This window comes from Phocoena sinus, chromosome 17 (genome assembly GCF_008692025.1).
Source record: "Phocoena sinus isolate mPhoSin1 chromosome 17, mPhoSin1.pri, whole genome shotgun sequence".
Classification (NCBI taxonomy): domain Eukaryota; kingdom Metazoa; phylum Chordata; class Mammalia; order Artiodactyla; family Phocoenidae; genus Phocoena; species Phocoena sinus.
Genome location: NC_045779.1, coordinates 38,943,125 through 39,015,213, shown reverse-complemented (window position 1 = coordinate 39,015,213; position 72,089 = coordinate 38,943,125). Strand labels below are relative to the sequence as shown.

Sequence of the window (72,089 nt, the reverse complement as noted above, 5' to 3'; positions counted from 1 at the left end):
TCTTTTACTCTATGGATTCTCTCTCTCCCCCTATCCTCATTCCTCACCCCACCCCCACTCCCTACCCCGCTTCCAATTTATTTGTGAAGAAATGAATTTGTTTGCCCATAGAATTTCCCACAGTCTGGACTTTGCTGGTTGCATTCCCTTGGTGTATGTTGGCATGCTCCTCTGGCTCGCTATGTCTATATGTTGGAAGCCTTGATCAGATTCAGACCCACTTTAATTTCAAATGTTATGCAAAAAGATGTCCAGTGAAGGTGCTGGAGGGAGCCACGGCAGCGGATAGGATCAGCGGGAAACAGTGTAAAGCAGAAGGGTTCTGAGAACCCCTGAGGCCCCTTAGGGAGGGTGACATTTAAGGGGCAGGCAGAGGAGGACACTTCTGGTAAGGAGGGGCAGAGGCGCAGCCGGGCCAAGGCTGAGGTAGGACCTTGAGGCTCAGACCGGGTGGTAGAGCGTGCAGGTGTCTTCACCCCAGACCCGGGCAGTGGCAGAGCTGCTGACCCCTCTTTACCTGCAGTAGAAAGTAACCTTTCTTCTGCAGGGGCTTCTGGTGGCCCCAGAGAGAAAACAGGCAGGAACACTGCCGGATGCATGGGCAACACGAGCCTCGGGGACAGGGCTAAGAAGCAAACACGCACAGCTCCTGGCTTTGATCCGGCACCCGGGGGGGAGGGGGAGGAGGGGAGGAGGCTCGCTGCCGGATGCCCCGCCATATGACGAGGCCAGGCGGTGTCCTCCTGGCCCTCAGTGTGGCCATCTCTTGCAACAGTCCCTGCATCTGCCTTTGCAATTTACACCCTCGCCCGCTGGCCGGCCTGGCGGCTCCCTGCAGAGGGCTGCTGATTCTCCAGCTGCTTCTCCTTCAGGTGCTAGAGAGATCCTAGCGATTGGCCTGCCTTCCCTCACTGCTCAGGGACCCTGCTCTTTTTCAAGGTATCCACTACGCAGTATCCTCACTGCCGTGTACCACTTTCTTGCTGCCTATGGCAGTATTTACAGTCACCTTTGTGCTAGGCTTTCAATGATAAAACTTTTGGACTCTTACAAAATCAGTGGGTTGCACCACCACACAGACACCTGGCCTCGGGTCAGTGGATCAGACCAACTTGGCCACCTGTGCCCCAGCAATGCCCATTTGGCTGGGCCAGCCTCGCTGGAAAGCCAGGAGCAACATGTCCTTCTCTGCTTTGGAAAGTCCTGGAAAGAGGCTGGGCCTGCCACAAAGGTCTCTCTTCAGAGGAAAATGCTACACAGGGCTTCTGAGCCCTAGTAGGAAGCCTGTGAGCTGACCAGCACTGTCAATCAGTTCCCCTTCTCTAACTGCCCAGGCATCCCCAAATCTCAGCGTCAGTCGCTGCTTTGCTTGGCATCTAAGGCCTCTGTGACGAGGTTAACTCGATACCAACAGATGCCGGATAGCACTCGTTAACCCCCAATGTAGATTAGTATAAAGATTTGATTGCCTTAACCATGAATATCTAGACTTTCAGGAAATGGAATAAAGGATGGGGGCAGATAGGGTTCTGGCATGGGGAGCAGCCCTGCACAGATCTGGGTGTGTCTGCAGATGGGGGTACCCTAACATGAAGGCACTGGCTCTTAGTAAACGGCCCGGATGGGGGGAGGCAGGAGATGTGAAAGGAAAGGAAACTGTCATTTTACTGAACAGCGAGACAGGCATTACGCTGGTGCTGAGATACATGCAAAGACTAACTTCTGGGAAGGAGAGCGTTAAAAATTATGGAGGTGGAAACGGGCACTTTTTGTTACTCCTCTCCCGATAAAATAAAGCCAATCTGTGCAGAGTGAAAGAGGTCTTGAAAGAAAGTGGATGCCAGCAGCAGGAGACCCCTCTGCCTGGCACTGAACCCCCTGCCAACACAGCTCATTTCCTCAGCAAAAGCCCCTTAATAGGATCTCAGCCTCAAACAAGGCACAGGGCGTAGGGCTGGCACTGTTGACGCAGCTGCTTCGGAGGTGCCCTGGGGCGCTGCTGGAGCTGAGCCGTGGCTCAGGAATGACTTCAGCCCCATGCTCTCGAGATTCCCGCAGGCCCCTCAGTCCCCACCTCTTAAAGAAGGAAGGACGTGTCTCACATCCAAACTCATCTCTGCAGGAACTACTTACCGGCAAACGGAGCCAAGCTAGGCATTTCCAGCACATAAACCATTCTCCCTGTGCCCACTGGACAGGACGCAGGTTCCCTGAAGCCCTCACAAAGAAGCTGCAAAGGTCACTGGGTCAGGCCTGGTAGATGGCCAATGTCTTAAACCCTCTGTAGGCCCAGGAGCCCCCAGGACAGGCCTGAATGCTATGCTAGCCTGCAAGCCTGGCTGGCTAGGGGCCCTGTGCTGATGACGTCAGCCTTAGGCTTTCAGATAAACAGCCATATGGTACTAACAGATGCAAAGCTAGTTGGTTTGACTGGGCAAGGAGGGTATGTTTAACTTCTAAGTGATCTGAATTATCATCAATGTTGTCTCCCTGTTATAGAAGTTACTTTTTACTGCTTGTTGCTTTTCTGAAGTTATTTTCTCCCTCTGACTTAGACAAATAGCATAGGGAAGGTGATTGGAGGGGAAGAAAAAGGTGGGGGGGGAATCCTGGGAGATATGCTTCAAAACCACAAACCTGAGGAAAAGGGGAAGTGAGGGAGAGAGGGTTTTTCTGTTTTTAATTGCAGTTCAACTGCATAGCACAGCGCTATAGAAGTGAATTACGACACCAGAAATTCTCTGCCCAGCTTCTGGGTGTTGATACATTTTAATTCTTATGTGTGACATGAACAGTTTTAGTGTATATTAATTACCTGCCATCTGGCCTATTTCTTTTAAACATACCTCTGAATTAATGGAGTTTTATGTGCCTTTTGTTTTGTTTATATAAATCTTCTTTTTCTTCTCAAAATTCAAAGTGGAAAGAAACCCAGCATTCATTTTTAGAAGCCCATTCTCTAAAGTTGAAGAGATAAAAATGTGTTTCTTCTCTTAAGTTTATTTGTTTGATAACCTCAATTTATTAAAGCATCCAAAACGTAAAAGTGCAAGATTCCAACTTTAATGGCAGTGAGATCCCAACAGATGAAGTCCAGTGACCTGGTTCTCTCTTAAAGTGACAGAAGTTTGTATATAAATAGATTAAAATAGCAAACACTCATGTAGCACTTATTAAGTACTAGGCACTGTTCTAAGCACTTCATAGGTATTGACTCATTTCATCATCGTAAAGGTTCTACAGACTAGGCACCGTCATTACTCCGTATTAAGGGTGAAAAAATTGAGGCACAGAGAGGTTAGATAACTTGCTAAGGGTCACACTCTAGGAAGCAGAGGAGCCAGCACATAAATTCAAGCTGCCTGGGGTCAGAGCCATATTCTCGTCCCATATGCTATGACTTGCAAAACTAAAAAGAGCTTCCCTTAGGACACAGTGGTCCCTCAGGGGAGCTGTCCTGAACTCGAGCTGAGTCCTTGTCTGGATATGAGGTTTATGAGTTGACGGGCTCCTGTAGGCAAGAATAATGAAGGTGCAGAGATGCTGAGTAACTTGCCCCAGCCTGTGCGGGTGCTACGTGGCTGCACAGGTTTCAGAGTCATTGTGGAACATCAAAAACATATTAAACTGCTTTTAGATATTTGTAAAATCCTTAGAAAAAATGAATATGTAACCATCAGCAATATTTTAAAATCAACAGATTTTTTTAAATCACCAACTACGTTAAAGCACATCTTTAAAGTAAACCTCATACATCAAAATAAGGTGGTAGCATTAGTTTTATGGAAGTAACACAGTTTTTACCCTCAGTAATTTTAGAATTAATAATTGAGATAATGTACATGCAAGTTTACAAGTTTGATTAACATTGTTGAAAAAATGTCATATGGCTCCATAACTAACTGATTTGTTGTTGTTGTTTGTTGCTTTCTGTGTCTTCCACTAGAATATAAACTCCGTGAGAATAAAGACCTTGTTTACCTTGCTCCCTGCTATAGAACAATGCCTGGTACATAGCAGGTGCTCAATAAATGAATATTGAATGTATGAATGAATGAGTGTATTTACCAGCCTTGTTGAGGCTGTGAGCTTGGATAAACTCTGTGAGTCTGTGGACAATGAAAAGAAAGGAAGAATCTCGAGGAATTCTGCCATTCAGAGGATGGGAGTAAAAACTGGAGTCAGAAAGTAATCAGTGGGATGGAGAGCAAAGCAAGAAAGTGAAGGACCATGAAAGTCAAGAGTAGGGAGAAGTTTGGGAAGTGGTGAATAGCATTAGGAAACACTGCAGAAAAAATTTAAAGGGTGATAAAGGGAAGGCACTGTTGCATTTGGTCTTTGGGGCTGAAAAAAAGGCAGCTGCAGAAGAGAAATTGGAGTGGAACCCCATTTGCACAGGAATTAAGGAATAATTAGGACACTAGGCAGGAAGCTTGGCAGTGAATAGAAGGAAAGAGAGTTGACAGCATTGGGCATTTGCTTGCAGAATGCAAGGACATTGTTAATTCAGTAGAAAAGTGTCATGTTGCCACTTTGTCACTGTCTCAAGTGGGGGCTCCCTCTCACTTGTCCTTTGTCCTAAAAGAACAAAAGGGGCCTCGAATTTCACGAGTGCCCCAATGATGCTTCTGAGAGCTCAGGCTTTGGAATCAGACTGTCCAGGTTCAGATCCTAGTTCTTCCTATTACCAGTTGAAGAAGAAGAAATGACTTAAGTCCCTAAGTTTTCTCATTGGTAAAGTAGAGATTCAGTCACTGAATATTATTAAGTTCCTACCATGTGCCAGACACAATTCTAGTGAGGGAGTTAACACACCAGCAATAAATAGATCTCGGTACTATTCCAAAAACATGAAGCTAACTAATATTTTAAAATTATATCTTGACTTCTGTTTCCGGGAAGATGGAATAGATATACTTTTCCCTGTTGCTAAGTAAAACTTAAAACCCTGGACATTGTATATAAGACATGAGAAGACTCTGAAAGGTGGAGAGAAAAAGACAGACAGGCTAGGGACTTTGGGATCTGAGGCACAACCTGGTGATGAGTTCCCTGGGTTTTCTTTTAGCCTCGTGGTTCTCAGATCTGGAGCTGAAGAAGCTGGCATCCCCTAGAAATGCCAAAAGGAGCAAACAAACAAAAAGTCCCCAACAAAAGTCAAAAGACCAGGAAAGGGGCAACTTAACAAGAGTAAAAACTTTTAAACTGTAACCACTTACCCCAGCCAAAAGCCACAGAAAAAATTGTGGCTCCACTCCCACCCACACCAGCAAAGGGGGAGTGGAAGCCTAGACTTCCTGCCCAGCAGGGTATATCAAAGGACCCCAACTGCAACCCCTCCGCCACACACACACATTGAAATGGTATAAGAGAAGCCCATAGGGAGCCAGACTTTCATCCCCACCTGACAGTAATGGGTTGTGCCCCTATGATGTCAGTAGAGACCACATGGGGCATCTGAATTCCACCCACAGCAGCAGTAACAAGGCAACCCTCTCCATCCCTGCTGGGGTGGTGTCAAAGGCAGTCGAGTGGAGAGGCAGGACTTCCACTGCTGCTCAGAGATAATGAGGCCGCCTTTCTATGGTGTCAGTAGTGGCCACATGGGGAACAATAACAAGGCAGTCCTACCTCTCCCAGCCAGGGTAATATGTATTGGTGGATGCCTCATGGGATCCAAACCTCCCACCCCTGCCCAGCAGTAACTAGGAGCCCCTTTCCTCTCCAGTGTCAACAGAGATCAAGTTGTGAATCTGGACTTCCACCCCAACCTGGAAGCAACAAGGCAGTGCCCCTCCCTTCCTCTGCCAGGAATCAGAAGAGCCAGTTAAAACAGGAAAGTTTAAGTAAGATCCAGAGTCTCATAACATAATATCCAAAATGTCCAGTTTTCAACTGAAAATTACTCATCACACCAAGAATCAGGAAAATTTAATCTTGAAAGAGAAAAGATCATCAATAGATGTCAACACTAAAATGACAGAGATATTACAATTATCTGACCAAGATTCTAGAGCAGCCATCTCAACAATGCTTTAACAAGCAATTATGAACATGCTTAAAACATGAAAAAATAGAAAGTCTGAGCAAAGAAATGTAACGTCTCAGCACAGAAGTAGAAAATGTAAAGAACAAAGTGGAAATTTAAGAACTGAAAAATACGGCTAAAGTTAAAAAGTCAGTGAATGGGCTCAACAACAGAATGGAGGGGTCAGAGGGGGAAAAAATCTGTGAACTGGAATATAGAGCAATAGTAACTGCCCAGTTTGAACAATACAGAGAAAATAGATTGGGGGAAAAAAAAAGGAACAGAGGCTCAGGGACCTATGGGCCTATAACAAAACTCTAACAGTGATGTTGTCCAAATCCCAATAGGAGAGAAGAAAGAGAGCAAGGCTGAAAAATCACTTGAAGAAATAATGGCTGAAAACTTTCCAAATTTGGCAAAATTCATAAACCTACAGTTTCAAGATGTAAGTAAATCACGAACAGGATAAACCCAAAGAAACCCCATACCAGGCTAAACTTCTCAAAACTAAACACAGTATTTCTTCTTATATTTATTTCAATGTAATTTTATGCCATTGAATATAATAATAAAATTTCAACAACAACAACAAAAACCCCTAAACACAAAAAATCTTGAAAGCTAAGAGAAACAATACCTTACTTAAAGAAGAAAAACAACTTGAATAATAGTAGATTTCTCATCTGAAACCATGGAAGCCAGAAGGAAATGGCATAACATTTTTTTTCTTTTTTTCCAGTACGTGGGCCTCTCACTGTTGTAGCCTCTCCCGTTGCGGAGCACAGGCTCCGGATGCGCAGGCCCAGCGGCCATGGCTCACGGGCCCAGCCGCTCCGCGGCATGTGGGATCTTTCGTGTCCCCTGCATCGGCAGGCGGACTCTCAACCACTGCGCCACCAGGGAAGCCCGGCATAACATTTTTGAAGTGCTGAAATAAAAGAACTGTCAACCCAGAATTCTATATCTAGTAAAACTATCCTGCAAGAACGAAGGGGAAATCAAGACCTCAGCTGAAGAAAAACTAAGAAAGTTCACCAGCAGCAGACTTATCTTAAGAAAGTGGCTAAAGGAAGTTCTCTAAACAGAAAGGAAATGGAAAAGGAAGAAATCTTGGAATATAAAAAAGGAAGATAGCACAAAAAGAGTAAAAAATATGAGTAAATACATTTCCTCCTCCTCCTAGGTTTTCTGAATTACTTTTGAACATTGAAACAAAAATTATAACACTGTATGATGTTCTTCTATGTAGAGGAAATATTTAAGACAATTAGGAGCAGGGGAAGGCAAAGAAATGTAAAGGGAGATAAGGTTTCTACACTTGACTTGAACTGATAACATATTGACACCATTAGGTTGTAATAAATTATGCATATGTAAAGTAATACCTGGAGCAACTACTAAAAAAGCTACAAAGAGATACACTCAAAAACACTATAGCCATAGGAAAATGTACAGATTAACGTAATTATGAAATTAAAATTAAAACAGTATAGATAAATAAAACATAATTCAAGAAAAAGTTCAAGTAATCCATAAAAAAGCAAAGAAAATAAAACAGAAAAATAAGAAATAGAACAAACAGAAAATAAAATGGCAGATTTAAATTCTAAATCAATAATTACATTAAACATAAATGATCCAAATATACCAACTGAGGGATTTCCCTGGTGGCACAGTGATTAAGACTCCATGCTCCCAATGCAGGGGGCCTGGGTTCAATCTCTGGTCAGGGAACTAGATCCCACATGCATGCCGCAACTAAGAGTTTGCATGCCACAACTAAGGAGCCATTGAGCCACAACTAAGGAGCCCTCGAGCCACAACTAAGGAGCCCTCCTGCCACAACTAAGACCCAGCACAACCAAATAAATAAACATTTAAAAAATAAATTAAAAAATAAATATACCAACTAAAAGACAGAAATTGGCAAAATTGATTAGAAAATATGACCCAATCGAATGTTGTCTACAAGAAACTCACTTAAATATGACTATATATGTAGGTTGAAAGTAAAAGGATAGAAAAAGACATATCATCCAAATATTAATCAAAAGAAAGCCAGAGTGGCTATAATAATATCAATAAAGAACACTTTAGAGCAAAGAAATTTACCAGAGATTCAGAGGGACATGACATAATGACAGAAGGATTAATCCACCAAGGAGACATATCAATATTAAATATGATGGAAGCACCAAACGATAAGAGCTACAAACTACATGAAGCAAAAGATAGAATTAAAAGAAGAAACAGACAAATACACAATTATAGTTGGAGAATTCAACATCCCTCTCTCAACTATGGATAGAACTAGACATAGAGTCAGCAAGAATATAGATCATCAAGCAACAGAATTTAACTGACATTTATAAAACACTTCACCCAACAAGAGCAGAATACATATTCTTTTCAAGTGCTCATAGAACATATGCAAAGATAGGATTATATCCAAATTTCACATTTAAAAAAATCCACTAATCAGACCTATTGATACTTTAAATATCTAGATATAAATACTGGGGTTTTTTGGAGTTATTTTATCAAAAGCAAAGATTTCAAATGAAATTTATTTCACGTTCATTGGGAATGATGTTGACTGCATCTGCCATCACCGATAACTTCTTTCTTTCTTGCCCAGAGGGGGCACAGCAAATTAAGGCAAGGGAGGCACACAATTTAAATAAACAAAAGTTATGAAAATCAGGATTTACAGAGAAGATACTTTCATATTCCCAGATGTTTTCGCAAAAGGTTGGCCAAAATATTGTTTTATTGGAAGCTCCCCAATTTTAGCCCAAATTCTCTCTCCTAACTGAATAGTACTGTTTACATTCCACTTCTATAGGCAGTTTCCTACATTAAGGCACGTGTACAGTGGCTCTGATGAAAGTTTGTCATTTACCTTCTCTGGGCACACAAACATAAACTCATAAGCACACATTTGATCACTATTGTCACACAGCAGCAAGATGAAATTTGAACCTGTTATTCAGCAAAGGATATATGCACATACATTTCATTTCTTCAAGCTCCCAGCCCCTCAACTGACCAGACTGCTCTGGTTATGAGTGACAGAAATTCAAATCAAACTTGCTTAAGCGAAAGGGAGGAACTTCCTGGAAGGCCCATAAAACCCAACTGTTGGCAGGACAAGGGGTGTCAGTGGAAATCAGGTACAATGGAACCATGAATTAGATGTTTTTAGGACTTTCTCTTCCACTCTCTTTCCTTTATTTCTACTTCTTTCTAAATAGGAATTTCATTTTCAGATTTCCACGTGGCTGAAAACATGGCCACCAGTGGTTCTTGAGACTCACATCTCTTGCCATCTATGTGTCTGTTTCCCCAGCTCCAGCTCAAATAATTTCGGGAAATGAGAGAGATGCTGGTTCATAAGACAGCAGGTGGTAGATATATGCTATAGTCTCATGGTTCCATCCGCCACAAACACCTCTTCAAACCCTAATCCCCATGATGAATACCTAGTTTACTTTAAAGGTTCCATTTAAGCATTATTTCCTCTAAGAAATTCTTTTCTAGTGTCTTCTTACAATATAGTTTAACACTGTTCTTTGGATCCCTACATACCTTCTATGTATTTACCTCTATCATGGATCCAGTGATGCTTTATTTTGCTTATTTGTTTACAGGTCTCTTTCTACTGGACCCTGGCATCATAGACATCTTTGCTTTCCCACCCTAACAGGGCAGCTAGTTTGCTGAATGACTGCTGACGATTTTTTTTTTAAACAAAACCCATTGCACAACTCATTCCAGGTGTAGACAATGAGTAGTTGGAACCATCAATGTGCTCACTAATGTGCATGAAGTAGTGACTACAGTAGCAGAAGAAATCGCTGATGTTCACCCAGGAAGAAGGAAAAGGCCTGCCCCAGGCTAAGGTCACACTTAGCATTTAATTTGCATTCTCTACTCCCTAGTGTGGTTTCCTTGGTTCAGGAGAGATAAAACTCCAAACAGAAAGTGTCATGTCAACCTCAATAGTGATTTAAATCACTACTAAATATCTAAGCAGTTACATCCCAGAAATGTCATTGAAAAAAATTCCATCTAGGGAGTCTGCATCAAGATTAAAAAATTTAAAACTCAAGACACACACACACACACACACACACAAAGCAAAAAGGACCCTTCCCCTTTCCCCCTTGAACAAAGAGGGAAAAAGATGAAGGAAGAGCCAAGTGATTTTTTTTTCTTTAATAGTGGGAGAAAATTTACCCTGGATGAGAGATGCCCTTTGCCCCAGATAATAAGTTCTCCACATCTAGGAGCTCTGGGCAACTGCAGAACCAAGCTCAGACCTCCCAGTGGCCTATGGACTGCTCTGTGGATAAGACAGGAGAGTGGCCTTTCAGCAGAGCAGCCATCCCTCAGAGCCACGCCTGCCCCAACTTCCTTTTCCCTCCTGTTTCTCCATCCTGCTCGATGCATTTTCTAGGAACATTCTATGAACCTGGACCAGTGCAGCTGACTGGCGGGGGCGGGGGGCAGATTAGTTGCAATAGTAAGTCTTTTCTGGTGGGAGCAAAATAGGTATCTCTGACCTCCAGTTTTTCACCAGGACCTAGCTGAATTGGTCCGTCAGAGCCCATACCCCAAGGCACACAGTGGCTTAATTTTCCCTCTGACGTTCAGCATAGATCCCTCTATTGCTCATCCATCCTCTCTCACTCTCACTTACAGGCATAGACATGAAAAAAGTCAAGAGAGAGTAAGAACTAGCTCCCCACAGCAAGTTTATAAGGTGAGCTGAGCAGCTGTGTGGGGCATCAGTGCATACAGGACATCACTAGAATAACTCAGAAATGCGTTTCTATTAACTCAGGTCCCACAAGCAATTCCTCACATAACCAGTAGATGTGAATTGGTCCCACGTCCACAGAAAGTGTGGGGAAAATAGTCCTCACCAGCATCAGCTCCATCCACACTAAATTAATCTTGAAAATTGATTTAAATGAATATGTTTGGATAGGCTAAATTATTAGTCTGCCTCATATTCCTTGGTCGAGTACAAGTGCCCACTTCTCTTGTTTATTATGGTTCATATCTGAGCTAACCAATCAGAAAACAAAATGGAAATCTTGTTTTACTTCGTATCTGTCCAAAGCCAAGAGAAAAAAAAATTTAAAAAGAGTGTCAAGATGATTTAGAACTCTATTTCAAGTTTTTGCTCAGAGGCATGGTAACTTGCAGTGTGGTTTACAGGCTTCTAGTTTATTCTCCTCCTCTCTTCTGTTGCCTCTTCACTGTTTGAGGAGGGGGAAAAAAAGGAAACCAAGACGGTGAAAGAGAAAGCTGATGGGGTGGACTAATGTTTGATTGATGCTCCAGAATATGCCATTTTGGACAAACAGTAATTTAAAAAAAAAAAAAGATTTATGAAGAATGATCAAGTGTGACCACTCACTTCTCAAAGAGTCTTTTATTTTTAATAAAAGGGGGTTATGAGAACATTTCTTCAAGAAGTGACCTCCTCTAATGTATTTAAAATACACTTCAGAGTCAAATACAGATGGAAATTGAATATATGCCTAAGATGGCTGATGATATTGGTTCACGTGGATCTATACCTCACATCTTGCTTCAAATTCATGCCACGTAAGAAATCAAAACACAAAAAATACTAAAAGAAATCATGGGAGAAAAGATTTTCTTATAATCTTCAAGTAGGCAAAGAATATAAAGAATTAAATCAAAGGATAATTAAATGGCTTTTACATATATGAAAAGGTGTTCAAATTCATCCATAATAAGACAAAGACAAAGTAAACTATTCTGAGAAGTGATGTAAGTACATAAATCCTGTGTTCCATTCTACCCAGGAAATCCTTATAAATATTGACAAAGGCTATTATGCTGGCTTTTCACAGAACACTACATGGAATGGTGGCTTAAATGACTTCAGTTATTAAAGGAAGGTTTGACTTCAGAAGGCCGGAGGCCTTAGCTGTATTTGATTACAATTGCAAAATAAGATAACATATTCCCACTAAATTAAAATAATGTTCTTAGAATAAAAATTAAGAATATTTTTCCAGTATGATCCTTTTCAAATTGTATTATTAAGCTAAAATGCAGACTAAAAAAAACTACACAAAATATACCAATTTTGTGTATTATATGTATGCCAAGGAAAATATTGGAAGGACAGAGACTAAAACGTTAATGGTGGTTATTTCTTACCCGGTAAAATTATAGTTGATTTTAAAAAGGTTTTCCTTTATGCTTTTGTGTTTATTTTTCCCCTAAGATTTCTGCAATGAGCACATGTAAGTTACTTGTGTAAAAAGAAAATACATTAATTTTAGAAAATGATCTCTCAGTAAAGAGAGAATTACACACTCTCCCTAACCAAGACTCAAACAGATCTAATTCTAACGACCACATGGAATAGCTTATAAGAAAGGAGTGGAGGAGGTGTCTTTATATTGCCTGAGAACTTTCTCAGCTTATTAGTCCACTTAGAAGATTAACATAGGATAAAACCACTGCAGCAAGAAACAAATGTAAGATATAGTAAAATAGCTTCTCAAATCATTAATGTTGAGTCCTAAAGAATCTTTGTAGCACCCATAAAAGAGATCTTGTGGTTTTAAAAAGCTCTAAAACTTGCTCTCCGAGAAATTCAATCTGTAGGCCTGTGTTTAAACACACAGGTTATTATTATATAACTAAGCAGCTGGGAAGATTAATCGTGATTAAAAATTAAAAGGAAAACACACAGAACACCAAGGCAGGACTTGTTTAATGAGAGAAGGGTAACTCAAAGGAAAACAGTATTTGTACAGGGTAATAAAAAGTCAACCCACAGACTTATCAAATAAGAATAAAAATATTCTATCTCATATCCGATTCAAAAGGTACGCTTATCAAAGATACGATTACACTAGAAATAACGCAAACAATATTCATAAGCATATACACAAAATGTATTATGGACCATTTGTGATTTATTTCCAAATCTCATGCCATTCTTCAAATCCAAACACCTTAATATGTCTATGATTTACCTTTCCAGCCTTACTTTTCTTTCCTCACACCCTGCTTTCCAACTGTACCTGATAATAGTTGCTTGAACACCATATACACTGTCTACTCACATTTTTTTTTTGGCTGCATCGGGTCTTCGCTGCTGCTCACAGGCTTTCTGTAGTTGCGACAAATGGAGGCTACTCTTCGTTGCGGTGCATGTGCTTCTCATTGCAGTGGCTTCTCTTTGTTGCAGAGCATGGGCTCTAGGGGCACAGGCTTCAGTAGTTGTGGCACGCAGGCTCAGTAGTTGTGGCACACGGGCTTAGTTGCTCCATGGCATGTGGGATCTTCCCGGATGAGGGCTCAAACCCTTGTCCCCTGCATTGGCAGCTGGATTCTTAACCACTGTGCCACCAGGGAAGCCCTGCCCACCACATCTTTGACATGAACTTCCAGTTTATCCTGTACATATCAGCCCCAACCCATTTCCTCGGATCCCACTATCCCACCTTATACTCTGGTATGTTCATTCAGACCATAAAGGTTTACGGAGTAGCATCAGGATCTATGATAGGTTCTGGGGACACAAAGATGAATAGAACATTGTCTTGCACTCAAAAGAACTTTGGCTGAGTGAGGGATAGATGTGTAAACAATAGTTAAAATACAGCTGGCTTGCAGGGAGAAAGCATGGCTATGCTTAGTGAAACCAGCCTCCGGTTGGTGATCACTTATTAATCCATCATCCACAAATTCTCCTAAACCACTGCTTGTAAACTCGAGTGCTTACAGAGTAAGCAGGTAACACGAATTTATGAATCAAGCTGGGTGTGAGATAGTAGCTCATGCTGAGACCTGTAGCCAAATGGAGAGTACCTGTCCTGTCTAAAGGCATTCAATCTCACTTTTTCAAATGCCATGCCCGAATAACAGAATATGCCTGAAGGCCTGACTTGGTTCAGGCTGCCGGTTTGTGACTTCTGTATACTAAGATTAACAATGTCGTTTAATGTTTACTACATGTAGGTCCCTCTTCTAGGCACTTTGCAAGTATTAACTTACTCCTCACAGCAACTGTGTAGGTGGATATTATGATTTTGCCCATTTTACAAAGGCACAACTTAGGGACAGGAGGGTTCTCATAACTTGCTGAGGTCACACATCTATTAGGGTGGTGAAACTGGGAACTGAACCCAGTCAGGCTCCTTCACAGCCCACACTCTTAAAAGAAGTACTTCATAGCACTATACTGCTCTGTATCTAAACTTTCAAAATTCCTTTATTCAGCTTGAACTACATAATGAATTACATATTTTAAAATGTGCCAAACATTATTCCTTTATTTTGATCAAACTTTTTTAATTGGTATAAACAGACATGATGTAAAAATTTGACCATCTATCTGTTCACCTCTCCATAAATTTCATTACAGTCCTTGCTTACCACCATCTTTCTCACTTGAAGATCTTAATTCTTTAGAAAGAACTTTGCAGTTATACTCCAAGAAATACATATTCATTATAGGAGAAAGCAGGTAGAGTTAAGTGTTATTTAAGGTATTTTCACAATGACTCCCCATCTCCTCTCCGTTCCCTCCAGTCTACCTCCGACATCCTTCCCAATTCTGGGTGTATGTGGATTATTAGTCCTCCAAACAGTAGGACAATGTTTTGTTTTGTTTTCAATAATTATCAGCATAATGTTTACAACTCTGTGGATCTTTCTGGACAAGGCAATCAATCAGGCCGTGTCTTCAGGGAAGTCCTATTTATATGAGCTAAAACAAATCCAAGGACACCTAGGCATTTGGTGAAACAGGCAAAATATAAACTCCCAAGTCTGTGATCTTAAGTCAAAATGTTTCACTAGACCAGGAGATGCAGACACTTTTTATTCACAAACTTTCCTAAGAACTCTGGACGTTACATTATATTCTTTTTACTTAAGTAAGTTGAAGTCAAAACATGAAATCTTAGACAGGCTATTGGTTTGGCCTCCTGGCCTTTGTTGCGACTGCTTCCTCGGCCAGGACCTCCCCACAACATCTGCACCCCCTTCCCAAACCCTGCTTCCTACCCGACCTTCCTGAAACTCCTCACACGCCCCCTCCCCTGAGAAAACTTTGACCTCCAAAGTGGTTACGTGTCCTTCCTATATATACCCAGTGACCAGCACTTAATATCTATTTCAGTTGTTTACTTATTTCTCTAATTTGTAGTTGGAATTTATGTAGTAATTATACTTCTTAACCTAATTTGTACCTGAAATTTATGCATTAACACTTACTTCTGGAAAAAAGTTGTGCCCTTGAGCTTTTAAACTTGGCTGTTTATTTTACAATCTCAAGAATAGTAAAAATAGATGGGTTGTGGGCTTTGGCATTGAACTAATGTGGGTTTGGCATCCAGCTCTAGTTCTAATGGCTGTGTGACCTTGAACTGAGGCAGTTTTATCCTTTGGAAAATAAAGACCTACTGCTCTGTGAATATTAAAGCTTAGGAGCACAAGAGTACATCACCTGTCCAAGTTCGTGCTAAGGGTTAACTGCTGTTGTATTTCTCAAGAGTAATTTAATTTCATCAAAAGGAGAGATTTAACCAAGAGAAAAAATAATGCCAGCTGATTTGGAACTGCTCAAATGCATTTTATGATAAGCAACTTTACCTACATTGAGATTAATACTTAACATTTGTTATCTGTTGCTCTCTACCTATTCAATATCAAAATACATCTTAAATGGTTTGAAAATGTATCTGACTCCTTTAAATGCTCTAAAAAAGAGATCTGAAAACTGAAAAACAATGTTGGCACCATCTACGGGAGTATCTTTTATGCCAGGAAATTAATAGTACAGTAAATGTCACCGAATAAGACCCTATCTTAATCTCTAGGAGACTGGAAACGTCAGTTCATCCAACTCTCTAAGCATCAAATTTCAAATGGCTTAGAAAAGTATTTTGAAATTATTTACTTAAAGTAAGTTGGCTTCTGAGCCAGTAAAAAATCCAGTAATCCAGTTGAGTGTTTAAACCCCTCTTTTTAACCCTTCTTAGATAGGAACTAAGATGCTTAGCGATTGATTGCTGCCAGATTTAACCTGGTAAGAGCCACAGACAATTCTTACTAATAAAGACTATCTCTAATGAATTTTCAACTCTGGACCATTCAGAATCCCAAGAGGAAATGTGTCCCACTTCCCTGGATTTTCCTCTTTTAGGTAAGCTTTAAGCTCTCTAAAGCCACAGGATTAAATAAGAGGATATTCTTTCAGCATCAGTATAAACCAAAAGTACACTAACATAAACAACAGTACTGTATGTTCATTCATTTACACATTTATTAATCTCCACCTGCTCTAAATCAGAAGCCATACGAGGTGCTGGGGGAATCCCAAGATGAATAAAACTATGTATTCTTGCCCTCAAGCAGCTCTCCATTTGAATTTTATTTGCAAAGTTGTAATACTTTAAGCCATCATTAATTCACAATTGAAGTAGGCACTAATTCATAGCTGAAATCAAAGGCTTGAGATGGCATAGAGAAAGGGTACAACAGAGGTGGGAGTGGGCAGAAAACATGACCACTAAAAAGAAAGGAAAAGGAAACTAGGGCATAATTCTGGTTTTAGGAGTCAGAGACTCATTCAGAGTCCAGATCTGCCAACTACCAGCAATGTAAACAATTTTGGTTTTTGCAATTAGTACGTATGTTATAATTAAAAATTTTTAATTACCAAAAATGTTCCTTGTTTCACAGTTTTGAAGATCAGATGAGAACACTGTAAAGTATACAGCACAGAGCTTTTTAGTGGGAAGCTCAACTAGTATAGTAGTTTTAAAAAATGTAGTATCCCCTTAATGAATGTTCAATACAATTTTGTTAATTTAATTTACATTAATACACATTTTTTTTTTTTTTGTGGTACGCGGGCCTCTCACTGTTGTGGTCTCTCCCGTTGCGGAGCACAGGCTCCGGACGCGCAGGCTCAGCGGCCATGGCTCACGGACCCAGACGCTCCGCGGCACATGGGATCTTCCCAGACCGGGGCACGAACCCGCGTCCCCTGCATCGGCAGGCGGACTCCCAACCACTGCGCCACCAGGGAAGCCCTCCATTAATACACATTTTGTTAATACAGTTTTGTTCATGATGATAATGCTCAGTAATAGAGAGTGAAGCAAAAGGGTAAACAAAAAAGTAAAAGCCTTCAAATCGGCCAGAGCTAAAGTCAAATTAGGGTTGGAGCTCTTGAAATAAGTTATTTTATCATCATGGACAAATTTTCACAGGGTGGTAAAGATTAAATGTTAGAGATACAAGGCCCTCAACACAGCGACTGACACTCCTCAAATATTAACTTCACTCTTCATGATCCCTAAATAAATGCATTTCCCAGCTGTCCTGGACGCCTGGGTTTTGGCTGCTCAGCATGCAAACCTAGTACTTCTTGAGCCCCTTCCCCATTCTTCTCTAAGGGTGAGGACGGGAGGAGACGTGCTTCCCCCTGCCCTCTGGTGGCTGAAGCATGGCCTGCAGCCTAAACACAGCTAGAACAATACTCCCTCCTGGGGCTCGGACTCTGCAGGGATGGCACAGCAGACACTGTCTGGGCTGCTGGTGACAAGGGCGGTGCCTGCAGCAGAATCTGGGCATCACGGCCCCACAGCAACTTCTCATTAATTCTGTGACCTACACACTCATCCAATAAGTGAATTTTCTCCTTATGTAAAGTTCCTGTTGTTTGTAAACAAGAACCCTAAACTAGTACACTTTTGTAAAACTAATAAAAGTAAATATCAGTGCCACGAAATTATTTTAATATCTTTTTCTCCATGACTGAATATACAAAGATAATGGAAGTAAAGTATTCTTCTGCTGTAAAGATGGGTGGAATATATCAAAATCCACTTGTTGAATTTTCTTTAAATAGTCCTCCAGAGCAACCTGAAAAAAGAGAATAATGGTCACTAGATTAAAGAATGAAAAAAAAAAAATGATTAAGTCTTTAAAAGAAACAAAAACAAACCCAGCAGGTATTAAGGCTATTTTAGTTTTCCTGAGATGGCCTTCTATATACTAAGAATGTAAATGAAAATTTTAAAAGAGAGAGAGAATAAAGACATCTTCTAAGTTTTCTATGAAGCCAGTAAAACTATGTCACAGATCTAGCACTAGAAACATCAAGCCAATTCTGATCATAATTTAGTGTTCTGGTCAAAATGTGACAGAGAAATTATTTGCCAGGTCTTATTACTAGATTCTGTAGAATACAAAAGGGGTGTTTCATTTGAGGAAAATGAACACTCCCCCCCACACACACAGAAACACACAGTGCCATGAGGGGGAGCTCAAGTTGTTTCTTTAAAAAATTATTTTGTGAAGAAGTTTAAAGGGTGTCCATGTTCTTGCTGGAAAACAATTTGCAGCCAGGGAGAACAATCACAGGTCCCTATAAACGTCACACCATGCTCCCCGCATCACACAAAACTTGACAAGCCTTTCTCTGGGACCGGGGGTCAGGATGGAAAACACTGACGATGGGCAGTGCTCTTTATGCTTTTCAATCTTATTAATTTGTAAATTTTTATTAAACAGAGAAGCCACCTACTTTTGCACTGCACGATGTGAAGCGGCCCCACCGCCTTCTCAGCCCACGTGTACAGCTCCCCTTAGACTTCTGCAGCGCAACCTGTGTGACCCACAGAGAGCATATGCTTGTCCAAAGGACTGTGTGTTCTCCCAGACTTGCATACACTATAAACGGATGAGTGTACATACAAACAAATTCACTCTCTACTTTTGAAACCCTGCACTTATATATATGTATGGCAAGAAACGTGCATTAATGTGCACAAATGCAAAAAACCTGGAAACAATCCAGAAGTTCTTTGACAAAAAAATAAATGTTCGCACAATGAAATATTAAGCTGCCATGAAATAAATGTAGCTAGATGCAATATGGACAGATCTTAGAAACACTCTGTGTGTGTGTGTAACCCAGAAGACATAAACAGAAAATAATCCATTTTTATACAGCTCAAAAAAAAAACAAAAAACCTAAGGGACTTCCCTTGTGGTGCAGTGGTTAAGAATCCGCCTGCCAATGCAGGGGACATGGGTTCGATCCCTGTTCCAGGAAGATCCCACACGCCGCAGGGCAACTAAGCCCACGTGCCATTACTAAGCCTGGGCTCTAGAGCCCACAAGCCACAACTACTGAGCCCACATGCCACACCTACTGAAGCTCGCATGCCCAGAGCCCGTGCTCCACAACAAGAGAAGCCACCGCAATGAGAAGGCTGCGCACCACAACAGAGTAGCCCCTGCTCTATGCAACTAGGGAAAGCCCACGCGCAGCAACGAAGACCCAATGCAGCCAAAAAAAAAGCAACATTTTGGTTAGGAATACATAAAATAGGGAAAAGCTTTTCTAGAATAAAAGCAAGATAATAATAAATACAAAATTCAGGATAGCTACTTGGAGGAGGAAGGCAGAGTCAAGGGGATGAAATTGGGAAAACACGTGAGTGCAATTTAATGGTGACATTCTAGTTCCTGGATTAAGTGGTGAGTTCATGGGTGTTCATTACATTATCCTTTATAATACATGCGTACATATATATTCATTTGTAGATATCAAATAAAAAACACGTTAAGAGAAAAAACTTTGCAGATATTTTAGTGTACTTTCACATGTTCTCTGTTATTTTTGGAAAAAAGAGCTCATGTTATTCATAATGTTCTGTAACCTACTTTTTTAAAAATTTAATTCAGATACTGTTATTAACTTTCCATCTCTAAGAACTTTATTATGTTCATTTTAATAGTTGTATAATATCCAATTATAAATAATAGTTAATGAAATTAATATACAAGCACATGAGCGAGTATTATACAGCCATCAAATATTGTATTAACATTTCTAATGATGTGGTTAAATGTTTGATAAATAGGACACTGCCATATAAAGTGTGACTTTAAATATACACAGAAATTCATTTAAAAGAAAGAACAACCTAAGGATACGAAAGACCTGTATGCAGAAAATTATAAGACACTGATGAAAGAAATTAAAGATGATACAAATAGATGGAGAGATATACCATGTTCTTGGATGGGAAGAATCAACATTGTGAAAATGACTCTACTACCCAAAGCAATCTACAGATTCAATGCAATCCCTATCAAACTACCACTGGCATTTTTCACAGAACTAGAACAAAAAATTTCGCAATTTGTATGGAAACACAAAAGACCCCGAATAGCCAAAGCAATCTTGAGAACGAAAAAAGGAGCTGGAGGAATAAGGCTCCCTGACTTCAGACTATATTACAAAGCAACAGTAATCAAGACAGTATGGTACTGGCACAAAAACAGAAAGATAGATCAGTGGAACAGGATAGAAAGCCCAGAGATAAACCCACGCACATATGGACACCTTATCTTTGATAAAGGAGGCAGGAATGTACAGTGGAGAAAGGACAGCCTCTTCAATAAATGGTGCTGGGAAAACTGGACAGGTACATGTAAAAGTATGAGATTAGATCACTCCCTAACACCATACACAAAAATAAGCTCAAAATGGATTAAAGACCTAAATGTAAGGCCAGAAACTATCAAACTCTTAGAAGAAAACATAGGAAGAACACTCTATGACATAAATCACAGCAAGATCCTTTCTGACCCACCTCCTAGAGTAATGGAAATAAAAACAAAAATAAACAAATGGGACCTAATGAAACTTCAAAGCTTTTGCACAGCAAAGGAAACCATAACCAAGACCAAAAGACAACCCTCAGAATGGGAGAAAACATTTGCAAATGAAGCAACTGACAAAGGATTAATCTCCAAAATTTACAAGCAGCTCATGCAGCTCAATAACAAAAAAACAAACAACCCCATCCAAAAATGGGCAGAAGACCTAAATAGACATTTCTCCAAAGAAGATATACAGAATGCCAACAAACTCATGAAAGAATGCTCAACATCATTAATCATTAGAGAAATGCAAATCAAAACTACAATGAGATATCATCTCACACCAGTCAGAATGGCCATCATCAAAAAATCTAGAAACAATAAATGCTGGAGAGGGTGTGGAGAAAAGGGGACACTCTTGCACTGCTGGTGGGAATGTGAATTGGTTCAGCCACTGTGGAGAACAGTATGGAGGTTCCTTAAAAAACTACAGATAGAATTACCATATGACCCAGCAATCCCACTACTTGGCATATACCCTGAGAAAACCAAAATTCAAAAAGAGTCATGTACCAAAATGTTCATTGCAGCTCTATTTACAATAGCCAGGACATGGAAACAACCTAAGCGCCCATCATCGGATGAATGGATAAAGAAGATGTGGCACATATACACAATGGAATATTACTCAGCCTTAAAAAGAAATGAAATTGAGCTATTTGTAATGAGATGGATAGACCTAGAGTCTGTCATACAGAGTGAAGTAAGTCAGAAAGAAAAAGACAAATACCGTATGCTAACACATATATATGGAATTTAAGGGGAAAAAAATGTCATGAAGAACCTAGGGGTAAGATAGGAATAAAGACGCAGACCTACTGGAGAACGGACTTGAGGGTATGGGGAGGGGGAGGGGTGAGTTTTGATAGGGCGAGAGAGAGTCATGGACATATACACACTAACAAACGTAGTAAGGTAGATAGCTGGGGGGAAGCAGCCGCAAGGCACAGGGATATTAGCTCGGTGCTTTGTGACAGCCTGGAAGGGTGGGATGGGGAGAGTGGGAGGGAGGGAGACGCAAGAGGGAAGACATATGGGAACATATGTATATGTATAGCTGATTCACTTTGTTATAAAGCAGAAACTAACACACCATTGTAAAGCAATTATACCCCAATAAAGATGTTTAAAAAAAAAAAAAAAAAAAAAAAAAAAAAAAAAAAAAGAAAGAACAGTGTAAATAGCATTTACCTCTGGGTCTGGGAATTGTAGGTGATTGTTATTTTCTTCTAATATTCTTTTTATATTTTCCAAATCTCTATTATGAGAATGTAATGCTTTTATAATTAGGAGAAAATTCCATTAAAATACAGATGAAACATGACCTCAAAATTAGAGCCCAACTGGGCATTCACAAATTAGGATTTGGTTCATGGTTAATGGTAAATAAATTGTTCAAAGTAACAAATTCATTGCGAAATTCTCAAAGACGTTACAATTTCTGGGCTTCCCTGGCGCAGTGGTTGAGAATCTGCCTGCCGATGCAGGGAACACGGGTTCGAGCCCTGGTCTGGGAGGATCCCACATGCCACGGGGCGACTGGGCCCGTGAGCCACAACTACTGAGCCTGTGTGTCTGGAGCCTGTGCTCTGCAACAAGAGAGGCCACGATAGTGAGAGGCCCGCGCACCGCGATGAAGAGTGGCCCCCGCTTGCCGCAACTGGAGAAAGCCCTTGCACAGAAACTAAGACCCAACACAGCCAAAAATAAATAAATAAACCAATGAACCGACATTTAAAAAAAAAAGATGTTACAATTTCTGAATATAGCTTCTTAAAACCTCATCTATAGAGCACAACATACTCTACCCTAGACTAGTCATTTTCAAACCATTTTTAAACAGCAAAACGTTTTCTTTGAACAAAGTAATTAACAGATGCTCCATATATAAAACAAATGAGAAGAGATGTGCCCCAGCTGGAATGAGGGTGTAGGATAGAAGCAGCTCCTCGGAAATTACCATGTAGTCCCTCCACTTTCTCCTGGCACAGGATGGAAACAGAGCTAGGCTCCAGCCCCTAGAGTTTCTGATCCATTAGGTCTGTGGTGGATCCCAAGATCTACATTTCTAACAGTATCCGAGGCATATATTGCTGGCCCGGGGACCACACCACTAGCCTAAGATACTGGTTCTTAGGCCTAGCTGCACTTCATTATTACTGGGGGAACTTTTAAGAAGTATCAGTGCCTAGATCCAACCTCTTTGATATGATTTAACTGGTTTGGGGACAGGCCCAATATTGCTTTGTTTTGCTTTAAAAGTTCCCCAAGTGATTCTAATGGACAAGCAGAGCTGAGAACAACCTATTTCACAAAAGTGAACAAAACAGACAAAGTCTTGAACTTTCTTAGAGCTTATAAGTCAAGACAGGTGATGGGGTACTTCCCCAGAGGTCCAGTGGTTGGGACTCCACACTTCCACTGCATGGGGTGTGGATTTGATCCCTGGTTGGGGAACTAGGATCCTGCATGCTGTGTGATGCAGCCAAAGAAAAAAGAAAAGAAAAAAATAGAAAAAAAAAAAGAGAGACAAAAGAGATGATAGTACATCACCAAATAACCAAATAAATAACAATTAAAAATGGTGATGTAGAACAATGTGTTGACACAGAAAGAGATGCTCGACACCTCATTTATACAAAAAATACATATATAATTACATGAACGTAAGAAGTCCAGAAAGATGAACAGACATTATCTCTGGAAAGGATAGAATTGTGAGAGCATTCTAATTTCTTTCGCCTCCTCTTATGTGAACATCTAAAACATTAACATATTACTTTTATAATAAGTGAACCCAGAAAAGAAAGAAAATGATTTCAAACACTCAGATCTGAGACCCAGGATAGAAGATGTGAAAGGATAGAAATGAATCTTTAAATATATTTTAGGGAAAAATGTAGAAGGTATGTTTGGTACTGTAGAAAATGCATGAATTTTCCATTTTCAAACATCACAGATCTTTGAACCTTGGTTTCTATCTATAAAATGAAGTAAACAACACCTAGGAATAACGTATGCAATGACCTAGCTCAGAACCTGTCCCACAGTAGGTGCTACTAACCGGAAGCTATTCTCATTTCTTTATGTATTTTACCACAATGGTTCCTGAACCAGGCTACACATCAGAATCACCTGGGGAATTTTTAAAAATCACAGATCCTCTTAGAAATGCTCCCCTCCCCAACCTCAAGAGTCTTATTTAGTAAGAAGACCCCAGGAATCTGTATTTTTGAAGAAGCCTTCCAGATTATTCTGATGCAGCCAGCTCAGCACTGGTCTGTGAACCACTTTCGGGAACCAGTGCTACAATATGGTCACTAAGGAGAAAAAATATAATAGACTATTAGGTCATACTTATATGGCTATAAGTAGCCTAACACTCCTATGAGGTGGTTTCTCCTATGATTCCCATCTTACCTATGAATAAACTGAGGTACATAGTGATTAAGGAACTTGTTCCACAGCTAGTAAGTGGCAAAACAGATTCAAAACGATGCAGTATGGCTGCAGCCAGTGCTAATGACAATTCCACTCACCTGCCTCTGGGGAACACAGGCATGACCTTCACCAAAAGCAGAATGTAACTAACAAAACATACCACAGGGAGGAAAACAAAACAAAGATGCCAAACTAAAGAACTGCACTGGGAACCTTATAAAATAGAAAAAAAAAAATTACACACATCTGCTTCATTAATTAAACAACCTTCTCTGTTAATCTACTTACCGTCTGAAGGAAAGCAGGAAATGCTTTCACAGGAACACTTTTGTGGAAGGACCTAGCCTAAAAAAGGAAGACAAAAGGAAACTGGTTTGAAATACAAATATTTCTGGAAATAAACACTCTCCCTCTGAAAGTGAACACAAAGCAACACCAGCAGTTTAAATCAGCACTGCTAGGGACGCTCTCGAAAGCAAGAAAATAGTTCTCATCTCCTGCCGGTTGAGATTAATTTGCCAAACCTAAAGGAATCCGGAAAAGGTATTATATTAAGAATTCTCTTCTTTCTTACATTTAGTTTTGACATTTCCAACTGCCTTATAACTTTGACCCCCCCAGCTCTGTGGTAAGGGGTAAATGAAGACATACAGGTGACCCTAGAATAACATGGGTTCACTTACATGCAGATTTTTTTCAACAGTAAATACTACAGCACTACATGATCCTTGGTTGGTTGAATCCACCTTGGATACAGAAGACCACCTATAAATTATACGTGGATTTCCAACTGCGTGGAAGGTTGGAGCCCTTAACCCCCGTGATTGTTCAAGGGTCAACTGTACTTACATACAAGTCCCAGCACCTTCCCAGCTAGGATGTCACTCCCTCCTGTCTAGATGAATATAAGATCCTTCTAGCTGATCTTCCTGCCTCTGTGTTCCCCAACCTTTAATTCATGCCCCAGAGCCAGAGCCAGCCAAATTCATGTCCTGAAGTCACTGTTTTACTTTTTCTTTCTTTAACTTAACTCCCTGATAGATCATGTCCCAAATATTCATCTTGGAATTCAAAGGCCTACACATCTTGAATCTAACCCCATCTATCCACCCTAACACCCTACTACTCTGGACTACAGTGCCCTGATCCACTCAGGCCGATGCCCGTCATCCAGCCCTCACCAAGCCCACTTCTGTCTAAAGGTCTTTGCTTATACTGTCAGATACTGCTTCTTATTCCTGACTCACTTACCCCACCTACTACAATTGCTCTCTGCAAGACCATCCACAATTTACTAATCATCATACCTATCTTTTCTCTCAATCTCTCCAAGAAATGCAAAATTTCAGTATTCCCCATTCTTGGAACTTGCTCCTCCCTAGGTTTCCAAGACACTGACTCTGAGTTCTCCCACTTCTTTTGATCATTCTTTCCTTCTGCTTATTCCTATTAAATAGCCCTTCCTCCTCCTACCTGAGAAATGGAGGTGGGCTCAAGGTTCTGCCTTTGGTCTTTCGGTTTAAATGTATATTCTCCTTGGACAACAGCATAGCCACACTTAGAGCTTTAAACATAAGCCTTCCGCCTGGATGACTCCCCAGTCTGTACCTCCAGTTCTGACCTCCTCTTAAAGTCACAATCCTACTATCTGCATTTTAGCCCACCTCCCTAAATGCCCTCTAATCCCCTTACATTCAGTGATGTCCAGCAGCTACTGATCAGCACCCAGCACACCACTGCTTTTTTATTGTAGTCTCTGACTGGCATCATCACCATCTATATTTGAACTCCATGCAGCCTTCGACTTTCCTCCTTCCTGATTCTGCTACAATCCCATCAGTTATCAAGTCTAGCTGATTCTTCCTCTGTTATATGTGTGTATGTATGTATGTGTGTGTGTGTGTGTGTATATATATATATATATATATATACACACACACACACACACATACATACATATACATATAAAACATCTACCCTCTCTAAATCACTCTTTATTTTTTAATGACTTATTATAGCTTAATTAGTTGGTAAGTTTTAATATTATAGCTTTAATATATTTAAGTTATATTAAATATGGCAATCACTTGTTTGTACTTTCTGGGCTCTAATAACTTACATGTAAATTTTAGTTTCAGAAACTATTTTGACTGAGCAACCTAGATAAGTTACATTCGCTCATATCTTGGAAGCATTTAGAGTAAAGCTACCAAGAAGGTTTAAGAATGCAACAAATCAGACACTTCTTTAAATGTGGCAGTAAGGAGATTATATACTAGAGATTATTATTTGAGTAAGCAGGATGAAAGCCAAATTATAGTATGGTGAATGGTACACCATGGTGGTGAGGGCCTTGAGGTAAAATGAATGTAGAACACTTATGCAAAAAAGGTTAATTGGGAAGGGAAAATAAGGGTCCAATGGGCTGCCTGTAACTTCAGAAGGCAGTAGCAACAAACCAGAAGATAAAAGGGGCAAGTTATCAGAAAGGCCAACTGAAAATACCAGCTGGGAACTGCTGACGATGCAAGGTCCTGGAAGAGTAGAAGAGGCATCAGCCTTAACAAGACAGAAAGACACACTGTCCCCTAAGAGAGAAATGGTGATCGGATGGATCAGAGAGGAGCCTAACTGAGGAAGCTGAGAGGGAGAAGGAGATTTTTTAAAAGTAGAAAAAGTTTATAAAAATCCCTGAGATAAATCTATTGGGATTTCAGTGAGCGATGGATATGGACTGCCAAAGAGAGAACACTACAACCATGCTCTAGGAGTAGCCACAGCTAGAAATGATAGTTTCCTAAATGATTTGGCAAAAAGAGGCTACTTACATGCTTTAGGTGCAAGTGTGCCTGGCTGGCCATGTCATATACCACATCTCTTACATTTTTATCTTGGCTCTTCCGTAGAAAATCCTCTTGTGAAACACTATGCTGTGTGGGAAAATGTACATTACATCAGGATTCAAAAAGCACAATTAAAACTAGCTCAAGAAAACTGGTGATAGAACAGTATATACAGTATAATGTCTATTTTGTTTCCTTGGTTTTTGGTTTTTTTGGCCACGCCATGCAGCTTGCATGATGTCAGTTTTCTTTTTTTTTTAAATATTTATTTATTTATTTGTTTCTTTGTTTGGCTGCACCGGGTCTTAGTTGTGGCACACGTGGCAGGCAGGCTCTTTCATTGCAGTGTGCGGGCTTCTCTCTAGTTGTGGTGCGCAGGCTCAGCAGCTGCAGTGCGAGAGCTTTCTAGTTGCGGCGCAGGGGCTCCAGAGCGCACAGGCTCAGTAGGCACAGCGCTCGGGCTCTAGAGCATGCAGGCTTAGTTACCCCGTGGCATGTGGGATCTTAGTTCTCCAATGAGGGATCGAACCCACGTCCCCTGCATTAGAAGGCGGATTCTTAACCACTGGACCACGAGGGAAGTCCCCTATTTTGTTTTTTAAAATATATCTATATGTATGTGAGTGCATATATAGACACACACACAGACGTTCTCTCTCTCCTGGAAGAATATGCAACAAGATGCTAACTAATGACAGTTGTAGGTGAAACAAAATAAAGCAAGAAACAGACAGATAAGAAGTTTAATAGAACAGACAATAATGAACCTCCTCCAGAAAACAAAAGTTCTCATAAACAGTATTCTTTTTTAATGGATTATTTCCTCCTTTAAAATAAAATAAAGAACAGGCTAAGGTGACCACTAGGAATAATTACTGTAATTGCTTGAAAGGGAGTAAGGCATCAACATGTAAGTACACCAAGTGAGGTTCTCTGAACCTTCTTACTCATAGCTCCACCACAGACCTAAAATGCCTGACTGATAAAATTCTGACTTGGTAACTCTGGAGCAAAAAAGCAATAAGCATGTGTTTCAAAACGGTCACTTGAATAGACTAAGCAGAGAACCAAGACAGGAAGTCCCTCCCCATATTCTTGAGGTAAATAATTAAAGGGTACAAACAACGGCCTTACCAGCATACAAATATCCATGGGAAGGAATACTCTTCTTCTACTACCATGATACGGCGTTGCTCTCAAGCAAGTTACAATGCCTTGTGCTTTTCCAATGTGACTTGCGGCATGATCTGCATGAAGATCCTTTATACCTGTGATTTTAGAAATCAACTGGGCTGCTCTTTTCTCTTTAAATGCATAACAAGTCAACAGAAGCAGCATAGAGAAATGACCTAAACATGTAAAAGGTGTTTCTCCCATGTTTTATATCTGAAAAACAGGATGTATGAGAGCAAAACTGGGCACAAAGACAAGCTGACCATTTACCATAAACAGGTTTCTGAACTTCAACTTTTAAATAAAAGCGTTTTCCTCAGAGTACAGCACACCAAGAGCACATTTGGAATTTTAATTAGCTATCGTGGAAAAACACTGCAAGTCTTGCATTTCTTCTCCTCAGTGCAATTTCCATATGACCTCATTTTAAGTATATGCTTAACAAACATTCTGCTCTTTGCTCCCTCCTTTCATTGTGTTGGCAAACATGTCACTGAATGTGCAGGCAGAACAGGCCCGGGAAATTTGGTAGGGACTTGGGTTATTCTTTTAGGGTGACATAAAGACATATTACCTTCTTCAAATGGATAATATTGTCCTTGTCCCAAATAATTTCCTCATTACAATAAGACCTCACCAACTTAGAACAAAATCAAAGTAGGAAAAATACCATCTGAGTGGCATAGTTGTTTTTTTTTAAGACAAATCTCATAAAACTTTTAGATATACAGTTTTATTTCTTCTACCTTTTGTTTTTAAACATGGGGAAGTATTATTGACAGAGAAGAAAGGAGTCAGGCCACAGGCCTTCCAAATTGTAGGAGATGCATAAAAAAATAGAATCATCTGCAATTACCAGATTATTAATTACAGCATTCTCATGAGGTAGCTAAAGTCCTTTTATGAGAGCCGGGGTATTGTAATTAGTCTACATTCCATTCCAAAGAAAGGTATATATTATTTTCCCCTTCTAACTCAAAAAAAAAAAAAAGCTATTCCTTTCTAGTTGGTGCAAAGAAAAACTTCAGTGTTAAACTGGTTAGATTGTCAAATTATAAAAGAGTGAAGTCTAAAAGGTGTTTTCTTAACAGTATGCAGGTTCCTTAAAAAACCAAAAATAGAGTTACCACATGATCCAGCAATCCCACTCCTGGGCATATATATCTGGAAAAGATGAAAACTAATTCGAAAAGATACATGCACTCCAATGTTCACAGTAGTGCTATTTACAATAGCCAAGACATGGAAGCAACCTAAGTGTCCATCAACAGAAGAGTCAATAAAGAAGATGTGGGGCGTGCATGTGTGTGTGTGTATACACACACACACACACACACACACACAATGGAATGTGACTCAGCCATAAAAAAGAATGAAATATTACCATCTGCAGCAACACAGATGGACCTAGAGATTATCATACTGAGTGAAGTAAATCAGATAAAGACAAATATTATATAATATCACTTATATGTAGAATCTAAAAAATAATACAAATGAACTTATTTACAGAACAGAAACATACTCACAGACTTAGAAAACAAACTTATGGTTACCAAAGAGGAAAGAAGGGGAGGGGGATAAATTAGGAGTACGGGATTAACAGATAACACACCACTACACATAAAATAGATAAACAACAAGGATTTACTGTGTAGCACAGGGAACCGTATTATCTTCTAATAACTATAATGGAAAAGAATCTGAAATACATATATATATATAGGTATAACTGAATCACTTTCCCGTACACCTGAAATTAACACAAATTAACACTTTCTTGTACACCTGAAATTAACACAATTCTAATAACTATAATGGAAAAGAATCTGAAATACATATATATATGTATAACTGAATCACTTTCCTGTACACCTGAAATTAACACAATATTGTAAACCAACTACACTTCAATTTAAAAAAAAAAAGGTGTTTTCTTTAAAAAAGAGAAGTATAAAAAGAAAAACTTACCCAATATTTCTAGTGTTAGATAAAGAAGAGAGCTCTGTGTGTTTTCAGCATAATTTTCCAGTTCCTGGATGTTACGATATGCTTTGTCATCCAAATTTTTTTCCTACAAACAAAATGCTTTATTTGCTTGACGAATTGTCAGTATTTTATTTTTAAAAGGCACGATTTTTTTGCCCTAAAGAATTGAGTAGTAAAGAATAAAAACTTTTAGTATAAGTTGTTTATTACACAATAAAATAAGATTAAAATAAAATTAAAATATTAAAGACCTACATGTTCAATACTTACAAATCACCCCTCAAAATAATACCTCAGGAATAACCTCAATGCACAAATCACCATGAACATGGGGTTGGCTTAATTTTTACTTCCTTCTAAAAGCCTGAGGTATCATGAGAAATTGACAACTGAGCTCTTACTTAAGTACTTCAGACATTATCTCCTTAATCCTAACAACTCCCTCAAAAGGAATTAATACTTTTTTCATTTCGCAGATGAAGAAACTGAGTTACCAACAAGTTAAGGAATACACCCAAGGTCGCACAGCGAATTAGTGGTGGGGAAAAGATTCAAACCCACATATTTTGACCATTAAGCCCGTGCTCTTAATAAGGAAAAGGTGCCTAGAAAAAGAAAGGAGATCACAACCAGGCCCTACACCCCATTCCCCATAAAAGAAACTATGCTCAATACACCAACGGTTAATTACCAGAACACACTATATTCAAGAAACAGAAAAATGTAAATCTTAGAACATCTAGCAACTTTTATAATAATACATTTACAAAGACTTGATGGCCAAGGTAATATTATTCCTCCACCCCTTCCTCCTTTTTTACAATCAGGAGAAACTGGCACCAACAATGAATCCCAGGGGAAAATATATGTTCCAGCTCCACTACATTTAAAAACAAATTGGAACATAATTCATATACCATACAATTTACCCTTTTGAAGTATACAATTCAGTGGTTGTAGTATATTCACAAAGTTGTGCAACTATCACCACCAATTCCAGAATGTTTTCTCTTCATCACCTCAGAAAGAATCCTGTAACTATTAAGCAGTCACTTCCCAGTTCTCCCTTTCCTTATCTCCTGACAAACCTCTAACCTACTTTGTCTCCATGGATTTGTCTGTTGTGAACATTTTATAAAAATGCAATGATACAATATGTGGCTTTTTGTATCTGGCTTCTTTCAATTAGCATGTCTTCAAGGTTCATCCACGTTGGCACATCTTTTAGTATCTCATTCCTTTTAATTGAAGAAAATCTGAATAATATTCCACTGTATGGATACACACATTTTGTTTATTCATTCAACTGTGAGTTGTTCCCACTTCTGGACTATTATGAGTGAACATTTGTGCACAAGTTTTGTGTGGATATGTTTTCATTTCTCATACCAACCTAGGAGTGAAATTGCTAGGTCTATGATAACTCTATGTTTAACTTTCTGAAGAACTGCCAAACAGTCTTTCCAAAGCAGCTGCACCACTTTACATTTCCATCAGCATCGTATGAAGGGTTCCAATTTCTCCACATCCTCACCAACACTCATTATTGTTCATTCTTTTTATTATAGCCATCCTAATTGGTAGGAAGGGGTATCTCATTGTGGTTTGGATTTTCATTTCCCTCATGAAAAGATGTTGAGCATCTTTTAAGGTGCTTATTACTTATCTGTATATCTTCCTTAGAGAAATGTTTACTCAAATCCTTTGCCCATGTTTAAGTTGGGTTATTTGTCTTTTTATTGCTGAATTATAAGAGTTCTTTACATATTCTAGACACTAGTCCCTTATCATATATATAACTGGTAAATATTTTCTCCCATTCTGTGGATTGTCTTGTTGCTTTCTTGAAGTTTTTACTTTTGATGAAGTCCAATTATCTTTTTTTTTTATTGCTTGTGCTTTTGGTCTCATACCTAAGAAGTCACTGCCCAACAGAAAGTTAAAAAGATTTATGCCTATGTTTTCTCCTAAGACTTTTACAGCTTTAACTCTTACATTTAGGTCTTTAATCCATTTTGAGTTAGTTTTTGTACATGGTATGAGACAGGAGTTCAAATTCATTCTTTCACATGTGGATATCCAGTTGTCCCAGCACTGCTTGTTGAAAAGGTTATTCTTTCCCCCACTGAATTATCTTCATACCCTTGTCAAAAATCAGCTGACTATCAATATATAGGTTTACTTCTGGACTCTCAATTCTATTCCATGCCAATAAAGATGATCTATATGATCAGTATATATTGATCTACATGTCTATGGCAGGTCAATACTACACAGTTGATTACTGTAACTTCATAGTTAAGTCTCAAAATTGGGAAATGTGAGTCCTCCAACTTTGTTTTTCTTTTTCAAGATTCTTTTGATGATTCTGGGTCCCTTGCATTTTCATATGAATTTTAGGATCAGCTGGTCAATTTCTCCAAAAAAGGCAGCTGGAATTTTTATAAGGATTATACTGAATCTTCGGATCAATGCAGGGAGATTGATCCCAGTCCTTTACTTTTAATTATCCCTCCATACAAAAGCCAAATGTTATTTTCCACTAAACAATGGAAAAACTGCTATTTTTTCATTAAGAAAAAAAGAGAGATTTTCCATTATCTCTGTCTTGAGTTCTCAAATTTTCTTTACCTCATGAAAACTGAAGACACCTGAAAAATACATTTTCTTAGTACTAATTAATTCTATAGGCCAACTGAGCAATTTTTTAAATGTTAAAGTCATTATCTCATTTTTGCTTATATTATTACTACTATAGCCTATGGTTATTAATAGATGGTATCCAAATAAACTAAGTAAACTTACATTTTCAGGACAAGAATATGTGATAAATATCAGGCCAACAAGGACACTTAGCCAACAATGTGTCAGAAAGATTAAACAAATCAGCCCAGATCATCAAGCAATTTGCATGCTTGGTTAGAACTAGAACTTAGTTCTAAGAACTCAGTATAAGATTCCATTTGCTAGAACTGTTGAACTTTCCTTATTCCCTCTATCTGGACAGAGATCCAAGCACTGGGTATGCATAATGATATGTGTACAACTACTCAAGTTTTGATGACATTAAGGAATTATCCATACTTTTTAAAGGTCTGGTAATCATATAATAGTTACGTTTTATGCAAGTTTTTTTCTCCTTTTTTAAATTTTTATTTTATACTGGAGTATAGTTGATTTACAATGTTGTGTTTAGTTTCAGGCATACAGCAAAGTGATTCAGTTATACATATACATACATCTATTTTCAGACACTTTTCCCATTTTAGGTTATTACAGAATATTGAGTAGAGTTTCCTGTGCTATACAGCAGGTTCTTGTTGATTATCTGTTTTATACAAGTTTTTATCTTTTCAAGATACATGTATATGTACAGATCAAATAATAACATGTCTGGGGTTTACTTTAAAATAATCTAATAGGGTTTAGGGAGGGAAGTTGGTAGAATATAGATGAAATAACATTGGACATGTATTTATAACTATTAAAGCTGGGTGACATACACATGGAAGTATATTACACTATTCTCTCTACTTTTATATAAGCCTGAAAATTTCTGTTTTAAAAACTTTCTGTTTTAAAAAAACAAACTAGTAGAGTGTGGTGTGCACACGCATGCCTCTGTCTGGGTGCCTGTCTTTGCTTGTCTGTCTCTAGGTATGGGGCTGGGCGGCTGAGGTGGGTGGCATGCAGTGATGGAGAATGGATAAAATGGTACAGTTCTCTAAAAGTTTCCTTTCTCCAAATATTAATACACATACTAAAACATTTCCTCCCTGAAGATTAGCTTAAGGATTAAAAAGGAAGAAAAAACTTAAGACTTGAGCAATTTCAACTTACTCTTTCATCAATGATTTTCATAAGCCATCTTTTAGTCAGATTATGTCTTTTGACAGCCTAAAAAAAACAAGAGTTGTAAGTTTTAGAAAGTACTGGAAATGACTTCTGTAGACCTGAATAACATAAACAAACCAAATACAAAACTAGGTAAGGGGGCTTCCCTGGTGGCGCAGTGGTTGAGAGTCCGCCTGCCGATGCAGGGGACATGGATTCGTGCTCCGGTCCGGGAAGATCCCCCATGCCGCGGAGCGGCTAGGCCCGTGAGCCATGGCCGCTGGGCCTGCGCGTCCGGAGCCTGTGCTCTGCAATGGGAGAGGCCACAACAGTGAGAGGCCCGCGTACCGCAAAAAAAAAAAAAAAAAAAAAAAAAACTAGGTAAGGGAGCATTCGTAATGACGCATCACCAGATAGATAGCTATGTTAAAGAACTAGGGAAAAATAGAGAATGTCCCTAGAAAACATTTCCAAGTAAGGATAATATATCCAAAACTTTTCCACTAATTTGTCTTTTTTTTCTTATATTATTGGTAATTTAGTGATTCCACTTTCAAAACAAAAACGGAACAAGAATTAAGCAGAGTGGAGCTTCTCTGCTATGTGATATGCCCCAACTTCTATGCTTACATATTACACACAAACTTTTTTCCATAAAAATGAAGACTCTATTTAATGAAAATAAACACTTTCCAAAAAGAAAACAGTAATAAAGCTCCAAAGAAAACAATCTGCAGGGTACAGTGTTATCTTACAAGTAAAGACACTCTAGTAGGAAAGAGAACACCTAGTGCTCAGATCTTGGCCTCTAATACCACTCCCCGCAAAGGAAACAAGAGTCTAGAAAATGGGTGATTCCAGAGCTTGAGCAAGGGAGATTCAACATGATTCTATTTTATTGCGCCAGAAAATAGAAAGTGCTCAAAAGAACAATGGGAGGCATGTCAGGACACAGAAGCCAGTTTGAAGGGACTGCCACTGTCCAAATCTTGGACTATTGGAACACCAAAATAATTAAGTATAGTAATAAGTTATAAACTACTGAAAAAAACAGTAGAGTTTATACCAATAATTAATAAACAAATAAATAATATAGGAGAATGAGAGCATTTGCCTATAGTAGAGTGCCAAGTGGTAAATGTGAACAGAGCATCAGAGTTGCGAAATTATCATTCTGCAATCATAATAGTAAAGACTGGATAAGACAAGAACCATCAATGAATGCAGGAAACTTCACAAGAAGTTGATGAGGAACAGCGTATTTGCATTGACTTAAAGTTGATTAGTTACAAGGGGAACTATAATTATACAGTAGATTACACATTGGGAAAACCAGGCAACATCTTGACTGTTAACGAAAATGAACAATGCCAATAAAGGAAAGATGGACAAAATGTGTCTCCGGATGGGATACCCTGAGAATACATCACCTATGCAGTACTCTGGCCAAGAATGCATAACCTGAATCATTAATCATGAGAACACATCAGACAAATCCAAAATGAGGAATGTTCTACTACCAAAAAAAAAAGAAAGAGAAAAAGAAAAAAAGAAAGGGTTACATTCTTCAAAAATATCAATGTCATAGAAAACAAAGAAAAGCTATGGAAATGTTCCAGATTAAAGCTAAAAGGACATAACAAAAAAAATAACTGACTGGATCCTACACTGGAGGGGAAAAATACATTAGTGGATATTATTGGGTCAAGTGACAAAATTGGAATATGAGGGCTTCCCTGGTGGCACAGTGGTTGAGAGACCGCCTGCTGATGCAGGGGACACGGGTTCGTGCCCCGGTCCGGGAAGATCCCACATGCCGCGGAGCGGCTGGGCCCGTGAGCTATGGCTGCTGAGCCTGCATGTCCGGAGCCTGTGCTCCACAACGGGAGGGGCCACAACAGTGAGAGGCCCGCGTACCGCCAAAAAAAAAAAAAAATTGGAATATGAATGGAAAATTAGATGAAATTTATAGATGAAAAGTGTTATATCAAAGTTAAATTTACTAAAGTCAATAACTATTCTGGTTATATAAGAGAATGTCTCTATTAGGAAATACTAAAGTATTTAGGGACAAAGGGACATGATGTATGTAAGTTATACTCAAATGATTTAAAAACTTATGAATGTGAAAATATATACAGAGAGAGCATGCTAGCACACACACACTTGAGTGAGCACGCAAAATGATTACAAATGGGATAAAATGTTAACAACAGGTAAATCTAGGTAAAGGATATAGAAATGTTCCTATACTATTTTTAATTTTGTAACCTTTCTGAAATGTTGAAGTTTTTTCCAAATAAGTTTTTAAAACATTGTTTTCTTACCAAGTCAACACTAAGTATAATATATTTTCACAATAAATAAATATAGTAGTGAAACAAAGTCTTAGGAATATATCCTATACTTCAACTGAGACTCTAAGATGTCACTGATACTAAAATGTAAAGGCTGACATGATCATCAATACACATTTATGTGACAAAGGGTGGATCTGTGGAGAATGGAGCCCACTTTGCCCTACAGAAACTTAACAGAAGCTAAAAGGGCTACATGGAGTTGGTTTCCAAGTGCTCTCAGCATTGTTACAATTACATAGCAGGACTCTCTACAGGCCTCTCTCCCCAGTCCCAGGAATCAGCCTGGGATACCTCAGTCATTAGAGTTCTGCTCTTGTTTTATTTTGCACATGTCTGAGTAGGGCAGGACTTGTTTGATCTTTGTAACCACATCATCAAGCACCATTCCTGGCACAGAAAAGTACTCAATAAATACTTAACCACTGAAAAGTCAGACTCCTATTTACTCAAGACTGACACTATAACAGCTGCAGTTCCTTGACCACAAAATATAGCTCTCTTGTCTGATTCTGAAGGAAATCGGAGATCAAGATAAAAAATAAATATTTATAAGAAGCTGAAAACCTGCTGAACAAAACTATCAAAACTTTGGAAACAGAAGCCAAATAGAAAAAAAACCTTGGCTATAAATATTAGAAATTATAGATATTCAACTATTTTGTACCCTAAAGGCACCAATGAAACAGTGTGGCAAGAATGTACTCTTTGGACAACATGTCACTGTTTCCCTATTTAATCTTCTAAAGAACCTGAAACTCTTCAAAGAATCAACTGAAAGTTTGACTGGACAGTGGCGCAATAGGGTATGTTCCAACAGAATGGGGAGGGGTAGGGAATATGCAATCAGGACAACTGGTCTGAACACTACCTGCTTCTTTCAAATACTCATATTAACCTTCAATACCTGTCATATCAGAAAGCTGGCCAGGGACTTCCAGCCAGTGGCACAGTGGTTAAGAATTGGCCTACCAATGCAAGGGATATGGGTTCAATCCCTGGTCCGGGAAAATCCCACATACTGCAGAGCAACTAAGCCCATGTGCCACAACTACTGAGCCTGTGCTCTAGAGCCCGCAAGCCACAACTATTTAGCCCATGCACCTAGAGCCTGTGCTCCAAAACAAGAGAAGCCACTGCAATGGAAAGCCCACGCACCGCAACAAAAAGTAGCCCCCACTCACCACAACTAGAGGAAGCCCGTGCACAGCAACAGAGACCCAATGCAGCCAAAAATAAATTAATTAATAAATTTAAAAAACAAAAAGAAAGCTGGTCAACATTAATCAACAAAATTTAAGCAGCTATTAAAACTGGACAAATTGGCATATACGTAAACATTGTGTAATTTAGATATGTTTTCCAGAATTTTTTTAAGAGAAGCGAAGGCAAGATAAATTTGTGTTAAAGAAATCTCTGACCTTTCACATTATTTCCTGACAAAGGTCAGAATCTTCAGTGCACATCTTAGCATAAACCTCTAATGCAGTCAGGTTTGTATATAAAATAAATAAGAGTTTCTGGATTTTTAGAGAAACTTTTTTCTAAACTGAGTCACCTAGGATGAGATTCTTGAAGTGGGATGAATAAAGGTAAACAACTAATCTAATACTCACAAGCTTCCCATCCACTCTTTCTTCTCAGTCCCCAGTGGAGGGGCCTGGCTTTCCATCCTTACTGAGGCTCTGTGAAGTCAATCTGGGGCCCACAAATGGGGCCTGCCTCTGCTGGGGCGCAGACCTGAGAAGAGGCGTACCACTGTCAGGTCTGTCAGTGGCTCCTGTGATGGAAACTATCTTTGGCATTCATCATATTACAATAGGGACACAGATCAGTGATGAAAGGTACCTAATTCCCTTTCTCTGTTCACAGTTCAGCGTATTTCTAAACTGTGCATGGCTGTTTGTGAATGAAGAATCCATACAGCTTTAATGTAAAACTAATTACTAAATACATCTAGTTTACAAATAATACCCTAGTCCATAGGTTTCCATTCTCGGACACCTAAAATTCATCAACAAATATGCAATTCTATCAAACTAGACAAGGCAGTTTTAGATTTGTGTCTGGACAATGATGAGAGCACGTATCCTGTCACAAAAGATCAATGCGTGATTTTCTACTGCCCAGAGTACGGATTAAAGCACTGGAATAAGGAGCTGCTGGGCAGACAGAAAATGTACCTGCCACTGCTTCAAAATTTGTAGGGCTTAAATTCTGCAATCAAATATGTGGAAAATAACTTATAACATATAGCGATCAGATTTCTCCTTCTTCCTTTTATAAAGAAATACACTGAAGATGTGTGCAAATTATTCGTGGATGATTTTAAATTCTGTCAAATCTAACATATATCTGAACATTACATGAGCCTAAATTATTTTCAGGATAGAATCCCCATTGACACTATCCAAATTGTATGTAACAAAAAGTATGCTCAAATAACATTCTTACAAATGAAAAGTAGGGGTCTTTTTGGGGGGTTGTTTTGTTTTTTACCTTCCATAGTTCAATGGCCACAGGCTGATGTGGTGGACTGTCACAGTATATATCATCCACAGTGTTTTTCCAAAACTGCATTCTCATCAGTCCAATTGTTTTCTCAGAGACAGAGTCCTTAACCTGTAAATAGTGTTTAAAACTTTAATAAATGCACTGTTCAGTCTCAAAAACCAGCATTTGTAACTGCATAATCATATAATTCAGCCAAAAATTAAGTTTCTCTACATTTAATTTTTTCCTTGAAGTTATGTATCATTTAAATTATCATCATTATGAGTTTCCTAAGTAAAAGCTACAAATTATTTGGTGCTTATTCAAAAATATTTTCAAGGTCTGCATTCAAAAACAGGAGCAATTCTTCTAGAAAAAAATTGCAAGAAAAAACAAAGAGAGGGAGGGGGATCATTTCGTTTAAAAGAAATTTAAGAAAGAGATCAACCAGTCCCATGTAGACCTATTTGAATCCTAATTTAAAGAGACAGAGACAACTAGGAAAATCTGAACACCAGACATTTAATGATATTAAGAAATTATTGTTAAATTTTTAATATATAATAATGGTATTGTGGTTATTTTTTTAAGTGAGTTCTTTTAGAGATGCAAACTGAAATATCTGCAGATGGAAAAATTTGAGACTTACTTCAAAATAACCTGGAGGTGGGGATGAGGGGGGTGGGGAGTAAAGATGAGAAAACAAGATTGCCCATGAGTTAGTAACAGTTGGAGGTGGGTAATGAGGTATATGGGGGTTCATTATGCTTCTCTCTCTACATATGAATATACTTCATGTCGTATATGACTGAAGTTTTCTAAAACAAAGTTTTTCAATAATAAGTGGAAGAGAAGAAAAACAATTCTCACTGGGTTAGGGACAGTAAAAATATTTTTGAGTCTGAAGATAAACCTAGGAAATAGAACCAGAGGCTTTTTAGAGGAAGCAGAGAAGGAACTAATATTTATTTATCAAATGTCAACAAGTAGGGCTTCCCTGGTGGCACAGTGGTTGAGAGTCCGCCTGCTGATGCAGGGGACACAGGTTCGTGCCCCGGTCTGGGAAGATCCCACGTGCCGCGGAGCGGCTAGGCCCGTGCGCCATGGCCGCTGAGCCTGCGCGTCCGGAGCCTGTACTCCGGAACGGGAGAGGCCACAACAGTGAGAGGCCCACGTACCGCAAAAAAAAAAAAAAAAAAAAAAAATGTCAACAAGTACCAGGTACTGTACCAGAGGTTATCTGATCACAATCCTCACAACAAACTCACAGCGTCCTTACGAATACACCCATTTCACAAACACAGAAATTATGGCTCAAAAAGGTAGAAGTTTATCCCATGCTCTGCATATTCACAGCTCTTATAATGGAACCAGAAGGATATGTAAAAGATTGTGGGAGAGGGGAGGGGTTGACTACAAAGGGACATATAAGGGTTGATGGAATTACTCTGTATCACGACTCTAGTGGTAAATACGTGACTCGAAGCAGTTCTCAAAACCTATAGGACTGTACATCACAAAAAGTGAACTTTACTGTGGTACATTTAAATAAACTCATTTATTTATTCACTAAGTAACTTTTTAAAAGAAGATTATTAGACTCTCTCACTTACTACTGATTAAGAATGGCGCTGGGTCAAGCAAGAATCACCAATGCATGCTAAATCTAGGAGGTAAATTTTTTATTTTTAATTGAGCTATAATTGACACATAACAGTACCTTAGTTTCAAGTATACAACATGATTTGTATATGTATGTATATATTGTGAAATGATCACCACAGGTCTAGTTACTATCTATCACCACACATAATTAGGAATTTGTGTATGTTGAGAACTTTGAAGATCTACTCTATTAGCAACTTTCAAACACATAATACAGTATTAGCTGTACATTACATTCCCATGACTTATTTACTTATAACAGGAAGTTTCTACCTTTTGACCACCCTCACCCATTTCACCCATCTCCCACCCACTGCCTCTGACAACCAGCAATCTGTTCTCTGTATCTATGAGTTTGGGGTTTTTTTGTTTTGCTTTTGTTTTTGTTTTAGATTCCACATATATGTGAGATGATATGGTATTTGCCTTTCTCTAACTTATTTCACTTAGCATAAAGCCCTCAAGGTCCATCTGTGTTGTCACAAATGGCAAGATTTCCTTCTTTTTTATGTCTAAGTAATATTCCATTGTGTAGATATACCACATCTTTATCCAGTCATCCACCAATGGACACTTAGGTGGCTTCCATGTCTTGGCTATCGTAAATAATGTTGCAATGAACAAGGGGGTGCATGTATCTTTTCAAGTTAATATTTTCATTTCCTTTGGATAAATACCCAGAAATGAAATTACTGGATTATATGGCAGTTCTAGTTTTAGTTTTCTGAGGCACCTCCATGCTGTTTTCCACAGTGGCTGCACCTATTTACACTCCCACCAACAGTGCACAAGGGCTCCCTTTTCTCCACACACTCTACAACACTTGTTATTTCTTGTCTCTTTGATAACAGCTATCCTAATAGGTGTGAGGGGATATGTCATTGTGGTTCTGATTTGTACTTCTCTGATATTAGTGATGCTGAGCACATTTTCATATACCTATTTGCCACATGTGAGGTAAATTTTGATGAGGACCATGGTCTTAAAATGTTTCCTTATATTTAACAAGGAAAAAAATGTTAACATCTTGACTAGTGACCAAAATTGGTATTGCCAATAAGAGGCATACAGACATGTAATGCCTCTTTGTGATTCCCTGAGAAGGACATATACCATTTAGGTAGTTAAGCATTAGACTATATATATATAAATATAATCATGACAAGAAATAAACTCCAAATGAGAAATACTCAGTTTTTGAAAAGGAACAATACTGTTTTTAAAATGTCAATGTAATAAGAGAAGACAAAGAAAGGCTGTGGAAATGTTCCAGATTAAAGGAGGCCAAAGAGACATGAAAACTAAATGCAATACATTATCCTAGATTGGATCCTGTACAGAAGGGTTAAAAAATGCCATAAAGGACATCATTGAAATCATCTGACAAAAGTGGAAACCAGAAGGTAGATTAAATAAATGTACTGTATCAATCTCAAATTTACTCCAACTGGTAACTGTTACGTAAGCGAATATTCTTATGGTAATGAAATACAGTTCAAGTGTACAGGGATAAGGGCCATGGTGTAGTCAAGTTACTGCAAAATGATTCATAAGACAACCAGTGCATGTATGTGTGTGCATATTTGTGTGTGTGTGTGTGTGTGTGTGTGTGTGTGTGTGTATACACAGAGAGAGAGGGAGAGAGAGAGGGAGAAAGGGAGAGGGGCACAATATGATAAAGCAAATAGGGCAAAATATTAACAAAAGGGTATATGGGTATTTGTACTATTCTTACTTTGGTGTGTGTGAAATTATTTCCAAATAAAAAGTTGGGGTTTTTTTTGTTTTTTTTTTTTTTTATGGTCTTGGTGCTGGGTGGGTCTCTTAGCAATGCTTAGTGTTCAGATCCCATGGCATATGGTCTATTCTCAACACAGCATCAAGAGTAATCCTTTAAAGAAGATGTGGCATGTATATATATATATATATATATATATATATATATATATATATATACACACATATATATGTACACACACACACACACACACACACAGAAATGGAATATTACTCAGCCATAAAAAAGAATGAAACAATGCCATTTGCAGCTATAAGGATGGACCTAGAGATTATCATACTAAATAGAGTAAGTGAGAAAAAAGACAACTACTACTTACCAAAGTAATATCATTTATTTGTGGAATCTAAAGTATGACACAAATGAACTTATCTATGAAACAGAAACAAACTCACAGACATAGAGAACAGACTTGTGGTTGCCAAGAGGGAGGGATGGATTGGGAGTTTGGGACTAGCAGATGCAAATTATTACATACAGAATGGATAAACAACAAGGTTCTACTGTATAGCACAGGGAACTATATTCAGTATCTTTGTAATAAACCATAACAGAAAAAATAAATAAATACATTTTTAAAAAAGAGTTAATCCTTTTAGGAGGGAGATCAAGAACGCAGAGTAGGAGGACACTGAGCCCACCTGCTCCCATGAACACATCAAAAATACATCTACATCACTGAAAACAACCTGGAAACTGGCAAAAAGGCTCTTCTACAACCAAGGCTGTGAAGAAAGATGCACATGGAGTCGGGGAGGAAGGGAGGAGAACCAGTTAGGTTGGGACCCAGGCCCTTAGCAGGGGACACAGAAAAGGAGGGGGATATCACACACAGCCTCAGGGAACCACCCTGGGAAGCAAGGGGTTTGAGCCACACACCAGGCACTCCAGCCCAAGGGTCTGACACCGGTAACACAATTACCCTTAGCTGGTTTGAAAACCAGTGGGACTTACTGGAGGGCTGTAAGAAACCAAGACTCTGCTTGTGAAGAGTATGCACACACTTACTTATTCCCGGGAATAGCATGGAGGCTGCAGACTGAAAACTGCCTGAGGCTCTGACCAGCTGCCTGCTCCAGCCTCTCCTGCTCCAGCACTGCTCTCCACTAGGGCGAAGGCTGTCATTGCTAAGGGGAGTGCACACACTTAAAGAAAAGGAAGCCAGCTTGGACCTGACTCTGCCTCTGAATAGCGTGAAGGCAGCCATTAACAGCATGCACATCGGGCTGCAGGCTGAAAACTGCCTGGGGCTCTGACTGGCTTCCCAGACCATTCCAGCACGCACCCCAGCCCACACCAGGCGCCTGCTCCAGCCCCTCTTGCTCTCGACTAGGGATGAGGTGCCATTGCTAGAGGAGTGCACACACTTAGAAGGATGGGAGCTGGCTCAGACCAACCCTCAGGGCTTGTGCTCCAGCACCTTGGGCGCCAGACCCCACCCAGACAGGATGGTGACTGCCACTGGAAGAGCAAAGGAAAAGCCCCCGCTCACACCTGGCTCTGGCTATAGCCCCTTCATCTATAGCCCTACCTCCCACCAAAGTGGTAGCTGCCAGCACACCCCAGGAGAAGACATGACCTATGCTCACTTCAGATCCAGCTCTCCCACCAAAGTGACTGGGCAAGCAGACTGCATAGGGGCAGTCCCACCCAAGGACACCCCTTCAAGATTGGGACAGGTAACCAATCTTATCACCTAACTCATAGAGACAGAGAAAGTTAAACAATATGAGAAAACAAAGGAATATGTTTCAAATGGAAGAACAAGAAAAAACCCTGAAAAAAACCCTAATGAAACAGACATAAATAATTTACCACATAAAGTATTCAAAGCCATAGTAAAAAGAATGCTAACTAAATTTGGGAAAAGAATGAATGAACACACTGAGAATTTTAACAAGGAACTAGAAAATACTAAAAAGAACCAGTCAGAGATGAAAAATACAATAAATGAAATGAAAAATGCACTAGAAGGAATGAACAGCAGACTAGGTGATAGAGAAGAACACATAAGTGATCTGGAAGAAAGAATAATGGAAATCACCCAATCAGAACAGCAAAAAGAAAAACAAATTTTAAAAAATGACGATAGCGTAAGGCACCTCTGAGCCAACATCAAGTGTACTAACATTCACATTATAAGGATTCCAGAAGAAGAGAGTGAGAAAGGGGTAGAAAATGTATTTGATGAAATTATGGCTGAAAACTTCTTGAAGCTGAAGAAGGAAACAGATTTCCAGGTACAGGAAGCACAGAGTCCCAAGCAAGATGAACACAAAGAGACCCACACCAGGACACATCATAATTAAAATGGCAAAAGTTAAAGAGAATCTTAGAGGCAGCAAGAGAAAAAAAAAAAAAGAGAGAGAGAGAGAAAAGCAGAAAAACATACAAGGGAATCCCCCTAAGGCTATCAGCTGATGTTTCTGCAGACGCTTTGCAGGCCATAAGGGAGTGAGTGGCATGATATACTTAAACAGCTGAAAGGAAAAAACCTACAACCTAGGATACTCTACCCAGGAAGGTTATCTTTCAGAACTGAAAGAGAGATAAAGAACTTCTTGGATAAGGAAAAAACTAAAAGATTATCAGTACTAAACCAACCTTACAAGAAGTATTAAATGGTCTTCTTTAAGTGGAAAAGAAAAGGCTACAAGAAGTAAGAATTTATAGGCGAAAAAAAAAAATCCCACTAATAAAGACAAATCATATAGTAAAGGCTGTGGATCAACCACTTAAATATTAAAGCCAGTATGCAGATTATAAAACAAAAAGAAACTGTAAAAGCAACCATAACCATAATAAACAGTAAAGAGACAGACATGAAGATGTAAAATATGACATAAAAAACACAAAATATGAGGCAGGGGAGTAAAAAACGTAGATCTTTTAGAATGCGTTTTAACTTAAAAGACTATCAGTTTAAGTCACGTAGATATAATTATTGGTCAACATATATGAACCCCATGGTAACCACAAATCAAAAACCTATAATAGGGCTTCCCTGGTGGCTCAGTGGTTGAGAGTCCACCTGCCGATGCAGGGGGCACGGGTTCATGCCCCGGTCCGGGAAGATCCCACGTGCTGCAGAGCGGCTGGGCCCGTGAGCCATGGCCACTGAGCCTGCGCGTCCGGAGCCTGTGCTCCACAACGGGAGAGGCCACAACAGTGAGAGGCCCGCGTACCACACACACACACAAAAAAACCAAAAAAAAAACCCTACAATAGATACACGAAAACCAGTAAGAAACGAACCCAAGCATACTACAAAAGAAAATCATATAACCACAATGGAAGAAACAAAATGAAGAAGAAATTAACAGAGAAGAACTACAAAAACAATTGGAAAACAAGTAATAAAATGGCAATAAGTACATACCTATCACTAATTACTTTAAATGTCAGTGGACTACAATTACTTTAAATGTCAAAAGACACAGGGTGGCTGACTGGATTAAAAAAACAAGACCCTTCAACATGCTGCCTACAACAGACTCACTTCAGGGATAAAGACACACACAGAGTGAAAGTGAGGGAATGGAAAAAGATATTTCATGCAAACAGAGACAACAAGAAATCAGGAGTAGCAATACACGTATCAGACAAAATAGACTTTAAAACAAAGGCTATAACAAAAGAAAAAGAAGAGCATTGTATAATGATAAAGGAACCAATACAGCAAGAGGATATAACATTCATTATCATATATGCACGTAATATAGGAACATCTACATACATAAAGCAAATATCAACAGACATAAAGTGAGAAATTGACAAAAACACAGTAATAGTAGAAGACTTTAACACCCCATTTACATCAAAGGACAGACAATCCAGAAAGAAAATCAATGAGTAAACAATGGTCTTAAATGACACATTAGACCAGTTAGAATTAATAGATATCTATAAGACATTCCATACAAAAACAGAATACAAATTCTTTTCAAGTGCACATGGAACATTCTCTAGGACAGATCACATGCTCGGCCACAAAACAAGTCTGAAAAAATTTAAGAGGATAGAAATTATATCAAGCATCTTTTCTGACCACAATAGTATGAAACTAGAGATCTATCACAGGAAGAAAAATGGGAAAAGCACTAACACATGGAGACTAAAAAACCAATGGGTCAATGAAGAAATCAAAGAGGTAATCAGAAAATACCTGAGGACAAATGAAAATAAAAGCACAACTTTCCAAAATCTATAGGACACACAGCAAAGAAGTTCTAAGAGGAAAGTTTATAGTGATACAGGCCCATCTCAAGAAACAAGAAAAATCTCAAATAAACAACCTAACCTACCATTTAAAGGAATTAGAAAAAGAAGAACAAACAAAGCCCAAAGTCAGCAGAAGGAAAGAAATAATAAAGATCAGAGGAGAAACAAATAAAATAGAGACCAGGAAAAAAAAAGAAAAAAGTTCAATGAAACCAAGAGCTGGCTTTTTGAAAAGATAAACAAAATTGATAAGCCCTTAGTTAAGCTCATTAAGAAAAAGAGAGAGAACCCAAATAAACAAAGTAAGAAATAAAAGGGAAGAAATTACAACTGATATCACAGACACAAAAAAAATCAGAAGGGAAAACTATGAACAGTTATATGCCAACAAATTGGACAATCTAGAAGAAATGGATAAATTCCTAGAAACTACAATCTTCTGAAACTAGACCAAAAGAAATAGATAATCTGAACAGACAGATCACTAGCAATGAAATTGAATCAGTAACCAAAAAACTCCCAGCAAACCAAAGTCCAGGACTGGAGAGCTTCACAGGGGAATTAAACCAAATACACAAAGAGGAACTAATACTTATCCTTCTCAAACTACTCCAAAGTACTGAAGAGGAGGGAAGATTCCCAATTATGAGGCCACCATTACCCTGATACCAAAACTAGACAAAGACACTACAGAAAAAGAAAATTATAGGCCAATATATCTAATGAATGTAGATGTAAAAATCTTCAACAAAATATTAGCAAACCAAATTCAACAATATGTAAAAAGGATCATACACCATGGCCAAGTGGGATTTACTAAAATGATGAAAAGGATGGTTCAATATCCACAAATCAATTAATGTGATACACAATATTAATAAAACAAAGGATAAAAATCACATGATTATCTCAATAGACTCAGAAAAAAACATGTGACAAAATTCAACATTCATGCATTCATGATAAAAACGCTCATCAAAGTTGGTATAGAGGAAACATCTCAACATAATAAAGGCCAATTATGACAACCCCATAGCTAACATCATACTCAATGGTGAGAAGTTTCTTCTCTAAAATCAGGAACAAGACAAGGATACCCACTCTCACCACTTCTATTTAATATGGTATTGAAAGTCCTAGTCACAGCAATTAGACAAGAAAAAGAAATAAAAGGCATCCAAACTGGAAGGTAAGAAGTAAAACTGTCACTATTTGCAGATGACATGATACTAAAGAAAGAAAATCCTAAAGTCTCCACCAAAAAGCTATTAGAACTAAGAAATGAAGTCAGTAAAGTTACAGGATCTAAAATTAATCTACAGAAATTTTTTGTCTTTCTAATACACCAATAATGAACTATAGGAAAGAAAAAACAAAAGAAAATCCCATTTAAAATCACATCAGAAAGAATAAAATCATAGGAATAAATTTAACCAAGGAGGTGAGAGACCTATACTCTGAAAACTAAAAAATACTGATGAAGAAAACTGAAGATAATACAAAGAAATGGAAAGATATCCCATGTCCATGGATTGGAAGAATTAATATTGTTAAAATGTCAATACTACCCAAAGCAATGTACAGATTTAATGTAATCCCTATAAAAATACCCATGACATTTTTCACAGAACTAGAACATATAATCCTAAAATTTATATGGAACCACAAAGACCCTGAACAGCTGAAGCAATCTTGATAAAAAAGCATAAAGCTGGACATACCACACTCCTTGATTTCAGACTATACTACCAAGGTACAGTGATCAAAACAGTATGGTGCTGGCATTAAAACAGACACATAGATCAATGGAACAGAATAGAGAGCCCAGAAATAAACCCATGTATTTATGGTCAATTAATCTTTGACAAAAGAGGCAAAAATATACAATGGGGAAAGACAGTCCCTTCAATAAGTGGTACTGAGAAAACTGGACAGCTACATGTAAAAGAATGAAATTAGAACATTTTCTCATACTATACATGACAATAAACTCAAAATGGATTAAAGACTTAAATGTAAGACTGGACACCATAAAACTCCTAGAAAATAGGCAGATCACCCTCTGACCTATGTCATAGCAATATTTTTTTGGATCTTTCTCCTCAGGCAAAGAAAACAAAGGCAAAAATAAACAAATGGGGCCTAATTAAACTTAAAAGCTTTTGCACAGCAAAAGAAACCATTAACAAAGTGGAAAGACCACCTACTGAATGGGAGAAAACATTTGCAAATATTTGCAAATGGTATGTCTGCTGAGGGGTTAATATCCAAAATATATAAACAGCTCATACAACTCGATATTAAAAAAAAACAAACAATTCAATTAAAAAATGGGCAGATGACCTGAATAGACACTTTTCCAAAGAAGATATACAGACGGTCAAGAGGTATATGCAAAAATGCTGAACATCACTAAGCATCAGGGAAATGCACATCAAAACCACAATGAGATATCACCTCACATCTGTCAGAATAGCTGTCATGGAAAAGACCACAAATTAAGAAATGTTGGCATGGATGTAGAGAAAAGGGAGCTGTTGGTGGGAATGTAAATTGGTGTACCCACTGTGAAAGCAGTATGGAGGTTCCTCAAAAAACTAATAACTGAACTACCATATGATTCAGCAACTCCAATCCTGGATATATATCCAAATTAATCAAAAATAATGTACATTATCACTTGCATGTAGAATCTAAAAAATAACACAAATGAATAAAACAACAAAAAAAGAGAAGCAGACTCACAGATATAGAGAACAAAGTAGTGGCTACCAGTGGGAAGAGGGATGAGGGGAGAGACAAGATAGGGATAAGGGATTAAGAAGTACAAACTACTATGTATAAAATAAATAAGATACAAGGATACACTGTACAGCACAGGGAATACAACCAATACTTTGTAATAATTTTAAATGGAGTATAATCTATCAAAAATATTGAACCATGGTTGTACACATGAAACTAATATTGTAAATCAACTATACTTTAATAAAAAAAAATTTTTTTAAGGGTAATCCTTTAGAAACATGACAAAGATGTGATGTCTTTCTCTGCTCAGAACCTTCCAATGGTTTTCCATCTCACTCAGAGTAAATGCCAAAGTGACTGAAGTGGTCTCCAAGACCTTACTTTTCTGTCCCAGATACCTCTAACCTAATCTCCTCCCACACTCTCCCTCCTTTCTTTGTTGTGCCACACTGGCCTTCTTGTCTTTGAATATGTCAGGCACACTTACATCTCAGGGCCTTTGCACTTGCTGCTCCTTCTGTCTAGAAGACTCTTCAGACACATATCTCACTCCCTTGCCTCCTTCAAATCTTTGCTAAAATGCCACCGTCTCAGTGAGGTTTTTCCTGATCACCCTACTTAACACAGGAACCCCTGCTATACCTAGCCTTCCCTATCCTCCTTAATTTTTCTGTACAGTATTTACTTGTTCCTTGAATACAGGGACTTTATATGTTTTATTCAATGCTATAACCCAGTACCTAAAATAGTGCCTAGCATATTTTGGACAATACTTGTTGAATGAATGAATGAACAAGACTGTGTGTACAAAAAAGCAGTAAGACAGACAGACAGCCATCAGGAGACGGAAGTGGCATCTTGTGCAGGGCAGTGGGACCAAGGGGCAGCCAGGTGGACACTGCCTGGAGTGGCACACAGGTGCAAGGCTACCTGCACAGTTGAATTTATTTAAATTAAAAAAAAAAAAAAGCAAGACATTCCTATAAGGTGACAGAGAATCAGGGAAAATATGGAAGATTTATTTATTAAAAATGGAATTTTAATTATTTTACAGTTATAATGGAAGATCACATTGGGTACTATTTATCGTTAAATTGTGACTGACTTAAGATGCTGAAGTATAGTTTATACCTGAAAAAGGATGAAGTAAAAAAATATACACCCATGACTTCTAGAAATACACCGAGGACAAACAGCCAGACTCTATTACTCTCTGCAGATTTATAGTGTTTAACCACAATTATGCCTCAGTACTATACTCACATCCTTTCATGTGCTCCTACTTCACGTCCTATCACATTCACCAGAGAGGCTGTGTCAAAACTTGTCATACTCTTGAAGACTCCAAACCCTCCCGTGCTCCCTCACTCTCAATAACCAACCTCTCCATTTCATTTACTGAGAAGATCAATGCAATTCTATCTCAACTCCCTCATTTACATTCTCCATTTCAATTTCTCTTTTATCAGCACACATTCTTTCCAGTCTAAGAAAAAGAAGAGTCGCTCCTTTGTTTGTAATTCTTTAGAAAAGATATATTCTTTAGAAAAGATATAAGTATGATATAAGGTCTGGGTTTGCTATAATTGCTTCAATTTCCATTTCACTTTAAAGCTAAAAACTCAATTTAAAAAGTGCTTTGAAGAACTGCTATATACAAGTAAATTATGCAAATGTGTAAAGAATAAGCAGTAATCCTCTGATTAACCTATTCAATTAACAGACAAATGTGCAATGTTAACTGCATAGTTTTATAATATCCTTAAAAAAAGAAATTCCAGGATGGTCTTTCCAAAAACATTAAGTTCATTAGCTAGTTTTATTGTTGGAATTGAACTGTTAAGCAGGTGAAAGAAATCACCAGCAGAAACCTTAAACACATCTAACATATAAATTACTACTATATTTCTTTATTGTTCAGCATTAAACGTATTACATCACTATTTTTACAAATAATTTTTAAGGTATTTTAATACCAGCCTGAGCCAGTTCCACATTGAAAGCTCTCAGTGCAAAAGCAGAGCTTCTGGATTCTGCAGGGAGTAGCAGGGAGCATAAATAGCCTTCATAATCTCGTTTCCTATAATAAATAAGCAAAAAAAGATAATTACTTTTCACTTTCCAAACTACACACAAAGAAATACTGACCAAAATGAACCGAAAACAAGGCTTCAACTCAAAATAGCCCCCAAGTTTCCTATATTTTATATCTGTTTCTCTACAATTATAAAATGTTTATCTGCTTCCAATCCCAGACCAGTTAAAATGAATAATCAATCTCTATTAATTTATTTTGACTTATATAATATATATATATATATATATAATTTTAACTGTTTCAGAATCACTTTGGTTTTAGTAAGAATTCAAATGAGTTACAGATATAGAAATCAAGAAAACAGTGCCAGCAAGTATTGGTATGAACTCACGGTTTTGAATGCATAGATAGATATATACATAAGACAAAGAGAACAATATGGGGGGTGTGTGGGAGGGTGCGCCTGTGTGTATGCGCACACACTCACACTTACTTCTATTTCCCTACAGCATCTGCTGACAAAGCCTAGAAACAATGATATCCGCCCCCATACCTGCAGTATCAGAGAACACACCTTGATTTCTCCACTGAAAGAAACTAAGGCTCCTTGAAGGAATGACTGTCTCCAGGGCTGGTGGAAGGAAAATACCAAATAAGCCTGAAACATCTTCTTGAGCAGAAAGTAAACAAATGTTCAAAGAATGGAGAGACTTGTTAAAAGGACAAAGAAATTGGCTTGATGAAGTTCTATTGCCCAAGTCTGGGACAATTTGAGCATCAAAAAAATAATGACAGTAAAAGATTGTAACAGGACCCAATGAGCTCATACCAACATAAATGAATGAATAAATGCAAAGAGAAGGAAAAATTTGACAACCAGTACAATGCCAACTGATAAACCTAGAAGACATGATTGAATTTTTAAAATCACCACTTGATAACCATCAAAGTAAAAACGGATTCAAGCAAATATCACTAAATGTCTGAAAATGTTAAACAGGTAAAAGTTTGATAGAAAAAGAATATTTACATAGTATTAAAGTATCTTCTCACAAAATAAATATTATTTGCTAACATTCTTATTAATTTACAAGGGAGAAACCTGAAAGACACTTGAGAACCAAGTAACAAAAAGTTCACTCCACAGTAACAGGATAAATCAACACCATGTGCTTTCTGACAGATACTGAGAAAAGAACAGCATAACTTCTGTAATATTCCTGCAAAAATTGTGTAAATCATGAGTAAACATTAAATAAACCCAAACTGAAAGTCTACAAAGTAGCCTGTCCTGTTCTCTTAAAAAAAAAAAAAATAGTCAAGTTCATGAAAGATAAGGACTGAGAAACTGTTCCAGATTGGAGAAGACTAAAGACACATGACAACTAAATGTAGCACGTGATCCTGGATACACAGAAGACATAAGAGACTAATTAGCAAAATGTCAATGGAGTCTGTGGATTAGATGGTAATACTAGATCAATTTTAACCAAAATAAAAGGGGGGTAATGGGGCATCTACATCTTATTCTCAAGTGGTTCAAAACGTTAACAGTGAGGGAATTTGGGTGAAGAGTACATTGCAGCTCTGTGTACTATTTCTGTAACTTTTATGTGAATTTGAAATTACTTTAAAATGAAAAGTTAAAAATATATAATCCTTAACTATATTCATTCTAGGATGACTTAAGTATAAAGTGCTTACCAGGGCTTCCCTGGTGGCACAGTGGTTAAGAATCTGCCTGCCAATGCAGGGGACACGGGTTCGAGCCCTGGTCCAGGAAGATCCCACATGCCGCGGAGCAACTAAGCCCGTGCGCCACCACTACTGAGCCTGCGCTCTAGAGCCCATGAGCCACAGCTACTGAAGTCCATGTGCCACAACTACTGAAGCCTGCGTGCCTAGAGCTGATGCTCCACAACAAGAGAGGCCACTGCAATGAGATGCCCACGCACCACAACGAAGAGTAGCACCCGCTGACCACAACTAGAGAAAAGCCTGCGCACAGCAACGAAGACCCAGTGCAGCCATACATACATACATAAATATAAAGTGCTTACCAGACTGCCTATTGACAAGCCTACTTTCACTGTAATACACTGGAACCTTAATATAACAGCATTTCCTATAAAACAGTACTCAGTATAAAATGGGTCCAACCTCATTCCACGGAGTTTAGGTTTGAAATTCAGACTACTCCCACTTTTCAATTGGTTCACACTTTGTCCTGCAGCTAACAGAGACCTTAAACCTTCACAATTCCCCCAACTTCCACATAAACAAAAGGGAGAGATCATGAATAGATAGCAGTAACCTTGTTATCACAAGACAGCTCTACTAAAAAATCTCACCATATGCGGTTTCAGCTACAATATGGAGAGTTCAGACAAAACTTTATAGCTCATACTTGTAAATATATACAGATGTAAACATTTCTAAATTTTATTTTATTATAAACAGTCTCTAAACTTCAAAAGTGTTTAAAACACGTGAAAGTTAATATGAGACCGTAAGAAAACACTGAACAGGAATCAAACTACAATCTTAATTTCCATCATTCAACTAGTTATTGACAGAAATGATACCAGTCATGTGTATTTCCTAACTTGAAAAATGAGGCTTGATATTCTACCTGTTTCGTATCTCCTTAAAAATAACCAACATGTGAAATACTTCAAGTTTCTTACACGAAAATGAAAAATGAAATGAAGACATAACAGAACTGTAACAGTCTCTGGGAAATAAGATATTCTACACAGCTAATGGTTTGCCCTGTTAACAATTTTTAAAATACTTTGGAAATTTTTCTAAACAATATTACCCTCTTCTTTACATTAAATAGGATATACTATTTTACCATTTCTTCATCAATCAGGATCATTGTTATCAACGTTGATTACTGGTATACAAGGATAACCTATAAATAGCTAACCAAGGTCCAGTTACCTAAGAACTGTTCCAGATAATGAGAAATGCTATGCTATGATGGCTTTATACAGCAGCAGGGTCAATAACCTTTCATTCATTCATTCATTCAAATATTTATTCAGTGCCTAGCACGTGCCAGGCACTGCGCTAGACACTGAAGATAGGTATAGACTTCAATCTAGCAGGGAGAGACAGACATATGAGAAGTAAGCTTATCTAGTGCCAGGACTGCTATGCTAATTCCATGGACCTGTGCCACTGAAGCACAAAAGAAGAAGTGGTTCCTCAGTGAGGCTGGAGAACTGCACTTCCAGATATCACCACTGACACCTCCTCATCTTATTATAACACTAATCCCAAGGCCTGAGGTGGTGCTCCTCAAACCAAACCCCAAGAAGCCTATGTAAATTAGGCTTGAGATTTTCCCAGGAACCTTGATTCCTAGAAGATCCTCGGCTGGCTAATCTGAAGTTATAGCCTAGTATCTTGTCTGATATTTGGAGGCCTTGCATAAGATACATGTCCAAAACAACCCTGCACACACAATTTCGGAGGCCAAATCTTGCAAAGATTAATGGACAATTAGAAGTTAAACGTTCTAATCTTCCTTTGAAGTTCATTTTGTTTTTATTTTAAACTATTTATTGAGCATTTGTTATGTACCAGCATTTTTATATACATCATGTAATTTAATCCTCACAACCATGTTATAAAGTAGAAGTAGAAATCTACTAATGAGGAAATAGCTGACTCTTAAAGTAATTAACTTTCCCAAGTGACAGAGCTAGGATTAATAAACTCAGATAAGGTCTGCCTGCTGCCTGCTTTTCGATAAATCGCTAGAGTCAACAGCCTCCATTCCACCTAAATACCAATATGGACAGATTAAGTATCTGGCCATTTATAAACATATATTTGAGAAAAGCTGTTATGTGATATCCACAGACAATTTCTAAAAGAATATATAAGAGGGCTTCCCTGGTGGCGCAGTGGTTGAGAGTCCGCCTGCCGATGCAGGGGACGCGGGTTCGTGCCCCGGTCCGGGAAGATCCCACATGCCGCGGAGCAGCTGGGCCCGTGAGCCATGGCCGCTGAGCCTGCGCGTCCGGAGCCTGTGCTCCGCAACGGGAGAGGCCACAACAGTGAGAGGCCCGCGTACCACCAAAAAAAAAAAAAAAAAAAAAAAAAGAATATATAAGAAATTAGTAAGAGTGATTCAACCCTGGATAGGAAAGTTAGGATACTACTGGTGTCAAAGAAAAATTGCACTGAACGAGTGGATATGGATGGTATACATTTTGGTAACTTAAATGTCTTACCATCAAAAAATGATAACTTAAAAATTATATAGATGAATATAATCTTTTTGGCTTTTACAATTCTTAACGACCCGATTTCCACTAATGCTACCTTGTTTCTCCTACAAGCAATCAACAAGTAAATAAGGTGGGGTAGGAACACTATTTTAAAAAGTGATTAAAAACGAAACAAAACACTGAAATGCATGGGAATGTTGTCGTTATGCTACATTTTGCTACAATGGAATTCAAAAAAATTGGATATACTAGCCCAATCAAATTCAAGATAGTTTAACTATTCTAGCACTTCTCAGAAGTCCTTGAGACCAGGTACTTTGAGACTTTTTGCCACTGTTACGAGTTAAGGGCAGCAAAAGGGCAGCGGGGGCGGGGCCGGGGGGTGGTGGTGGTAAGCCATTCACTCCTGAAGTCAGGCCTGGATTCCAAGGCAGGCCCCTGCCCACATGTACCAGGTAACCTGATTCATCCAATTTATCCCGCAAATGATTAACAGCGACTGCTATGTGCTGCTATACCTTTCGCGTGTTACCAGAATAACTGACTTTATGAGGCTTAGATTCCACTGAACTCAGGTAAATTCCATAATCTCTCTAAACCTTCATTTCCATGTCTGCTAGATGAGATAATAAAGTTTATACCGTACTCACTGTATCCCTGCTTTGCGCCAGGCATTGTTCTAAATGCTCTAATCCACATAACTGTAAGTGGTAGGTCTACAACTGTTCCCTCACACTTTGTAACGAAAATTAGATAATTTACTTGTAAACTACTTTGTATAGTGCCCGACACATAGGAAGAACTCAAAGTTAACTACTGCTTAATCGAAATTAGTTACTAGCCATCTTTCGAATTTTAAAAAGCTATTCATGCAAAGCGTTTAATTAGGTAGAGTTAAGGCTCGGGCAAGGTGACAGACGAAGGCATTTTGCCACAAATTTGTGACCAGTGTGAAAGCTCCTGTTGCCTCACTGCCCCATCAACCCGAGCTCACACGCTGAGGGACACAGGGAAGGTGCAGGTCCGCCCCGAGGCCCGCCGCGCCCACCAGCGTCCCTTTCGGCCTGCTCCCCGACCTCCTGGCCGGGGGCAGTCCGGCTCGCTCACCGCAGCAGCTCCAAGCAGTAGCGGTCAGTGCCCGAGATGCCAGGTCCGCTAACCGCGGCCACGCTCCGCCCGGACCCCGCGGGCTCCGGGAGCCGCCATGCGTGCGCCCACAGGCCCCTGGGCTGCCGGCAGCGGCACAGGCCGCGGACGCCGGGCCGTAGCGGGCCCCACGCCGACAGCAGCGTGGAGGCCGCCATGACAGGGACGCCGCCGTGCCCTTCGACCTCGCGCTGTTAGCGCGCGGACACGCCTCTCCTCGCCACGCCACGCCCCCGGCAGCTCTGTCTGCGCACCTCTTAGTGGCGGGAAGGAGACCGCTGGGCGCCCGTCGGAGATGAGACAGGTGTCGCTGTGGTCCCCTGCATCTGCGCCGCCGCCGCCGCGCTCCTCGGCCTTATAGGTTCCAGGAAAGCCCCGCCTAAATTCGACGGATCTCGCCCGGGCTCTCCCCCTTCCTTCCAGGTTCTTCTGAGGATGTATTGATATTCATCGAGGCAGTAGGAAAGAGAATAATTTGACAGTTTACTACCTTGATTTATAACTTTTAAACCCTTATTCACATGGTATATGAGCCTCTTTTGGCACTCTTACCATCAGGCCCCTCAAATATTATCGTTGGGTCTAGTTGCCACGACCTGACTTGGTCCAAGCCAGCAGCTGCCTACATTTGTTTCCCAGTAACACCTCCTGCCTCCAGATTTGACCAGATTTTTCGCGCTGCAGCCACACTTGTTCTTTCTAAAGGGTGCCTCTGATCATGACCCCTCCCTGCTTGACCAGTTTTACGGCGTGTTGGATAAAGCTCCTCCACGATAGTAGCCTCTTTTTACCTTTCAGCCTCAACCCTAGCTATCTGCATTTGTGACTCCATTTTAATGTTTCTCCTTAAACCCATGGGAGAGTACTCTGTTGTCTGGACCTAAGAACTCCAGTCAATTCACCCTGCTTTGGTTTTACTCCCTGACACTGGCTCTCTTCAGCCTATGCAGGACCTCAGTCCTCCTGCATAATATTCTCTTTTCTCTCTGGGCTTCTGTCCTTTAGTTCTGACAGACACACACTAGTGTTTCTGATACCAAAGTCTAATAAACCTGCTCAATTTAAAAAAAATCACATCTACATCTCTAGTTCTGGTCTCCTGCCTAGCTGGACGTTTCCATCTCCACATCTTGCCATTACTTCAAAGTATATGTCTAAAAACCAAATTAAACTGACTCCTCTTCTTAGTCTTTTTATCTGGACAGTGTCCCCCTTCTCACAACCAGGGGAAACACTTTGGAGTCACCATTACCTCTATCCTGCTTCTATATCTAATGTTATCTAACTTGTCAGGTCCTGTCAATTCTTTTATCTTCATATACTCACATGCATGGCAGCAAAACTACCTGGATTCAGATCCTGGTTCTACCTCCTACTGTCACTGTGACCTTGGGTGACAGACTTACGTTTTCTTGTGCTTTAGATCCCTCCCCTGTGAAATGGTAATAGTAATAGAACCTGCCTCATAAAGGTCTTGTGAGAATTAAATGAGTTAATATCTTCAAGGCATCTAGGGCAATGCCTGGCCCATAAATAGCACTCAAAACAAGTCATCTGTGTAGGGAAACCGTGAAGAAAGGCTGTTTAAAGGGACCAAAAGGATTGTTGGGTGCCTTAAGGGAAAGTTAGACATTGTCCAGTTTATCTAATTTTATGGGGGTTTTGTGCCTTTCATTGTCTTTGAACTATTTTACAATTCTGTAAGTTGCAGAATATTGACAATAATGCAAATAATTCTTGTCTATAACTTATGCAAATTATATCCATAGGAGATTCAGTTGGTTATTGTTCTATGGATATTATCTGTTTTTGCCAGTTTCATATCTATTAAGCAGATTTACTTAAGCATTCCTGACTGCCTATAGATGTCTAGTAGTTTGAATACATTTTTTAAAAATACTTCTTCGAATTGGTTGCAAAATCTTACTGGTTCCCCCACTAATTAATGAGTTAAATGAAATTTTTAACATGTGTGGACTTTATATCTGTATGAGATCATGACTATACAGTCTTGTTAAAAATTATTTCTTAACAGTTATCATTGGCTATTATTAACTTCTCTTGTCTTATTTCCCGTACCCAATTTCACATCTTTCTGATGGACCTCTTTCATTTGTTTTCTTGTCTCCAGGCCAGTCAATCTATATCAAAAAATATAGCCGTTTCTAATAATTCACATAATCATAAATGCATACTAAAGATGTTATGAGCCTTTACATATTTAAACTTGAAGGCAGAATTTCAATTAATGGCAATAGAGGAAAAATTAAGAACCTTTAAAATTATTCTGTGGATAACACACTGTCACCAATTAACATTTATTGAGCATCTATTATTTGCCAATCTTGAAGTTAATTTTTTTTAGAATTATGAATACATGAAAATATGTCCTTAGTGTAATTTCTTGGTATTAAAATCAGTGTATTTGAAATATGCGTACACTTTTCTTCAATCAAGGTTATAATCAAGGCAGAAGCTCAGTGCTTAACAAAAAATTAACATTAAGAAATTAACGCCCACAGAAGCACAATTTGTTAACTTGGCCTTTAGCTGTGGCAGTTGCTTACTCTGTCATCTTTGAGTTTATGACTCTCTTCATGGTGACTATAACTGATTCATCTGTGTAATTGTGAATGAAATATAATAAAATTTATTTCCAAGCTTTAGCCCAATAAAGATTGTTTTATGATTGTTGCTACGTTGTAAAGAGCTATGCATTATTGTTCCAGAATATTGCTCCACCTCTTACTTTTTCCATGGCCTCTGTTAAGAAGTGAGTTTCATTCTTTATGTTAAGAGTCAAGCTGGCCTGTTGGCTTTTATATGACACCTTGAGTATCTAAAGGGTCTGAGAGGTCTGCACCAGACCACAGCTGGTTAAATCTCCCCAGACAAGAATACTCCACACACCTCCTCCAACTTCTCCATGGCCCTCAGGGATCAGCTAACTTCTCCTCGGTCCATTTTGTTTTGTTATATGTTTTTTATTATATATATGTTTTCTTTTTCTTAAATCTCATTAAAGGAAATTTGGAAAATATAGGCAAAAGTAGGAAAACATCATGCTAAAACCTATAATTCAAACAGTTACTATTCACATTTTGTATTTTCTTCCAACCTTTTTTCTATGCAGAGGCTTTTTGCTTGTTTTTACATACTGCCTGTACAATGTTATTTGATTAGCCTAATATGCTCATACACATTTTCTTATGCTATTATTTCATTCATTTTGAAACATTTATTAAGAATCTACTCTGTGCCTACACTGTACCAGTTGCTAGGATTCCAGAGTGAACAAATACCTACCATGTCCTCAAAGAACTTATTCTTTACTGGTAAAGACATTTAAACAAACAAAAATAATCACAAATCAATATATAATTACAAAATATGATAACTGCTGTTGTATTAATAAGGAAATAGGTTCAGCTGCTCAAATAAAGACACAAAATAACACTGCTGTAAACAAAGTAGACATTATTCTTCTTTGAAGTAGCAATTTGGGTGTAAGCAATCCGAGGCTGCATGGAGATTCCAGGGTCCCAGAGACATAGGCTCTTCCAATCTGGCTGTTCTGTCATCTGAAGAGGTGTAATTCTCACCTGCGTGTCCAAGATGGCCCATTGCTAGTTCCACATGCCAGCCAGCAGCAAGAGTGAAAGGGGAAGGGGCAAGATGCCCTTCTCTTTCAGACAGGAGTTCCTTAATCATTTTTGTGCCATGGCATATATGTGCTTATTTAAGCGTTAAATAATAAGATTTAGCAGTGAGTCTAATTTCAAGTTTCATAGTGGTGATGAACATAAACAGTATTGAAAAACTATTTGTGATTTCATTTGGTGACAAGATCACAGTTACTCCCGATACTTTTGTGCTTTGTTGCCTATATTCATAACTGAAGCCAATTCTCAATTTTAGTTAGCAGTTAGTAAAAACAGATGTAGTTTTTTTTTTTTTCCTATTCAAGGTCACAGACCCCTGTGAATTCCCCTCTTGAACACTTCTCTGAGTCTGCCATTAAGGAAACTGATTTAACCTACTAGAGGAAAAGAGGTCACGTGGAAGAAAACCAGGCAAGAGCCAAGACCAACTGCCAGACATATGAATGAAGCCCATTTGGACCTTTGTGCCCACCAGATCTCCCAGTCGAATTCCACCACGTGACTGAGGCCAGGTAAACAAGCGGAAGGACAACCCAGCCAACCCATAGAACCAGGGGAATTAATAAATCGCTGTTGTTATAAGTCATCCAGTTTTGGGGTGGTTTGTTATACCGCAGTTGAGTCCTAATGCAATTTCCATGGTGCAAAATATTTTAAATATAAAAATAGGGGGCTTCCCTGGTGGCGCAGTGGTTAAGAATCCGTCTGCCAATGCGGGCGACACAGGTTTGAGCCCTGGTCTGAGAAGATCCCACATGCTGCAGAGCAACTGAGCCCGTGCGCCACAACTACTGAGCCTGCGCTCTAAAGCCAAGCCACAACTACTGAAGCCCTCATGCCTAGACCCCATACTCCGCAACAAGAGAAGACACGGCGATGAAAAGCCCGCGCACCACAAGGAAGAGCAGCCCCTGCTAGCCGCAACTAGAGAAAGCCTGCGCACAGCAGCAAAGACCCAACGCAGCCAAAAATAAAATAAATTTCAAAAAAAAAGAGAGAGACAAATTACTTCTCTCTTGAGGACCAACATCTGCATTCCTATAAAAAATATATATATACAAGTAAGGGCTTGAAGAGATATTTGTACACCCATAGTCAGAGCAGCATTTTTCAAAATTGCCAAGCAACCCACATGTTCACTGACTGATGAATGGATTAAAAACGTGGTGTACACATACGATGGAATGTTATTCAGCCTCAAAAAGGAAAGAAGGAAATTCTGACACATGCTACAACATGGATGAATCTTGAGAACATTTTGTTAAGCAAAATAAGTCAGTCACAAAAGGACACATACTACATGATTCCTCTTATACAAGGTACCAGTAGTCAAATTCATAGAGGTAGGAAGTAGAATGCGGAGGGAGGAATGGGGCATTACTGTTTAATGGGTACAGTGTTTGTTTTGCAAAATGAAAAGAATTCTGGAGATGGATGGTGGTGAAGGTTGCACAAAAATGTGAATATACTTAATGCTACAGAACTGTATGCTTAAAAATGGTTAAGATGGTAGATCACAGCTTTTTCCCAGTTTGTTTTTGGTTTTGGTTTTTCTTGTGGAATCTTGCCATGTAGAAATTTTGTAATATATTTTTATATAGTCAAACTTATCAATATTTACTTTTATGGCTTCTTTTATGTCATCATTAGAAAGGCCTTCCTGATTTTAAATTTTTTAAAATAATTTTTCTCCCTTGTTTTCTTCTAGTACTTTGGTTCCTTCTATAGGGCTTCTACAGGTCCAATTTATATGTGTGTGTGTGTGTGTGTGTGTGTGTGTGTGTGTGTGTGTGTGTGTATGAATATGTATTTATTTTGGAGGGAGTAATGTTACAAAGGCATGGATCCAACTTTTTTCTTTATACCTATCTAGTTGTCTTACCATCATTTATTCAGTAGCCCACCTTTTCCTCCTTTGATTTGAGATGCTTCCTTTTTCACAGAGTAAAGTCATGTATGTGTTTTTTGTCTATACTCTTCCATTTGTCTCTCTATTAACATTCTAGTGCCACACTCTTTTAACCATTGATGGCTTAAAATATGTTCCCATATATATCTGGTACTATTAGTCCTCATTGCTCTTATCCCCTCCCAGAGTTTTCCTGGCCATTCTTGTTTATTTTTTCATTTGACTTTTTGGATCAGTTTTTTCTACTAAAAGAATTCTGAAGGTATATTTATTGGAATTATGTTAAATTTGTAACTAACTTATATTTTCTCCAAATTTTGTTTTTATAAATCATTCTTAGATAAGCCATTATATTTAGTTGAATCTTTTCCCATAGCTGTGATTATTGCCTTATGATAAATTCCTAGAAATAAAATGTGAGCTTTTGAGATATCTGTCATTGCCAAAATTCTTACCAAAGAAATTATATACTCCTACAAACTGTGGATGAAAATGATAGATTTACTAAATTTTTTAAAAAGTCTTGCTACTCTCATAGGCAAAAAGTGGTATCTCACTTTTAATTTTCACTTATCTGATTATTAGTGAGATAGAAAATGTTTTATTTGCTACCTATTTGTATTTAATTTTCAGTGATTTGATATTAACATCATTACCCATTTTTTGGTTAAAAATCAAAGTTTATTTCAAAGTACAACTTTGCTTATGCATTTTAAGGCTGATGGTCTTAATGTTTTTCTTTTCGAGTGTATAAGCTTATATATATTATGTCTATCAAATCTATTTTAAATGTTTATCATATTTTTATCAAATACTTTTCCAGTTTGTTTACTTTTAGTTGTTTAGAGCATGTTTTATTGTATGTAATTTTTTTATTTTAAAAGTTGTATAGGACTTCCCTGGTGCTCCAGTGGTTAAGACTCCACGCTTCCAATGCAGGGGGTGTGGGGTCGATCCCTGGTTGGGGAACTAAGATCCCACATGCCACGTAGCACAGCCAAAAAAAAAAATGTTGCATATATTCACTGAATAAATTAAATAATACAGAATCATTTGTTTATACTTAGAAAGAAATTTACATACAGAAGTCAGAGGTGGAGGGGAGGCAGAGCGACTATGGAGAAACCAGTAGGTGGGCTCCTGAGGTTGTCTGGGGATGAGGTTATTGTGGCTTGGACTGGGATTGTGGCACAGAGATAAAAAGAGGTGGGCAGATCAATATGTAATTTGGAGGTTGACTTACAGACTGATCAATCGGGGGAGGTAATGAAGAAAAGAGAGAAATAAATGGCCTAGATTTTTGGCATAAGCAACTGGTGGAATGGGGGTATTTTTTCACATTCCTGAGCTAAAGAATGTGAAGTCTTTATGGAGTGATTAAGGGTATTTTGGTATATGATACTTTCCCAACGATATTCGTCAACATGTGATCCCCTTTAGCAACATCCTTAAATATGGACTGACACACCCCTCAACTCTCTGCGGCTGCCCTCTTGCAGTGAGGGCCCTCGGGCAGTTCCTGAGAGCTGGTGCTGTATGACTCACCGCCATCTTTTATTTCAACATTAGGGTCATCAAAGGAGAACTTGGTTTATGAGTGTGTGGCCTGGAATAGCTAGTCTGGAACTAATCAGTAAAAACGGCGTCAGCGGGTTTATTGTTGGTGTTGCTATTGTACAGAACAGTGCCCAGTGAAGCTTCTAGTCTGCCTTGAACTCCACAAACAGGTTCAGAGAACACCGTCATTTCAGAACATGATGGCAATGTCAGAGGAAGAAATAAAGTTCTAGGGGAAGAAAGAAAGTTCATTGCCTCTGACTCTTGCGCCCCAATACAATCAGTCTGATGCCTGTGTATGACTGCTCTCCCTTAATGACCCAGAAAAGACATCCCTGACTTCCTGCCAAAAGGACACACAGAGAGCTGCTTCTCTGAGAGTGACAGTGGCTTGCGTGGAGCTGTGTTTTCTAGCAACCAGTAGCATGTGCTAACAAGGGAAAAGGTTTACTAGAGTTAGAAATGTCATCTGTGGTCTTGGAACAGCTTTTCTGGGCAAAACTTACTGATCCTTCTAGGGAAACAGCAGTCTAGGGCTTTCAAAAATTACATTCTAGCTAATCCACAATTCTATTGCATAACCAAAGGTCACACCTGCAGGCAAATTAAATGTTTGTCACTAAGGATAGTTCCATCTGGCAAACAAAATACTGTGGGATTATGCTGCTCCCTCTTCCTGGAATGTCCTTGTGTGCTATATCTTCAAGGAGGCCATTTGGCCACGCTCCCAAATCCCCAGCCTTTGACCAGTCACCTGCTGCCTCCTCAGGTGCCCGAGAGAGAGCTATGCAGGGGGACAGTCCTGGCAAATGAACACTGTTTATTACTCTGTTTATACAAGCCCCACTGCTGAGCTTGTCTGGATCACTTCAAAGGCAAAAAGAGACATAGACAAATCCAACAAAAATGGTGGGACCCAAGACCTAGATCAAAGCGATAAAGCTGCGACTGAAGCTTAATTGAGTTTGTGGGTACCAGAAAAAACTCTCGAGCCCGTCCTTATCACCAAAAGTCCCAATACCCTTTCCCACCTCATAAATGTCCACTCATCACACATTGAACCCCAATTCAAATGCCTCTTCCTTTCTGAATTTTCCCTGACTACAGCCACATCCAAGAGAGATGAGTGGTTCTTTCATTTGCGATTCAACAGCAATCTCTGTGTGTTTCTCTTTGATCACTTTACTAGGTCTTATTGTGGTAATCTGTTTACATGGCCCTCTTCCCAGTCTCCAAAAGTAGACTCTGTTTTATTCCTCTTTTTCTTTCCAGTACCTGGCTGAGTGCCCAGCATTGGGAGGTGTTCAGTGCATTGTTCTGATGCCAGTGCCATGTTTTTTTGGCACTGGCATCAAGGCACCTGGTTGTGCGGTTTGTGCACTGCACAAACATGCCTGGCAGTGGGGGGTGAGTGGGGCTGGTGTATGGTGGTCTGGGGCTGCCAAGAGTGAGGAAGCCTTCCTCTCACACAGACACAATTTGGCAGGGCTGCATGAGCCCCGAGGGGGGCATCTCCTAACTTGCACCAAGATGCTGTATAGGCTTGCACTCTTCCTTATTGGAAGAGCAAACCAGCCACTTTAAGAATGGCAGAATGTGAAGAAATTCAAGCTTGAAAGGAATAGTTCCCCTTGTGAAAAGTTTCCACTACTCGTTTAATAGTCAACCAGTAACCTGATTTTGGAGAATTTATTGTCAATTACGAGTAAGAAGAACTTGAACGCATCATGCTTTTCAGTGTAGTGTATTTATCCTCAATTACTATTTTTTTAAATACACAACTATACAGTTTTAGTCCTGAAAGAAAGTTATCTAGTGATTTTTTTTCTGAGCATTTTAATGCTGGCTGTATGCTTACTATGGACTAGGCACTAGAAATTGTCATAAAATTGGCCAAAGTCAAACAAAAAACAAAGGAGAAATAAGAGGGAAAATGGTCACTGTGTTAGTGCAATTGCAGTTTTATCCATTTTACTCTTCAGTTTCCACTGTGGCCTTATATTGCCAATTTTTCAACGCAGAAGATGCTGATTCTTTAGTTTGTTTGTTTGTTTCTCTCTGTGTTCTCACCCACCTACCACAAATATACGGTCAGCCATTCTGGGGATAACACTGCTAAATACTCCACAAAATTATGTCTGTGAAGAAGGAAGATAGATGGTGGCCCCGGCACAAGACGCAGACATGACCTGTCATGGTTGTCATGTGGTTATGCTGAGTTGCCTCTGCACAAATTGTTTTGAATCAGAATTTAGAAATCAAAGTTTGAAAATAGTTTGCTTTTCATATATATTAGAGATGGTTCCAGGTTATCCCTATGATAATATCTTTCCAATATAGGAGAAAAAAGAATGGAGTTTCAGTTTTGTACCAGAAACTGCAAATACCTTCCTAAGCCACAGACCCTAAATCAAGCGCCCTGGTGGGAATGGCGTATTTGTGAACAATGCCATGGGTAGGTAGGGGGAAATAGTTAGTACCCCAAGAGCTTATGATGTCATTTATTTTTCTTCTTGTCTTCTTTCTTCATCTCTTCCTGTTTCTTCTCTTCTTCTTTTCTCTTTTGGCACCCACATTGGGTTGCCACCCACATTGGGTTGCCACCCACAACTGTTCCAAGATCAGTTCAATACAATTTGTATTTAAAGAGCATCTTTACACATTTGTTTTTATCCTGGTGTCTGGGATCTATATTCCTTCTTTCCCATTTCTACACACATTCTTCCCAGGTGTTTTCTTATCTGCTCCCACACTACTAGATTGGGAGCACCTTCAGGAAAGGAAACAAGTCTCGATCTTATTTATTTTTACTCCCTGGATTTATAGTAGAGTAAGTAGTTGCTCAATACGTCTTTTTTAAATGAAAGTTAATGAATGAAGGCATTAACGAATGAATGGAGGTAATGAGCGACAAGAAGCCTTCCACTCTGTGATGGTTTATTTAAAAATTCCAAAACAAACATCAAAATATTAACATTTTCTAAATTAGGGTGGTAGACATGAGTATACATTATCTTATTCTCCATAATATTTTTCATATTTGAAATTTTCTGTAATATTTAACAACCAGGATGAGTAATGAAGGTGGTAGCAGTATGCTAAAAATGCCTTTCTTCAAAGATCTCATCACTTAATTAGGGAATTGTTCCAAGAGCACATGATTGCAGAAGTCTATTGGACTGTGAATTTTTAGGAGTTGACTGTCTATCTATTTAAAAAAAAGCAGCAAATAACTCTCAACCTAGAAAAGCAGGAGTTGACACTACTTGTCCAGTTTGCGGCGTATCCTAGGAATCAGCAGATAAGCACTTCTGGTATTTTTTAATACATATCCAGCCTCTATGGACTATGAAATATAGTTAATAAGAACTGGATGGATCTAGGCAACATGGTATTGGCTAGCTATATACCTGGGAGGTGGTAGAAAGCCTGTTGAGAACTATGGAAAAATATCTCTGTTTGCTCCTTCAGGCCAAACAGATCTCCTCTTCCTCTTCTCCATCCTACTCTCTGCCTGGAATATTGACCCTGTATGGACCACATTAGTGGCTGCTCATGACTCTGCTTTCTGGTTGGGTTCAGCTAGAAGTCAAAGGAAGGGAAGGAAAAGGAGGTCAGGTTGCTTAATTCCTTTGTTTCCTTCCTATAAAGTTGCCTCCAGCTGGCTGTGTTTCTCGAATAAAGGTCACTGCTCCTCTCATATAGAGTGGCAGCGCTACATGACTCTGTGTCTCTGTCTCTCTCTGTGTCTGTCTCTTGGGTCCAGGAAACATCTCTTCTCCTCATCTCTTTGGGCCTGGGTATTAAAGGCTCATTAAGAAGCGCCAGGGGCTTCCCTGGTGGCGCAGTGGTTGAGAGTCTGCCTGCCGATGCAGGGTACACGGGTTCGTGCCCCGGTCCGGGAAGATCCCACATGCCGCGGAGCGGTTGGCCCCGTGAGCCATGGCCGCTGAGCCTGCGCGTCCAGAGCCTGTGCTCCGCAATGGGAGAGGCCACAGCATTGAGAGGCCCGCGTACCGCAAAAAAAAAAAAAAAAAAAAGAAGAGCCAGATGCCTGCACACACACACACCTTTGAAAACAGTCCCTTTGTATATAAAACATCCCAAATTAGCCTCTTCTGAGTGTGCCATCTGTTTTCCGTTGGGAGTCTGATTAATCAAGGGCCTAGACCACACGTCCAAGTTTTACCTCTTCACCAGTGGTTAGTACCTAGGTTTCTGTCCTTCACTTAGCAGATGCCAGGAGAGAACTTCAGAGAATTACCTTTAAATACTAAACTCCTGTATATACCTGGTGTCCTCAGCTCTTTCTAAACCTTTTTTTTTTTTTTTTTTTTTTGGCTACACTGGGCCTTCGTTGCTGTGTGCAAGCTTTCTCTAGTTGCTGTGAGCAGGGGCTACTCTTCATCGGGGTGCGTGGGCTTCTCATTGCCGTGGCTTCTCTTGTTGCAGAGCATGGGCTGTAGGCGCGCAGGCTCTAGAGCGCTGGCTCAGTAGTTGTGGCTCATGGGCTTAGTTGCTCCACGGCATGTGGGACCCTCCTGGACCAGGGCTCAAACCCATGTCCCCCAGCATTGGCAGGTGGATTCTCAACCACTGCGCCACCAGGTAAGTCTCCTTTCTAAATCTTATCATCTTCTTTCCTACCACAAAGTTATAGAAGCCAAAATGTTAAATTACTATGAAACACTTGAAAACATATTGTCAGCATGATATAATTACAATCATCCTTTAATAAATTCTACCTTCTGATCACTTTTTGTCACTTTGTGATCTTCATATTTTAGTACACTAATATATGCAAATAATAATCAGAGGGGGAAATCTAAATATTCATTCTACTATATAATGATGAAAAGGGAATGTGTGTGGTTTATTTAATTTGAAATATAACGGGGACTTCCCTGGTGGTGCAGTGGTTAAGACTTCGCCTTCGCCTTCCAGGGTGCGGGTTCAATCCCCGGTCAGGGAACTAAGATCCCACATGCCTCACAGTCATAAAACCAAAACATAAAACAGAAGCAATATTGTGACAAATTCAATAAAGACTTTAAAAAAAAGAAAAGAAATTTATGGAAAGCAGCAAACAATGGAATTATAAGTGTCTGGGTTAATGTCCCTGAGGCTGGCCAGGGATGTCTGGCGATACCCAAACTCTTTAAGGCCTTCACACATGCCATTCCCTCTGCCTGGAATACTCTCCCTGCCTCTCCCACTCTTCATCTGGCTAATTACTATTTACCCTTCAGCATTCTGCTTCAATGTCACAACCTCAGATAAATCCCTGATCCTAATCTAAATTAACCTCCCACCTCCTGTCAGGTCTCTCTGATAGAACCCAGTTCTTTTCCTTTTTCATACTTATCACAATATAAAGTATATATTTATATATGTGTTCATTGTCCAATGTCCATCTCACCCATGAGCACATGAGGTTTGTTTGGTTCCCGCACTATATTTGCAATTCCTAACACAGTGCCTATCCATATTAGGGGCCCAACCAATAGTCATGTAATAAATGAATGCACAAAGTTCTTAGAAAGGAAGAGCCATTGAATTTATGAATTATAACTCGATTTATACTGCTGTTATCAAAAGTGGATTATTGGCATTCCTTAAGTTCAAGAGTATGTCCCTAGATAAGTTAAAATAAATGTATTTAGATATCTACTGTAGATTTGCATTTTATGAGTCATATTTTGTTCCAGGAAGGGAAAAGCCCAGCCAAGACCTTGCCATAAATAGTCTTTAAAAAAACATAAGTTCTTTCTTAAAGTTATAATTAGAGGTACTAGGGTATACCTGCTGGTTTTGCCCACACAGCTTCCTTTCTCCCTTCTTTAGGTTACAGAACCAAGGACCACCATCTGTGGCCTCTCCTGGGTTGTGCACTCCCCAACTCCAAGAGGTCCCGTTCACATACACTATAAGATGAATTAGAGTTCTGAAGCTGTGCAGAATGGTGGCTCTGACATAACTCTTTCTGTTGGTAAACTCTCCTCAACCACCATATCATTCAACCTGTGGGTCAGCTCCCTTGCCAAAGAGGTGGACATGTGATCCAATCCAGTCAATCAAAAAGCTCTCTCTAGGGGCTTCCCTGGTGGCGCAGTGGTTGAGAGTCCGCCTGCCGATGCAGGGGACACGGGTTCGTGCCCCGGTCCGGGAAGAACCCACATGCCGCGGAGCGGCTGGGCCTGTGAGCCATGGCCGCTGAGCCTGCGCGTCCGGAGCCTGTGCTCCGCAGCGGGAGGGGCCACGGCAGTGAGAGGCCCGCGTACCGCAAAAAAAAAAAAAAAAGAATCCTGACCTTGGTGATCCTTATACCTGCCAAGAATGTTCCCACCAGAGGGTATTTGCACTTGAGGTTCCCTCTGTCTGGTACATGCTTCTCCCAGTTCTCTGTTCATATGTGAACTTCCCTCATCACCCCATCTAAAAATCTTACTTTCCCTCTCTGTCCTAGGTTCCTAGGGGTTCCATAACAAAGTACCACAAACTGGGTGGCTGATTTAACAGAAATTTATTGTTTCACAGTTCTGGAGGCTGGAAGTCTGAAATTAAGGTGTTGGCAGAGTTGGTTTGTTCTGAAGGCTGTGAGGGAGAATCTGTTCCATGCCTTGTTCCTAGATTCTGGTGGTTTGCTGGCAATCGCTGGTGTTCCTTGGTTTATAGAAGCATCGTTCAGATCTTGGCCTTCGTCTTCACATGACATTCTCCCTGTGTGAGTGTCTGTCACTGACTGTATCCTAATTTCCCCTTTTTATAAGGACACCAGTCATATTGGGTTAAGACCTACTCCAACGACCTCATCTTGACTTGTTCATCTGCAAAGATCCTATTTCCAAATAAGGTCACATTCACAGGTACTACGACTTCAACATCTTTTGGCGGGACACAATTCAACCCATAACACTCTCTTATGCTATCTTATTTTTTCTTTATAGTATGTATCTGACATTATAAACTTATGTTTATACTGATTTAATGTCTCTCTCTCCCTCAGCATAAGTCCCATGAACATGCAGATGTAATATTATAACCACAGTTTTTAAAACAGTGCCTAGTATACAGGAGGTAAGCAATCAAACTTTGTTAAATAAGCTAATACTATACAGGAAAATGGGCTCTCCTATTTTAAAATATAAAGTCTGAAACTTCTTTTTGGATAGTCAGCTATTTGAAGAAATTAATGCTTCTTAGATGGCATTAATGTGTATTTTAAGAGTCTAACACTCACTGGAGATGTATAAAAAAATATCACAAACTAGCAAATACCATTCCTATGAAAATAGAAGGGTGGATAGAAACACTCCGAGGAAGAATGGAATTGGGGAGTGATAGGTTGAGAGAGGACATGTGAGAAGTGTTAGAAGTTGAATAAGGTTAAGAGTGGTCAAGCTCTGGCAAAATTAACTGTAGCAACCTTTTTGCCTGACTTCATGATAAATGTAAGCCAGTGGCCTTCAATAGAGTTACATTGTTTCCATTACCAATTGAAAAGTAATATTAATGTGAAAACAAATTTTGCCTGCTACAGATATTAGAAGTGCCCCCCTCAGGCATTTATTGAGATGTATTGCATACAGTACAGTACATTTATTGAGATGTACTATCTGTGTACAACCTTATCAAGTTGTGTTATCATTATCTGTCTTTCATCTGATGCCCCCATTGGAATATGAGCTGAGGGGTAGGGGTCTGTGTCTTTGTTAGCCCACAGGCAGTCAAAAGGCAAGTGATAAATTAAGTATATATGTATTTGCAGCATACACATACACAAAAAGAGTTAAGAGCCCTTACTTACATAAGGTTTTTTAGAAATCAATAAGAAGACAGATGAGCCAGTAGATCAAAGGAAGTGCAGTTGCCAGTAGGCAGGGAAATGCAAATTAAAATAATAGCAAAATTGAATTTTTGCCCATCTGCTTGGCAAAAGTTGAAAAGATTGATAACTTCCAGGCTGGTGAGGGTGTGGATAATCAGTCATTCTCATACTTCTGGTTGTGAGATAGTACACAGAACTATATGTTCAAATTCAAAATACACTGACCTTTTGACCTAAAAATCCCACTTTTAGGAATCTATCCTACAAAAAAGGCAAGCTTCAAGATCATACATATCAATAAAGCTCCAGAATTTCAACATGGGAAAGACATAGGGATCCCATTTGTTTTTGTTGTGGTTGTTGC

At 39.1% G+C, this 72,089-nt stretch overlaps 1 protein-coding gene and 1 non-coding gene across 11 annotated transcripts; both read right to left on the bottom strand.

Moving 5' to 3' along the window:
• Positions 1-16,340: 16,340 nt before the first annotated feature.
• On the bottom strand, positions 16,341-56,965 carry NDUFAF6 (NADH:ubiquinone oxidoreductase complex assembly factor 6). 10 transcript variants are annotated; one of them, XM_032610311.1, is made up of 10 exons: positions 56,731-56,951; positions 51,318-51,421; positions 38,916-39,038; positions 38,033-38,156; positions 34,066-34,367; positions 30,208-30,310; positions 28,198-28,331; positions 27,049-27,150; positions 24,509-24,565; positions 17,818-17,965 (listed from the first exon to the last, which is right to left on the bottom strand). In XM_032610311.1, exons 5-10 carry the CDS (start codon positions 34,084-34,086, stop codon positions 17,837-17,839), a joined length of 546 nt encoding a protein of 181 aa, XP_032466202.1. In that variant the 5' UTR covers positions 34,087-34,367; positions 38,033-38,156; positions 38,916-39,038; positions 51,318-51,421; positions 56,731-56,951; the 3' UTR covers positions 17,818-17,836. The 10 variants fall into 10 exon arrangements, 8 of the variants coding, with proteins under 8 accessions (XP_032466200.1, XP_032466201.1, XP_032466202.1 ...); XM_032610304.1 differs by lacking the exon at positions 38,033-38,156 and adding an exon at positions 18,630-18,710 and having other exon boundaries at positions 34,066-34,122; positions 51,322-51,421; positions 56,731-56,936; XM_032610307.1 differs by lacking the exon at positions 38,033-38,156 and adding an exon at positions 18,630-18,710 and having other exon boundaries at positions 34,066-34,122; positions 56,731-56,779.
• LOC116742827 lies at positions 26,329-26,451 on the bottom strand. The gene has a single exon (XR_004346600.1). It is a non-coding gene; the product is annotated as a small nucleolar RNA SNORA14 (small nucleolar RNA).
• Positions 56,966-72,089: the final 15,124 nt, after the last annotated feature.

Coding starts and splice junctions, on each gene's coding strand:
- NDUFAF6 (XM_032610304.1), bottom strand. CDS start 56,927: ATGGCGGCCTCCACGCTGCTGTCGGCGTGGGGCCCGCTACGGCCCGGC. Junction 39,039..51,321: donor TCAATGTGGAACTGGCTCAG/GCTGGTATTAAA, acceptor CACTATTTACAG/GTTAAGGACTCTGTCTCTGA. Junction 28,332..30,207: donor TCTAACACTAGAAATATTGG/GTAAGTTTTTCT, acceptor CTAAAATCACAG/GTATAAAGGATCTTCATGCA.